The sequence below is a fragment of the Gigantopelta aegis genome, chromosome 10, assembly GCF_016097555.1.
Source record: "Gigantopelta aegis isolate Gae_Host chromosome 10, Gae_host_genome, whole genome shotgun sequence".
Lineage (NCBI taxonomy): Eukaryota > Metazoa > Mollusca > Gastropoda > Neomphalida > Peltospiridae > Gigantopelta > Gigantopelta aegis.
This window is the reverse complement of record NC_054708.1, coordinates 71,273,104-71,345,192: the sequence shown is the minus strand read 5'-3', so window position 1 is coordinate 71,345,192 and position 72,089 is coordinate 71,273,104. Positions and strand designations below refer to the sequence as shown.

Genomic DNA, 72,089 nt, shown 5'->3' with positions numbered 1-72,089 from the left:
TTAAGTGTGAAGTGTCTGAGAGTTTGAAGAGAGACTAGCACCACAATATCATGCGACAGGCTCACAGATACCGGTAGACTGTCTAGCTCAGACAACACCCGTGTCTGTCATTAATAGTTGGCTTAAACGTGCTACTGACTGTTGAAGCGTATTGTCAGGCGAATGTGCTGAAAATTGTACAAGGGTGGGGATCTAGACTATGGCGAATCACCGGAAAATACATTGAAAGAAAATTTGGAGCAGTAGACCTCGACGTGAAAAAAAAATGCGGGGAGTAATTAACTAGTTTTACATAGACTCATAATGAATAAATTCAACATACAACACAGATGTCGAAATTATAAAATAATATAAGCAAACCTGTCCTAGTGGACGTTTAATGTATATGCACTCATAATAAAAGGTAACCTGTCCTACACACCCAGCGGCCACCTAAACTGGATTCCCAAGTCGATAAAATGTTAAGCGACCACTGTAAATTCTATAAACAGGTTTTTTTATGTTAAACAACAGTGACAAGGTGCAGCAGATAAGCAATTTTCACACCTTCACGGATACTAGTGTCCATTCAGTCTGACAACTCCACAGTGTATCAATTAAGAAACTGTGACTGTGGAACACATTCAATTGCCTCTGGGTAATCTAAGCTTGACCGTGGTACATTAATCTACTAGAACAATACTCTGCCTGGAGTAGTTATTACACCAAATGAGAAGACAAACTTGTGAGACAATGAATTTTAAACGGTTAAATTAGTGCTGTTCACTTACAATTCATTATTTCTAAAGAAGGCGACATATGGAAATGTGATTTTAAAACAAAACCTATAGAGCACATATCCATCAATTAGCAGTACAGACGGTAAAAATAATAATAACAAAAAATTTAAAATACAGTTTGTAAAAGTTGCACCTGTATTAAGATAACTTCTGTTTTATTTTTTGGATTAAAAATTCAAGTCTCCCTGCTATTAAAAACTTCGCCCTCTCTAAAGTTTGTAAGAGAAGTGACTTCGCTCTATGATTTTGACCTAGCGTGAGCCCTGATATGTGTATGTGTATATATATATATATATATATATATATATATATATATATATATATATATATATATATATATATATGTATATGTATATGTATATGTATATGTATATATATATATATGTATATATATGCAGTGTTAAAAAGTGTAACCGAAGTAACTGTGGTACATGTCAACATATTTTAGAATGCACACATGTAGAATTCAAGGTCTATTTGTGGGTACACATGAATATGGATTGTTCGGTTAACAACGTTATTTATGTAATTGCATGCCACGGTTGCAAAAAACAATACATTGGTCATACCACTCAGCTGAGAGCCTGAGTATCCGTACACAAACAGAAAATAAAACAACCAGAAACAAGATGCTTACCCTTGAGTTCACATTTAAATACATGTGCGGCACAAAAAGATATTAAATTCACCATTTTCCCATTTTATCATATGAAAAGAAGGACAAAAGAAATGTATTTTATTAGAACGTTTTGTCCACTTCTTAATGCTCTTCGTTAGATAAAAGCAACCATTACGTAATTAAGTAATTATCAATCCCCTTCTACTGCAGTAACGTCATTATGTGTATGACGTCATATTTAGCAGTTATTTAGCAGTTCCTTTCCGAAGATAAATAAATGAAACATGTAAAATGGTATTATTTCTTAAAGTTGTTTTTAAATACATATATACTGTACACATGTTTTTTTATCATATATATATATATATATATATATATATATATATATATATATATATATATATATATATATATATCTATATATATATAGGATACTCCCAGAGTGTCTTGTGATATCATAATTTATTAGCACGAGTTGATAAAAGTATGAAAACCGAGGCTTGCCGAGTTTTGATAAATTATGATATCACAAGACACGACGGGAGTATTCTTTTTATCATACATTATCATTCTTTTCATTTGCGCAATTGTAAACAATGTCAGTAATGTGGGTTGAATTTCATTGTATTTGGCAGCGGCAGACTCGTTAACTAGCAGAACGACAGTGGCGCTACGTCAATAATGATAGGTTTAGCGCTGAAACATACACAGTACACAATATTTTCTTGTGATTAAAATTTGACCAATCAAGATTATAAGAAGCGATATCTCCTAAGGGAATATCGCAGGAGATATCGCAAATTATAGTGCCAGTGATATCTCCTACAAAAGCGATATCTCCCAATAAAGGTTCCCTGCGGCTGGGAGCATTGGTTTTAAGATGACTGGGGACTAAGTACAAAGTAAACCAACGTGCATACAGTGCTATACACAGGGCTGAAAATTACCTTTATTGGGTAAGGGCTACTAAGAATCTTAAAAAGATAATCCGTTGGGCGACCATCGATTTTAGGTTCTGGCGCGTTTGGTACCAGTTGAAAAAGAAACGCACTTAAACTGAATCAAATGTGACAAAACACACCACGTCTGTACTGGCGCGAACTACAGATCTGGCAGCAGAAGATATACCCCGTAAAACATACTTTATTTTGACAGCGCCAAACTCAGCTTTTGTGGTTTTGAGCTGAAAATATAAATTTTGCGTCTATTGTCCGTTTGAGTCAAAAGAGAATCGATGAATCGGCATGTAACTTCGAAATGTATTAAAATAAAATTCATATAAAAACATTAATGTATTAAGTTTTAAACCCATACCATCTCAACATTTTTTTAAAGTTCCTTGTAAATTACAACCAAAATTCTTCACAAATTACCATCAAACTGCATAGATTAAATCTTCTTTTATGATACACATTTTAAGGCAATTGATGGAACATCCAAGTTAATCCGTAATACATGACCAGGGTCTTATATCTGCACAATGCAGAGTCGAATAGGCATTTGGCAAAATAGTGGATGATTCCATGGATCTCTATCTAGTGCCTCGTCTTTAGGAGGACAGTCACTCTCAATGAAATCCTTTACTGGAAATTGCATCCCTCTTATATTGGCACAAAGTTTACTTTATCCCTCTCGCATCGCCACAAAGAGGACTGCCATTCCCAGACTAGGTTACTAAAGCACGCGCAGGTCTGTATTTAATCTCTTTGTACTGCAATATATTTTACTCAGAGACAATACAAGTCAACCTGCATACCTTGGCTGTTCTAGCATTTTGTCTCCACCCCTGTATTAAAAATGAGATTTAATCTACATAATTTAACGGTAATTTATAAAGAAATAATATTATGTTCATTTATTCTGGATTTCTTTTTTATAAAATGTTACTTGAGTTGGTATGGGTTTTATCGTTAATAATATGTTTTTTATATGAATTTTAACTTTATTCATTATGATGTTACATGCAAATTCATCGGTCTCATTTTGCCCAAATGGACTATGTACGGTGAGCACATGGTTATTATTTAGCAAAGAACATTCAAGTTTGAATGTTGGCTGTGGAGTTAAAGTTCGGCATGATAATTGGAGAGCTAGTTGATTTTAATGTGATAATTGGAGGGCTAGTTGAATTTCAATCTCATAATTGGAGGGCTAGTTGAATTTCAATGTCATAATTGGAAGGCTGCTTGAATTTCAATGTGATAATTGGAGGGCTAGTTGAATTTCAATGTGATAATCTGAGGGCTAGTTGAATTTCGATGTGATAATTGTAGGGCTAGTTGAATTTCAATGTGATAATCTGAGAGCTAGTTGAATTTGAATGTGATAATCTGAGGGCTAGTTGAATTTCAATGTGATAATTGGAGGGCTAGTTAAATTTCAATGTGATAATTGGAGGGCTAGTTGAATTGGAGAAGGCTCAGTAAGAGTTTTCTCCAGCTGGCCCTGCTGGCGACCTTGGTTGTCATGTTAATGTTCAACCCTGCATTTAAAGGGATAATATTATATTGGTATTGTCTATGTAAACTGAGGACGTGAACAGAAATTAACCTGCTATGGTTCTGAAAACTGGGGACTTTCAAGCATATTACTCTGATACGGTGCATTCAAATCGGGTTAGGTAAATACCTCATTTGTACCATATCACAGCACTATGTGTGAAGGTTCTGAGTTGTATTTACCGTATCATAGCAATATGTGTGAATGTTCTTAGTTCTATGTACCGTATCACAGCAATGTGTGTCATGGTTCTGAATTGTATGTACTACGGTACATACAACTCAACAATGTGTGTGAAGGTTCTTAGTTCTATGTACCGTATCACAGCAATATGTGTGAAGGTTCTGAGTTGTATGTACCGTATCATAGCAATATGTGTGAATGTTGTGAGTTGTATGTACCGTATCACAGGGATGTGTGTGAAGGTTCTTAGTTGTATGTACCGCATCACAGGGATGTGTGTGAAGGTTCTTATTTGTATGTACCGTATCACAGGGATGTGTGTGAAGGTTCTTAGTTGTATGTACCATATCACAGCAATATGTGTGAAGGTTTTTAGTTGTATGTACCGTATCACAGGGATGTGTGTGAAGGTTCTTAGTTGTATGTACCATATCACAGCAATATGTGTGAAGGTTTTTAGTTGTATGTACCGTATCACAGGGATGTGTGTGAAGGTTCTTAGTTGTATGTACCATATCACAGCAATATGTGTGAAGGTTCTTAGTTGTATGTACCATATCACAGCAATATGTGTGAAGGTTCTTAGTTGTATGTATCCTATCACAGGGATGTGTGTGAAGGTTCTTAGTTGTATGTACCATATCACAGCAATATGTGTGAAGGTTCTTAGTTGTATGTATCCTATCACAGGGATGTGTGTGAAGGTTCTGAGTTGTATGTACCGTATCACAGGGTTGTGCGTGAAGGTTCTTAGTTGTATGTACCGTATCACAGGGATGTGTGTGAAGGTTCTTAGTTGTATGTACCATATCACAGGGATGTGTGTGAAGGTTCATAGTTGTGTCTACCGTACCACAGGGATGTGTGTGAAGGTTCTTAGTTGTGTGTACCGTACCACAGGGATGTGTGTGAAGGTTCTTAGTTGTGTGTACTGTACCACAGGGATGTGTGTGAAGGTTCTTAGTTGTGTGTACCGTACTACAGGGATGTGTGTGAAGGTTCTTAGTTGTATGTACCGTACTACAGGGATGTGTGTGAAGGTTCTTAGTTGTGTGTACCGTACCACAGGGATGTGTGTGAAGGTTCTTAGTTGTGTGTACCGTACCACAGGGATGTGTGTGAAGGTTCTTAGTTGTATGTACCGTACTACAGGGATGTGTGTGAAGGTTCTTAGTTGTATGTACCGTACCACAGGGATGTGTGTGAAGGTTCTTAGTTGTATGTACCTTATCACAGGGTTGTGTGTGAAGGTTCTTAGTTGTATCTACCGTATCACAGGGATGTGCGTGAAGGTTCTTAGTTGTATGTACCGTATCACAGGGTTGTGTGTGAAGGTTCTTAGTTGTATGTACCGTATCACAGCAATATGTGTGAATGTTTTGAGTTGTATCAACCGTATCACAGGGTTGTGTGTGAAGGTTCTTAGTTGTATGTACCGTATCACAGGGATGTGTGTGAAGGTTCTTAGTTGTATGTACCGTATCACAGGGTTGTGTGTGAAGGTTCTTAGTTGTATGTACCGTATCACAGGGTTGTGTGTGAAGGTTCTTAGTTGTATGTACCGTATCACAGGGATGTGTGTGAAGGTTCTTAGTTGTATGTACCGTATCACAGTGTTGTGTGTGAAGGTTCTTAGTTGTATGTACCGTATCACAGCAATATGTGTGAATGTTTTGAGTTGTATCAACCGTATCACAGGGTTGTGTGTGAAGGTTATTAGTTGTATGTACCGTATCACAGCAATATGTGTGAATGTTTTGAGTTGTATAAACCGTATCACAGGGATGTGTGTGAAGGTTCTTAGTTGTATGTACCGTATCACAGCAATATGTGTGAATGTTCTGAGTTCTATGTACCATATCACAGCAATATGTGTGAAGGTTCTGAGTTGTATGTACCGTATCACAGGGTTGTGTGTGAAGGTTCTTAGTTGTATGTGCCGTATCACAGGGATGTGTGTGAAGATTCTTAGTTGTATGCACCGTATCACAGGGATGTGTGTGAAGGTTCGTAGTTGTATGTACCGTACCACAGCAATATGTGTGAATGTTCTGAGTTGTATGTACCGTGTCACAGGGTTGTGTGTGAAGGTTCTTAGTTGTATGTACCGTATCACAGGGATGTGTGTAGAGGTTGTTAGTTGTATGTACTGTATCACAGGGATGTGTGTGAAGGTTCTTAGTTGTATGTATCATATCACAGGGATGTTTGTGAAGGTTCTTAGTTGTATGTATCATACCACAGGGATGTGTGTGGAGGTTCTTAGTTGTATGTACCGTATCACAGCAATGTGTCTAAATGTTTTGAGTTGTATGTACCGTATCACAGGGATGTGTGTGAAGGTTCTTAGTTGTATGTACCGTATTACAGCAATATGTGTGAATGTTCTGAGTTGTATGTACCATATCACAGCAATATGTGTGAATGTTCTGAGTTGTATGTACCGTATCACAGGGTTGTGTGTGAAGGTTCTTAGTTGTATGTATCATACCACAGGGATGTGTGTGGAGGTTCTTAGTTGTATGTACCGTATCACATCAATGTGTCTAAATGTTCTGAGTTGTATGTACCGTATCACAGGGATGTGTGTGAAGGTTCTTAGTTGTATGTACCGTATCACAGGGACGTGAGTGATGGTTCTTAGTTGTATGTACCGTATCACAGGGATGTGTTTGAAGGTTCTGAGTTGTATGTACAGCATCACAGGGATGTGTGTGAAGGTTGTTAGTTGTATGTACCGCATCACAGGGATGTGTGTGAATGTTCTGAGTTGTGTGTACCGCATCACAGGGATGTGTGTGAAGGTTCTTAGTTGTATGTACCGTATCACAGGGATGAGTGTGAAGGTTCTCAGTTGTATGTACCGTATCACATCAATGTGTCTAAATGTTCTGAGTTGTATATACCGTATCACAGCAATATGTGTGAATGTTCTTAGTTGTATGTACCGTATCACATCAGTGTGTCTAAATGTTCTGAGTTGTATGTACCGTATCACAGGGATGTGTGTGGAGGTTGTTAGTTGTATGTACCGCATCACAGGGATGTGTGTGAAGGTTGTTAGTTCTATGTACCGCATCACAGGGATGTGTGTGAAGGTTGTTAGTTGTATGTACCGTATCACACCAATGTGTCTAAATGTTCTGAGTTATATGTACCGTATCACAGCAATATGTGATAAGATAAACCGAATAATTTCCGGCTGGGTCAAACTTCGAGGTGCACCGAACGTTTGATAGATACGTTAACACCACAAGTCCTGTGATTGGTTATAAATGATAGTGTGTTGGTTGTAAAAAGAACAAATGTTTCATCTGGACTAAAAATGTATTCAATTTTATTTCATCTAGTACCACTGTATCAAGCCTTGTGCTTGAAATATGTATGGGGTACCTGTAAAACAAGTACTACGTTTGTACGATTCTAGGGGTGTTGTACAAACATCTGGTTATACCAAAAATGAGCCATGAAAGGTTCCATTTTCTTTGGTTAATACTTTGAGGTAGGGGTTGTAGTATTGATATGTATGGGTCATAGTTTGGTTGATATATTGCACATAGTGTTTTTTGGTATAGTACACCCTCATGCCCTAAATATCTCGCCGCCTCCCATCGCACTTCACAAGTCCGATCCAATACTGAATATGTAATTAATAATATTTATGGCCTATGTATATGTAACTCTTTCGGGTTACCTAACAGCTTGATATCTCTTGTGCGCAAACTATACACAGAAATTGTTCATGATAAAAAAAAAACATACAATATACATAGATCCGTGTCCATTGTACAGATGTTGATGATTAGAAAAATGTTGGACCAGCATATCTTACAACACACACACACACACACACACACACACACACACACACACACACACACACACACACACATATATATATATATATATATATATATATATATATATATATATATATATATATTATATATATTCCATAGTTTGCACGTGTATCACGCAGTTGCCCCGTACACGGAGAGAGAGAGTTGTTGCGATATATATATATATATATATATATATATATATATATATACATACATACATACATACATACATACATACATACATACATACATACATACATACATACATACATACATACATACATACATAGATAGAGATAGATATATATATACATACATACATATATACATATATATATATATATATATATATATATATATATATATATATATATATATATATATATATATATACTCTTCAAAAGAAGAAACGCAAAACCACATTGTCGTAACATTTGGAGAATTGATTTAATTATTGAATGGTGAGTCCGATAATTACCAAATGTTGCAGGATTGTTCACAATTCACTCTAGTCCATTGTGAGTAAGTGATAGGACACATCACCAAGGTCAAGATCATCTGGAGTCAATACCGGGTGTGGCCTCCGCGTGTGTTGACAACTGCCTGGCACCGCCTGCCCATTGAAGCAACCAGAGTACGGATGACGTCCCGGGTGATGGTGGCCCACTCGGCCTGCAAGGCTGCTGCCAGCTCGGGCAGGGTCTGGGGCTGTGGTTGTCGCTGTCGGAGGCGTCGGTCCAACTCGTCCCATAGATGCTCAATTGGGTTCAAATCCGGTGATATCGATGGCCAAGGAAGGACATTAATGTTGTTGTTCTGTAGGAAAGCCGTTGTGAGACGTGCTGTGTGAGGCCTGGCGTTGTTATGTTGGAACACTGCGTTGGCGTTGGCCATAACTGGAACGATGTGTGGCCGGAGGATCTGGTCAATGTAGCCCTGTGCATTCAGGTTGCCCTGCACGTGGACCAGGTCAGTTCTGCCAGTGTGTGAGATGGCTGCCCACACCATGACACTACTCCCGCCGAATCTGTCCACTTCCTGCACGCAGTTTGCCGCATAACGTTCACCACGACGCCTATACACGCGACATCTTCCATCATGACGTCGGAGCAGAAATCGGGACTCGTCACTGAACCACACCTGTCTCCATCGCAGTTGAGGCCATTGTCGATGAATCTGGCACCACTGCAGTCGGAGTCGACGGTGTTGTGGTGTTAAGATGACACCTCGAACTGGACGTCTGGCACGAATTCCTACCTCACGTAGGCGGTTCCGTACGGTCTGGTCGGATATCCTGCGCAAACCTGGTATTGCTGCGGCTGTGGAGGTGGCAGTAGTCAATCGTTCCCGAAGGTGGCGTACCCGGATGTAGCGGTCCTGCCCGGGGGTAGTGACCCGTGGTCGACCGGATCTAGGGAGGTCACGTGTTGATCCATGTTGCTGGTAACGGTCCCACAGTCTGGAGATGGTGCTTGGGGACACATGGAATGCCCTGGCAACGGCCGTTCTGGATTCGCCTGCGTCTAGTCGGCCGATGGCATTGTTTCTCTGCGGTTCACTGAGACGTGGCATGTCCTGGATTGTCAACTGTCGGCCAGATACAGAGGCCAGGCAAGCGAACACCCTGCACTTTTATACTGTCGGTGTTCATGTTGCACGTGCAGACAACGCACGTGCAGTGGTGACATGGTTTGCACGTGGCAGCGTTTTTGCGAATATTCACATTTTGGAACTTTATTGTACAGTAGCTGCGTTTTATCGAATGTAACCGTGGGAATGTGTTTGGGACATGCAATGACCTTATATTCACAAAGCATGAACCGGTAGGAAACATAAAATCGGAGTTATAACCCATTTGTACCCTTTTGCGTTTCTTTTTTTGAAGAGTATATATATATATATATATATATATATATATATATATATATATATATATACTTAGCAAAATAAGAAACTTCCGCTAACTTTGCTTGAACATAACTTGATGAAAACAAACCGGGGGAATCATTGTTATATATGCGTTTAAAGAGTATTCCATGATGCATCGTTTGGTGCAAAAATCATGGCCATAGGTTAACAGAAACTGGGAGAAATTTTGATCAAGTGTGGTAAGGGTTTAAAAAAAAACCGACTTAATAACGGGTATGACCACCTCTTGAATTGTCCACTGCAGTGCATCGCAGGCGCATAGAATTGACTAAAGTGTTGATTTCTGCCTGTGGAATATTGTTCCATTCCTGAATGAGCGCTTGACGAAGTTCGTTGACGTTAGCGGGTGGGTTGGAACGACGCCTCAGTCGTCTGTCCAGACTATCCCAGACATGCTCGATGGGGTTGAGATCAGGACTTTTAGCGGGCCAGTCATCAATGAAATCAATGTTGTCTCTAGCTGTATAAGAGGTGGCATTATCATGCTGAAAAATCGAGATTTTGGGTTGTTATGGAACAGAGGAATGACGTGATGAGCGAGAATGTCATCGCGGTAACGTTGAGCATTTAAATTGCCATCAATGACGACTAGTGGTGAACGATAACCATGGGCAATGGCTGCCCAGACCATAACACAACCCCCACCCCAGAAACGATCTCGTTCAAGAACACAACAGTCAGCCTAGCGTTCATTTCTCCTGCGGTAGACGCGCACCCTGCGATCACCACGTTGTAAAGAAAATTTGGATTCATCCGAAAAAAGAACGGTATTCCAGCGTCGTCGTATCCAACGAGTGTGTACACGTGCTCAATTAAGACGATTTAGACGATGACGTTGCGTTAAAACGCATCCGACGTAAGGACGTCGTGCATGTAAACCGTTCTCCCGCAGAGGATTACGAACAGTTTGCCCATTGATTCGGTTATTATGAAGCTCAGGTGTGTTAGCAGCAGTAGCAGTAGCAGTTTGGAATCGATTGCGCAAATGCGTGTTCATGATATAGCGGTTTTGACCACGCGTTGTAACACGCGGACGTCCACGACGTGGCAAGTCGTTGGTGCTTCCTGTCGTTCGAAATCTTACGCGAAGATTTCGTATTGCTCGACTAGAACTCCCAACATGCCTTGCAACGTCTTCTGTCGACATGCCAGCATCAAGCATGCCAATTGCCCGTTCGCGTAAATTATTAGGTATTCTTGGCATACTAAAAATGCTACAATATAAAAAACGTTAATGTTTTTTAAAAAATTTGATGCGTTTTCGTTCACTTGACAACAGTGTCAGTAAGACAAGTAAAACAAATTGACCGAATACTATACGGGACATGTCGAACCATGCATGCACGTGCAAATTGAATTTCACGTTGTCGACAATTAACAGTGCAAAAATAATCGATAAAATTCATGAATCCTTATAATACAGCTCACGGCTAATACTACCTATATAATTTCATTACACAATGAATTCTTTAACACAACAAATACTATATATCATAGCCTGCAGGGCTGTAGCGATGTCGGCAATCGAATGAAACAGGCATACAGGTAGCTACATCAATAATTTTTATATATTTGTTGGTTTCTACCAACCATAATGAAATACAGTATCAGCAACTTTTGATTGCTATGAGGAATATTGTATGATCTTTTTATTATCATGTATATGATATAATAAAACTAATTAAACATACTATTTAGAACATATTTAACATACAATAGTAACAACAACCCTACACGTACAGTTGATAATTCCTTAATTGTAATGAAATACATACATCACTCAATCGCATGTGGCGGAAGTGGTTGCCTATGACAAAGCTTATCCAAAGCTCTTCAATGTGCAAATCATGGAAGTGGCCGACAGATATGATGACCACATCAGAGTCAAGTGTGCGGATTGCTACTTTCATTATCCCACGCTTTGCGCAATGAGCAACATGTAGGAGTATCCGAGTGTCCGCTTTCTCGTGAGTACACGGCTGAAGGCTTTCAATGTCACCCAACTCGTAGTCTCCCGCCGTGATGACATTCTCATCCTGTGTACTAAGAAGAACCTTTCCACTGGCGTCACATGATCGTATGCACTCAGCCAGGTAATGGAACATCTCATCTTTGTTTTGCTCGATCCGGGGGAAGCTTTCCCAATTCGGTTGGATGGGAGCATTCTCAAGCACTCGTTGTCGTTGCGATGTGCCACTATTCTTCCTGCGTTCCCTCGTCGACTGCTTGAGACTGTCTTGCAAATATCGTCCCACACTATGTCTACCCTATCGACAGACTCCAACTGTGAGAGAAGGTATGGGATGAATATTTGCTGGGCATAGTCCTGGAATGTTCTACTGCCTATTGGCTTCAGCATGTGAATAATGGCGGCACCATCCAAGATCTTGGCACCAACAGTGTGTGCATGCTGCACAGGTTGGGAATCCTTTGTTATGCAGTCCAGCATGTCGGATATGGATGGAGGTAATGGCTGGTTTTCATGCTCAATGAAGGTTGCCTTGTCTAGCTTGACAAGCAATGTACAGCCGAGTAAATAGGGTACAGTTGGTCTTTAGTGATGCAAACTGAAATTTGCTCTTTGATTTTGGCTTCTCATGAGGAGTGATGAATAGTGGCAATTTGTTCTTTTTCACAATATCACTAAGGTGCTTGTTTGCTGGATTTTTCAGTCGTTCTGCCATGAAGCTACGATATTGTCCTTTTCCAATTTCCTCAACATTGTACACTGTGTGTATCACGTCTTTGCCCATGATCATTTTGGTATCGAGACTAAACAGATCACCGCTATCTTCCAGGTACGGGTTTCTCCAAGTCGTCAAATGCAGACACCAGAGCGCGTACTTCTTTGGCAAATTTATTTTGAACACCGGGGTATTGTTCATGGTGTGTGTGGGATTTCTCTCTATCATTGGCTGCTTGGAAGCTCTTTTCAAATTTAAGTACGACACGTGATATCTCCGGCCCCGCAACCACCCACCTTTCAAGGGCCTGTGGATTCTTAGTCAACCCAACTGCGCCACCATCTCCTTAATCAATTCATTTACCTGTTCATGGCACTGGTCGATGGTCATTACAGAGAAGACATTCTTTGTTTTCTGTACAACGAAATGACCTTTCTTGAACTGCCTATATATTTCCGGATGGTTATTGGGTAGGTTGACCATATCAATGATGTGCACCGGGAGCCATCGGCAATAATTCGTGTGATCAAGTGCGAAGAGCCACGGCACAATTTGAAGCAAGCATTGGACATACATTGTGAAGTTCCTCTCTCGAATTGATCGCATAAATTGTAGCACCATAAGTTCGAGCTGTAACGTCAGTTCCCAGTACTTGAATTGAGGTTGCTCAGTGCATTGTATGACACACCATTCTTCAAACGACACAGCATTATCTCCATCAGGCATCTGTGTCAGGTACTGCTGATATGCACAATTCTGTAGTATGTATAGAGCAGCTGCTATCACTTGGTGTGCGTACCTTGTGCGGGTGACGTGTGACCCAGCTAGCATTTAATTAGCGCGGCCCGATGTGGTTATGTTTGCTTGCACCAGAGCTGCGGTCCAGCCACTCTCCTGCAGCCAATCACCCAGCAACTTCAGGAGGTTCATCTCTATATGCAGGCCGCCCATCATTACAATAAATTTGTCTTCGCCATGGGTTTCTGGCCAGGACCACTTAACTTGTTTTGCAACAGCATAAAGTGGTTGGTTAGCAGCAATTACAGGCACTTGCTGGGGATTCAGATGATGTACGGCAAGCTTCACCATATTCATTGCACAAGAGACAATGCAAGTCGTGTGTGCATTTTCTCGGAACAGGGGTAGCAATGCTATTTTGGAAATGTATCCATCCATCACTGGCTGTTGGCTAGCATGATACGCCGCCCAAGAGATATAGTCATTAACTACAAGCTGGGCCTCATTGAGGAGGGCTTGCATATGTTCTAGCCACTGTTTCTCTTTTGCCAGGTCGTCACTGATTTTTGTAGAATCAACATCAATGACTCCATACCTAACAGGTACAATTGGGTCTTGAGTTTTAGCTACTGGAAGAACCATTGTATAAACTACTGGCAGTGGGGCAATAGTTTTCTTGTTCATAACGTCAGGATCTGTCATCATCTCTTCATGCTCCATGTGCTCTGCTTCTGTTGGAAATTGCATCAAGGAACTCGCCGTTCCATTATAACTTTTGTATATTACAATATAGTTTTAATTATCATATAGTATAAAGGGGTGTTGTAATTATATAGCCCGATCACATTCCCATAGGCTTATCGAACCGTAATGTAGTATAGATACATGTATTTAAATAGACTATGCCATGAGCATATTGATTATCGCATAAATGGATTCCTTGACCCTGAAAATGTTATGTTAGACATCAACATCATGTTTCTACGTTGCTTAGGAGCCGAGATATGACGGCCAGTTACCATGGTCATGGCGATGGGTACCTAGGCTTATATGAATCTACACATGTTAAGCTATCTGTATGCCAGTTTTCATGTTTTTGTCAAATTTTGCACGATTCTTATGATATCGGTGTCAATCCTCTTTGTTGGATATCGGCAAAATGTCAAGAAAGCAATGGGGACTTAAACAAGCGAACAATAGCAGTGAAGTGAGAACATACCGTTAATTGTTCAATACATTACTCTCTTAATTCATGCCAATCGACTACGTAAATACACGCGGACATTATCTGACTGATCTTATTAGTATAGTCGTTTTTGATGCATTGCCGTTAATGCTACTGACTGATAAGATACAAATAAGATACAAAACAATTATGATCAGTTTTTTGCTGTATGTGCACTAATTTACACTGAAATTTACAATTTTGACCAAACAATTGGTTTGTTTTAACAGTTAATTCGCTATACATAGTTCGTTCTATACATTAAAATTTATTAATATTATATATGGGGGGAAATCAGGACTTTACAAGCAGTTCGTTCTAACCAGTAGTTTGTTATAAGCGTGTTCGTTCTAAACGAGTACTTTACTATATATATATATATATATATGTGTATGTGTATGTGTATGTGTATGTGTATGTGTATGTGTATGTGTATACGTATACGTATACGTATATATATATATATATATATATATATATATATATATATATATATATATATATATATATATATATATATATATATATATATATGTATATGTATATGTATATGTATATGTATATGTATACGTATATATATATGTATATATATATATATATATATATATATATATATATATATATATATATATATATATATATATATATATATATGTATATGTATATGTATATGTATATGTATATATATATACATATATATATGTATTGTTTGGGTAACACAGAAGAACACTGTTTTAGTAAAGCAAGAAAACGACGCGATATGACAGAAGAAGAGAATAAAGAGACACCGGAGACGAACGAGGACGAAATGGGCAGGCCAGACTCTGGCAATAAAGAAACATCGAAGACAGAGGATTATCACATGGGTACGGTGTAATGGATACACAAACACGAGACTTGTACCACAAAGGGGCGGGACATAGCCCATTAGTAAAGCGTTCGCTTTAAAATTATTACTATTTATTTATTTTATTGCTATTATTATTATTTGTGTAGCCATTACATAATCATTGCGATGCCTTGTTTGTTTTTTGTGTTTTCCTTTATCAAACATGCTGTCTAATTATAGAACACATAGAAAACTTTATTGCGTCTCTTTTTTTCTTGTTTCCTATATTCTTTCTTTTTTTTCAATAATATTTATTTCTGTTCATATTTAAATTTCAAAAAAATATTAGTCGTAATATGTATGTATTTGGAGAAGGGCTAGTAAGTTGTGTAACTTTGACAGTTGTGCTTAATCCATTTGTTCTTTAAAAAGCAATAAAATATGTTTCAATCAATCAAAGGCCGTGATATGTGCTTATGTTACAGATTCTTTCACCTACCAAGAGACGTTATTATTATTATTATTATTATTATTATACAGGCTGGTAGGTACTGGGTTCGGATCCCAGTCGAGGCATGGGATTTTTAATCCAGATACCGACTCTAAACCCTGAGTGAGTGCTCCGCAAGGCTCAATGAGTAGGTGTAAACCACTTGCACCGACCAGTGATCCATAACTGGTTCAACAAAGGCCATGGTTTGTGTTATCCTACCTGTGGGAAGTGCAAATAAAAGATCCCTTGCTGCTAATCGGAAGAGTAACCCATGCAGTGGCGACAGCGGGTTTCCTCTCAAAATCTGTGTGGTCCTTAACCATATGTCTAACGCCATATAACCGTAAATAAAATGTGTTGAGTGCGTCGTTAAATAAAACATTTCTTTCTTTCTTTCTTCTTCTTCTTATTATTATTATTATTATCACTATCATTGTTATCATCGTCATCATCTATATATATATATATATATATATATATATATATATATGTGTGTGTGTGTGTGTGTGTGTGTATGTGTATGTGTATGTGTATGTGTATGTGTATGTGTATGTGTATGTGTATGTGATGTGGATGTGGATGTGGATGTAGATGTAGATGTATATGTGTGTGTGTCTAATTTTGTTTGGGTAACACAGGAGAACACTGTTATAGTAAAGCAAGAAAATGGTGCGATATGACAGAAGAACAGAATAAAGAAACACCGGAGATGAACGAGGACCAAATAGGCAGGCTAGACTCCGACAATAAAGAAACATCGAAGACAAAGGATGATGACGTGGGTACGTGTAATGGATACACAAATACGAGACTTGTACCACAAAGGGGCGGGACATAGCCCATTAGTAAAGCGTTCGCTTTATGCGCAGTCGGTCTGGGATCGATCCCCGTCGGTGGGCTCATTGGGCTATTTCTCGTCCCAGCCAGTGCACTATGACTGGCATATCAAAGGTACATAAGTATATAAATGAAACAAAACGTTTCCCTTAAGTAGTAAATAAAGTATGGATCTTTAAAATTATTACTATTTATTTATTTATTTATTTTATTGCTATTATTATTATTTGTGTAGCCATTACGTAATCATTGCGATGCCTTGTTTGTGTTTTGCGTTTTCCTTTATCAAACCTGCTGTCTAATTATAGAACACATAGAAAACTTTATTGCGTCTCTTTTTTTCTGTTTCCTTTATTCTTTCTTCTTTCTTTCTTTTTTCAATAATATTTATTTTTGTTCATATTTAAATTTCAAAAATATATTAGTCGTAATATGTATGTATTTGGAGAAGGCCTAGTAAGTTGTGTAACTTTGACAGTTGTGCTTAATCCATTTGTTCTTTAAAAAGCAATAAAATATGTTTCAATCAATCAAAGGCCGTGATATGTGCTATCCTGTCTGTGGGATGGTGCATATAAAAGATCCCTTGCTACTAATGGAAAACAGTAGCGGGTTTCTTTTTAAGACTGATCCAATAGCCGACTATTGATAAATCAATGTGCTTTAGTGGTGTCGTTAAACGAAACAAACTTTATACCATAAATGCTCACCTGAGGTGCTTGCGTCGCACGATCGAACCACCACGGTGGATCAATTCAACTGATTGGTTTTTTTTCGTTCCAACCAGTGCACCACAACTGGTCAAGGGTCATGGCATGTGCTTTGCTGTCTGTGTTAAAGTGCATATAAAAGATTCCTTGCTGCTAATGGACAAATGTGGCAATTTCCTCTGATGATTACAAGTCAGAATTATAAATAGATCAGTGTCCATTGTATAGATGTTGATGATTAGAAAAATGTTGGACCAGCATATCTTGCAACTCTAAGTTAGGGGAGCAGTTAATCAATGTAGTTCACGGCGAGGTCTGTAGAAGCTTATGTTACAGATTCTTTCACCTACCAAGAGACGTTATTATTATTATTATTATTATTATTATTATTATTATTATTATCATTGTTATAATCGTCATCATCTATATATATATATATATACATGTATATGTGTGTGTGTGTCTAATTTTGTTTGGGTAACACAGGAGAACACTGTTTTAGTAAAGCAGGAAAATGGTGCGATATGATAGAAGAAGCCAATAAAGAAACACCGAAGACGAACGAGGACGAAATGGGCAGGCCAGACTCTGGCAGTAAAGAAACACCGAAGACAGAGGATGATGACCTGGGTACGGTGTAATGGATACACAAACACGAGACTTGTGCCACAAAGGGGAGGGACATAGCCTATTGGTAAAGCGTTCACTATGTGTGCAGTCAGTTGCTAAAGACAAACAATGGGACTGACAGAATGTTGCGTTAAAATCATGCAACGTGTTCTCTGACGTGTTATTGCTTGACTTTAATAGACCCCAGGTATACTATTACCATTATCTACCTTGCAGGTATTAAATAATGTATTATCTAACGTGTTATTGCTTGAATGTAATAGACCCCAAGCATACAATTACCATTATCTACCTTTCAGGTATTAACTAATGTATTATTTGGCGTGTTATTGCTTGAATATAATAGACCCCAGGCATACTATTACCATTATCTACTTTGCAGGTATTAAAACATGGCTTATCATAGGTTTTGGAGTCTTGTGGATATTGCTTCTGCTGGGAATTTTAATTGGAGCTGTTGTTGTCGGTAAGTATGTCCGTTTGTTAAACAGTAAAACGAATTACAAGTATTATTTCTTCTGGCTACCATCTGATGTCAAAATGTATTAAATGTATATTAAGAAGAGGAAATGCTAAAACCTTTTCCAAAACTAAATATGCAATGTATGAAAAACAAAACATATATCTTTCTGTATATATACTCAACAGCAAAAGAAACGCAAGTTTTATAAAGAGGCTAAAATTAATTGAAAAGTTAGCTTTTTTACCTGCATGTAATGTAATGGGTGTATTTGGAAGCAAATCGTCCCTTGTAACAGTTTTCATTTCGTTTTGTTCGCATTTACGGTTGAAGCATGTCATCAAAACATACCATAGGAACATGTCATGGGATTGTCAAGTAAGAGATCCTCGTGAAAATCAAAAAGCATGCTTTGTTCATGACATTATAGGGTATAAAAATACCCAATTTAAAAAAATTTGTTCACCAATATTTATGTCGTACGAATATGCCAAGACGTACCTCACAACAGCGGGACCAAGCAATCGGACGCCTACAGGCAGGTGAAAGCATTAGTAATGTTGCCAATGCTTTTAACGTTCACATCACAACCATTTATCATCTGCAAGATCATTTTGTCACCACCAACAGTACTGCTGACCTTCCACGAAGTGGCCGTCCTTGTGTCACCACCCAACGACAGGACAGACATATTCATTGCTTGCATATTCGCGATCCATTCCTTACAGCCAATGAAACAGCTCGACAGACAATTGGAGTCCACAACCGACCCATCAGTGGTGACACAGTTAGAGGTAGACTCCGTATAAACACTCTCAGTTGTCGTCCAGCCCGTCGTCCCAGTTTGACTCAGCAGCACCGACAGAACCGTTTACAGTGGGCCACATTTCACCGGAATTGGCGTTATCAGCAGTGGAGACATGTGATCTTTACAGACAAACTACTTTTTAGAATTTTTGCTTTTTTGATGAATGAGGGTAGGTATGTGGAAAGTCTCAGCCATAATCATCACAAAGCAGCTAGTTTAATTAATACCATCATTGACAGGGTAACAGTAGCATCTGACCTGACAGATATTATTAAAATGGAAGGAAATAATACTTGTTCCACGTTAGTAAGTAACGATGAGGCTGGGAGCAATGCATCTGATAATGGCTTTCCTGGCAAGCATTGGTAAGATATTCGGAGATGGTGGACTTCAGAATATCCTAACTTCATCAGATGTATATGCAGCTGCCACGGTTAACCAAATGCTACAAGGAAAGCAGTATGTCCGTGCAATCCGAGGTGTCCGTCTGGCACGCGAAGCTCTGTGGCAGATGTTTGCCGTGGCTGACCAATGAAACCAAGCATCTAGTACGAGATATGGAGCAGTCCTTCAGATCAAATGATGCAACTGCCTGTGCTACCGTTTGCCAGAAAGCTGAGGACGCAATTCCCCAGTCCGTATTGGATATGATCACTCGCTTTCAAAAAGAAGGACGACAGCACTCAGAAACATTTGCATACTGGGATAGCTTCCTTGAGTCTGGTAACATACTACTTCGACTCTTACGAGCAGAAAGGGAGGCAAATTTCCTAATGCATATACAAGCTGTGATGGAAACTGTCCCCTATTTCGTCCTTGCTGGGTGAATTAACTATTCCCGATACACCCCAGTGTACATTGCAAAGATGAAGCAATGAAGGGAGGTGTTATAGGTTTCACACTACGCAAAGGCGCACTGCTACGCTGGCTAATGACACGACACATCACAGGCGAATATGCGGACGCTTTCAAAGACCTTTGCAACTCTGGGACCAATGGAAAACTGCATGAAGAGCTGGGGACTTCTGGTACGAACAAGGACAGAAAGGATGTGAAGGACATGAAGGAATACCTTTACAGTCAGTGCCAGGATCCACTTGACCTAGATGATGTTCCAGACCATCTAATGAACATCACCACAGGTCAAATAGCATCACGTGAAGTTGAGGATTCTATGAAGGGCATCTCGGACAGGGGCAAAGTGGTCTTCGATGACTTCGTTAAGCAACGACTTGGGGACGAGCCCACGAAAGGTTTCTGGGAACCAATAAAGAAATGCACCATGTCAACATTTGCGGACATGAAGAAGGCCCTCCCAAACGACAAGGATCGAAAGCTGATAATTGACAGTGAGGTATTATTTCGGCGGCTTCCGGGAGTCTCCAAGAGTCGTGATGTTGACCTGAGGAAAGTTCTCCAGTACTAACTGGCTGCAGTACCACCAGCCCTCTTCCATGGTGATGGCACGAGGAGAAGGACCAATAAGGCCGACTTAGCCAAGAAGCTTGAATCAAATTGTCCGGAAGTTTTAACAGAGCTGCCACAGATACCAACGTCCACTTCATCCGCATATATCATCGATGGCATGGCAATGGTTCAATCGCTAAACGAGAACAACTTCAGAACGTTCAAGGATTTGGCAGAAGTGGTTCAGAAACGTACAGTTCGACTTATCAGCAACCCGTCCTTGGAGTTGAACTGTGTGACCATTGTCTTCGATCGCTATGATAATGGGTCGTCAATCAAGACAACAAAACGAGAGCGACGGGGTTCTTCTGCACTGTTACCTACGTATCAGATCCAGGGGAGCAGACAAGTTCCTAACTACCGCAAGTTTCTGAAAGGAGTAGGCAACAAGGCAAGTCTAGCGAATTATATCTCGCTGTACATTTTGAAGCATGCAACTGAATATATTCCAAATGGGAAATCCATCATCTTGGCAGGTGGATTCATTAAGGGAATTGAAAGACTGTATGGTAACCAGGGGGAAGCCGATACACGAATGATCCTACACGCTTCCAGTCTATCACAGGACCATGAGAGGATCATAATTCGGTGTGATGATACAGACGTCTTAGTCTTTTTTTTCTACTATTTCAGCAGAGAGCAATTAACTGACCATGTGTATATGTATGCTGTACATTCCAGAAAGGAGCGATACATTCCTGTACATAGGATTGCGAATGAACTTGGCCAAACAGTGTGTGAGTGTCTCCCTGCTGCCCATGCCCTCACAGGATGTGACACCACATGTTCCATGAACAGAATAGGTAAGAAAACTGCCTATTCTAAACTGCTGAAAAATGTAGACACTCTGTCGAACTTATAGACATTCCATGAAGATAACCTAGAGGACAGTGTCACCGTTGCTCGTAGATATGCACTGCTTCTATACGGGAAGAAGGGAAGTGACATGGACACGCTTGACGAGTTGTGCTACATCATGGCTACGACAACAGACAAGTTCGCATCCATGCTTCCCCCAACGGAGGATGCCTTCAAAAAGCACGTCCTTCGAGTAAAATACCAAACACGGATTTGGTGCAATAGCCACATCCCTAACGAAGAGGTGATCGAACCAGTTGGCCATGGTTGGTCTGCTTGCGATGATGGAGGTATCACACAGACAATGTTCACTCAGGCATCTGCTCCAGTTGAGGTTCGGGACCTGACTCGCCTCTACTGCACTGATACAGACTGTTTGAGTGCGAGGAAGTGTCCTTGTCTCCTTGCCAGACTAGAGTGCATCGATGCTTGTTTTTGTACAGACTGTGGTAATCAGAACAACAAACCTGAAGGAGATGATGAAATGGAGGTGGACACAGACATGTGATTGAATAAATGGGGACTTCGTTTCACTTCATGGGTGGTATCTGGTATGTTACGAGTAGGCTACAGTTGGCATTGTCGCAAACAGAGGGTTAATGGACCATGTTATGCCCACTTCACCATGCTCAAACTGATTTTTCCATCTATGACACATCCTGGATGATGAATAAAGTCAGGTCTGACACTGTTGTAACATGTATTGGCAGTAGGGTGCAAGAAAATGTGCTTCATTTTGGTCAAAATCACCAAAAATCGCCATATTTTGGGTATATTTTTGGACCCTTAACCCCCTTATCGGCATAAAACTGCCTGAAATATATTGCTACATGTCCATTTCAATTAAATACATTGATATAACTACCAATTCTAAAAAATTACAGGGCTGATTTCATAAAGTAAGCAAGTAACTGAAAATGTAATTTTTTCAGAGGTTACCGCACACAAGGGGTTAATTCAGCATGTTGTACAGGTTTGCTGCAACTACAACATCGTTTTTCAGAAACTAGAGATCCAGATGGTCAAAATGAGACTGGTCCCAGCTTGTTATACCTCCGGTAGGGGTGCATCTAATTTTGTTGGTCCCGGCCACTGCACTATATAGGCTGCAATTGGCCTGAATGAAAGACTTGGCCCAGTTGTCTTCTAGAATATTGGTCCGGGAAGGGGTAATGGTATTATAGCTTAGGTTACATTGATTAGGCCCTCAGACCCCATATAGTGCCTTTTTTTTGCTCGTCATCTATAATACATGTTCCAGCATGATAACGCCAGACCACACACAGCTCGGGCTACGGTTCACTTCTTACAGCAGAATAACATCAGAATTTTGCCTTGGCCAGCCCTTCGTGCCGACTTAAATCCAATTGAACATTTATGAGCTGAAAAGAGAATTGATCAAGTTCGTCCAAGACCAAGAAATGCAGCTCAGCTTCAGGCAATCATACTTCAGACTTTTCCACTTATCCCCATGGCCTTTATCAACCGTCTGATCCATTCCATGTACAGAAGGTGTGTCGCAGTTGTGAATGCAAATGGTGGACATACACGATATTGATTATTGATTACTCTGTCTGGGTTGTCTGCCCTTGTTATCATTTTTGATTAATGCCTATTAACATTCCTTGAAGTTAAAAAACTTTTGGGTTCAATAATTTTTTTCCATTAGTTTACATCAGTTTTGTACAATGCTATCTAAAAATAAATACCACTCGTATTCTTATTGTATCTTGCGTTTCTTTTGCTGTTCAGTATATATATATATATATATATATATATATATATATATATACAGTCGAACTTGTATATAACAACCACTCAAGGGACCAAAAGAAAGTGGCTGTTATGGCCAGGTGGTCTTTACTTGGAGGTCCCAAAATAATCAATCGCGATCCTAACATATTTCACTATAAAATCTCATTATTAACTGTTGTAACAGTTTGATTTCTTTTGTTAATTCCAATACCCCAATACTTTCTAGCACTTAAACGATCTTTCTCTGACTTCCTGGCAACTTCTACTCTACAATTTGTCGGTGGCATTTTGCTTGACAGTTGGTTCATAAATAAATAACAAAAAACTGAAATTTGCATTTGTTTAATTGGGATTTATTACTCAGGTGACATGTTTAACTCATTATTAGTTTTATGTTGCCGCTAATCCATTGGTATGGTACTTGCATTGGGATTACGTCACGAACTGCAAACAAAACAATTTTGGTAAACAAAGGTCGCGATTTACCCAAGCATACCATGATACCGGCTTCACTAAATTTATTAATGTTTGCAGAACAGAACAGAACAGAACTTTATTACACTCAGGCCGTTATGCAACGGCGTAAGAGGAACATACATATTCTGATTTTGACAAGATGGTTAACAGGAGGATACAAATAATAGGAATACATTACTTGGTACATATATGAATACAAATACAAATACATGACATCACATTACATTATAAAGATATGTGTATTAATAATATAAATACATGATATTGCATTATAGAGATATGTGTATTAACCATATAGATGCATTCTGCGATGTAACAAAGTAGAGGTACTGTATATTGTAAAATATAATTATTCAGAAAATTTCAGTTACAACTGTGTACTTTATTATTATTGGTATTACAATATATAGGTATAAATAAAATAAATAAATAATAATAATAATAAAAATTAAATTTTCATAAAATAACAATAAGACATAAAATAATGTAATACGATTTAAAATATATCAAGTATAGTTCTATGTTGACCTTTAGTTTCATTAATTGGTTAATGTATGGTAATTTTGGTTGTTGTTGGGTATTGTTGTTGTTATGGGCGTTTAAATACTTGAAAAATTATATTCATGAATTTGGCTAATTTTTTTAGTGTCCTTATTCTTTTACTGCTCTTAAGTTCTCTAAATTTATATATATTTGGTCGTATATAATAATATGGACGTAAACATTCTTTCCGGGTATTATTGAAAAAACTACATACAAATAAATAATGAAATTCGTCTCCTGTGTCGTTTTCATCACAAATAGTACAAAGTCTATCTTCTAATAGGACTGTATTCCAACGTCCAGTCTCAACAGGTAAATAATGGTTAGAAGTCCTAAATTTTATCATAACAGTCCATAATTTTTCAGGAATAATATTAAGATAATTTTCAAAATTTAGTTGGTCTTTGAAACATTCGTAGGTTTTACTTCTCGATGATTCTGAAATATTATTTTTCCATGTTTGTAAATACTGGTCATTTTGTCGTATGCTAATTTGTTGTGATAGCCATTTTACTGATAGAAAGGTTTGTGATAGCCATATATTACTCATTCCTAGATAATCTAAAATATTTTTAACAGCAATAATCCAGTTATAGTTAGTTCCATTGCTAATATGGTCTCTCATCATTGATTTGTATAATAATAGAGATAGTTTAGATTGTTTCCCCGAGATAACTCGTGCCCAATAACAAATTAATCTTTTGTGGATAGTCAACTCGACTGGCATTCTACCAAGCTCACCATATAACATGCAAATTGGGGTAGCTTTTTTCACAGGGAGAATATGTCTAATAAAATTGATTTGAACAGAGTTATAGATGTCGTTGTTTTCAAATCCCTATATTTCACATCCATATAATAATATTGGCAGAACCATCGAGTCAAACATTTTGAGTTTACATTCTATTGATAGATGACGATCTTTTGCTTTTGCCAGAACGAAATACATAGCCTTTGTCGCCTGTTGTTTAAGTCTAATCTTAGTATTTTTGACTTTATTTAGTTTAGTAAAAATGGCACCTAAATATTTGTATTCTTTGACATTTTCGAGAGTAGTTTTTCCAATCTTAAAAGTATATTTATAATCTTTAGAATTTCCATTAAAAATTAAGACTTTTGTTTTTGTAGTATTTATTTTAAGTTTCCAAATATTACAATATTGATCGAATATATTTAACGTGTGTTGTAAATTGACTGCAGTATCGTCAGCGTACAATAAGCAAATAAGATGTATTCCAATGTTTGGTGCAATCTGCCTGTGAACAACAATCATGGTGATTGACAGTGGGGACTACTCGGGCACCTTGGTTATAATTGCCTTTGGTAATACCGCAACAATCAGATACCGTATTACATTCTGCTTTCATAGGCTACAGCCAATGAAAAGTTGCCTTGTTATTGAGTAACGATTCAAGCTGAACTCTCGAATGCAAATTATACAACCGCCGGAACCGAACAGCTTTACCAAATTTACCAAATTAACAAAAGGATTAAAATAATGCTTAGTATTAGTAAACGTATATTTGTTTACGACAATAACATCATATGATAACATCACAAAAAGTTGGGTTTTTTGTCGAGTTAATCAAATCGCCAAACTTTCTGGTCACGTGACACAACAATGGCGGCATTCAAGAAAACAATGGGATTTACTAGGAACTAAATGCTGTACGATCAAATGTGGTGGGAAGAATTTGATTTTTAAAAAATATTTTGGCCGCTAATACAGGTTCTGACCTTATTTTTGTGACAAATAGTGGCCGCTGGCCGCGACGGACAGGTGGCCGTTATATAGAGGTCAAATAAAGAAAGAAATGTGTTGGGGGATTTCAGGTGGCCGTTATGGGCAGGTGGCCGTTACATAGAGATGGCCGTTAGACCAAGTTCGACTGTATGTATATATATATATATATATATATATATATATATATATATATATATATATATGTGTGTGTGTGTGTGTGTGTGTGTGTGTGTGTGCGTGCGTGCATGCATGCATGTGTGTGTGTCTGTGTTTGTGTCTGCGAGTCCGTATTTGGCTGTGTGGTTGTTTATTAATTGGTGTGGCTGTGTATGTGTGTGGCTGTGTTTCTGTGTGTGATGTATGTCTGTGATTTCTACTTGTATATGTGAGTAGTAGGTGCGTCACTAAGATATGCAAAATGAGCTAGGCCACGTGACCTGTCCTGTGCTCCGATTGGTTTACGGGGGTGTGGCCTAATGACGTCACGGCGTGGCTGACTTCTAAGTTAATGGCTTTGGTAGCTGTCAGCTGACCTCTGTGACCTGGGTTAATATCTGTAGCAGCTGGGAGACCTTTAAGCGTGGGGACGCTACTTTAACGGGGGTTAATGACTTTGACAGCTGTCAGCTGACCTCGGTGACCGGGGTTAATGGGTTTGACAGTAGGAGGTCAGAAAACGGAAGCCGTTAATGCCCTTGGTTTATGGATGGGTGATTATGCAGCTGTCGGGGGTCCTTTGGTGTACATGAAACGGAACGGAAGTCGTTAATGACTCGTAGTGTGGTATCGGGTTACGAGAAAAGACGCTGGTGTGTGCATGGGAACCTGAACTCTAAGCGTGACGCCAGTGTAAAATAATGGATTTTGCAGCTGTCAGGTGTGAGTGTGGATAAGAATAAACTGGTTTTAGCCAGTTCTATAAACGTGTTCAGACATGTTCGTGTGCTGACCTCGAGATAGCGTGGGTACGCCATTCGGAGAGTATAAAAAAACAACCCACATTATTATCGGCCTCGGTGGTGTAGTGGTTAAGACTTAAGACTGGTAGGTACAGGGTTCGCATCCGGCTATCAACTGGTGTAAGGTCACTACACAGACTTTTCACTAACTACTATCTCCCACTATCTTGGACAGATAGCCTAGCTAGCTGAAGTGTGTGTATGTGTGTCCATGATAGCGTGCTTAAACCTTAATGGACTATTGTTGTATTAAAACGAAGAATCTCACTAACAACTAAGCATTACCCTACTGTCCTAGATAGCCGCAGATAGCTGACGTGTGTTCAGGATAGCGTGCTTAAACCTTAATGGGACGGACTATTGGACTAGTGTTAGAGCGGAGAATCTCTCTCCCCACCACTATCCTCACTGTCCAAGACAGTCCTAGATAACTGAAGTGTGTGTGTGTGTGTGTGTGTGTGTGTGTGTGTGTGTGTGTGTGTGTGTGTGTGTGTGTGTGTGTGTGTGTGTGTTCCCAGGATAGCATGCTTGAACCTTAATTGGATAGAGGTACGGAAAATAAATATAACCCAACACATTATTTACACTGTTCCATGTTTTGAAACATTATTTATATTCTGAGCGTTCACAATGAAAAAATTCGACACTTGCCACAGAGGCTATCAGAGGATATAATGAAAAAATATTATCGACATTAATGAGAAACACGTGTGTCGTTTTCACGTGAAAAGAAAGATTAAAATGCTTCTTGTGAAATGCGCTGTGTCTGCCTGGCTTAATAAAGATATATGATAACCTGAGTCGAAATAGATGTCTTTTTAGCAGACCTTATTTTTCAAAGAACAAGAAAGAGATGACAGTAGAGGAAGAAAGGAACGTGTGACACCCAAGCCCATTACTTTAAAAGCAGACATGATTATTAAAAAGAAAGGTATGCGTAGATGAACTGGATCAGTGGTTAGTAGGGACAAAAAGACATATGTGTTAAGGAAAAGAAAGGAATGTTTGTTAAGGAGAAGAAAGAAATGTTTGTTAAGGGAAGAAAGGAATGTGTGTCACACCCCAGCCCATTACTTTAAAAGTAGAAATGATTATAAAAAGTAAAAGAAAAGAATGTGTAGACACTTAATCGGTAGGGGAAGAAAGAAATGTGTGTGACACTCCAGACCCATTGTTTTGAAGATAGGAATGTTTAACGCATGACTGCAACTCAACGCTTCAAACTAATCTACGATGAAGGCAAATAACTACATTTTAAACATGAGTACCTCCCTAGAGTACTAGCCTTTACAGGGCCGTTTAATATACATTTACCAAATGGGTAAACATAGGGGCGAGCCGTAGGCCAGTGGTCAGTTTAGGATCGATCCCCGTCGATGCCCCAATAGGCTACAGCCAGCCAGTGTACCACGACTGGTATATCAAATGTCCTGTCTTTTCCTGTGCACACATCCCTTGCTACTGTAAAGTAGCGGGTAGCGGGAGAAATATCAACTGTTTGACAACCAATAACCAATGACAAATCTAGTAGTGTCATGGAGGAAAACAACAAACAAAAAAACCACAATGGTTTGGTTTTCATTTTTTTTATTACAATCACTAGTCTACTGACATATATAATGAGCACACATTGGGTTACACCGAGAGGCCTTAAGGGCGACATGTGAATATTATTATTAGTGTTCATTTCTCTTCATCATCTTCGTCAGTACTGTAATCATCATCGATATCGTCATCCTATACTTCGTCCAAATATTCGCTGATCCAGGAACGATATTGATTTAATCTAGTTGTTCGTACCGACGTGGTTTAAACGCGATATTAATATCTTTTACATATTTTGTATGTCCTGGGTCTTTACTGTGTTGACATGAATAACTTACTTTTGAGAAGCACTTCAGTGTGATTTCAGCTCCATAGTTAATAACCAAACATTTGTATGCATATTTACGGTTTCTGTCTCTTTCCCTAGAATACTATATTAAATATTGACATAATGACAGTCTTACTTGCTGTCAATCTTTTCTTTTTCAATATCCTCTGTACACACAGAACATTAATTTCAGTGTTTGTCATCCATGTCATGGTCACAATTACCTGCGAAGTACAAGTCATACAAATCATATATGTTCAGTACTAAGTGGTGCTTAATACATTTCCAGGGCCTCTTTCCATGAAGCGATCTGAGCGCAAAGATCACCTTAATTGTATAATGTAGTTATGCACTTAAGGTAATCGTAGCACTAAGATCGCTTAGTGGAACGGGCGGGCCCAAGGGTCTACTTCACAAAGCTCGCTAAAGCTCTGTTAACCAATATGGCATCGGCCTTACAAGTATTTTTCCACAGCACCTCGAGATCTCAAAGTTGCGATAGTTCAGTAAATCAGGTCTCAGACGTATATTAGTAGTATAGGGGCCTATATATATCCATGACCTACTTTCCGTGACCTTGACCTACTTTGCGGTGACCTAGCCACTGAGGGACGGTGACCTACTGGCCCGGCCCCGTCCTACTTATACCGGCCCCGCCTTACTGGTCCCGACCTACTTAGGCCGGCCCGACCTACTTAGACCGGCCCCCAACCTACTTAGACTAGTCCTGACCTACTTAGTCTGGTCCCGATCCGTCGTACTTAGCAACGCCCATGTTATCCTGTCTGTGGGAAGTGTAGGATCCCTTGCTACTAATGGCAAAGTGTAGCGGGTTTCCTCTCTAAAACTGTCAAAAGTATGTTTGACATCCAAAAGCCGATGATTAATAAATCAAGGTGCTCTAGTAGTGTCGTTAAACAAAACCACTTCTAAGTAATGTTTAATTTTAGTGCGCTGAATGTTGAATGGTTATAACTGCTTACATCCGGGAAGCAGTATCCTATTTTGTTGTCGGTCGCAATACTCGACGGAACATCTAAAAGTTACATTCTCAAAGACGTGAAATATGAAATGATTTAAATAGGTGTAAAAAAGAATTCTCCTCCCACGATGTCTCCCGCGCTAGCGCATTCACAAGATTATTATGAACTATTTTAACATGCCCAAAGAGCGTGCTTCGCCGCTTCGTCGATCGCATACATAGCATGTATATGTGGTTTAAATGACAGGCTTTGTTTACATGTGTGAATTATATTTTTTTTATTATTATTCTTCTTTTTTTTTAAATTAATTTATAGTTTATTTGTTTTTATTTATTTATTTGCTTATTTATTTATTTATTTATTTATATTTATTTATTTATTTATTTATTATGTTACGAATTTTTTCAAGCAGCCTCCTTTTATCTTTGTACAATCAGCCTATATATAACCTGTAGGGCGGGGCCTGTATAGGTAGGTTGTTTTGAAATTTAACATTTCATGTTTAAACAGCAGTTTAATTAATTTATATTAGATTTTCGGGTACATATATATTCACACTCATATATAAGGACATTTACGCTTTAAAAACTGTACCATGTATACAGAGAAGATTTAAAACTAGTATGCCTTTAGAGGTGTATTGTGATTTTGTTTTTAGTCAGTATATGTGGATGTAACCTATTAAATATACAGAGATTGTGTTGTTCAATGGTTCAATGCTATCCATCATATACTACTCAACCTTTTTTTTAATACATACATATATATATATATATATATATATATATATATATATATATATATATATATATATATATATATATATATATACCAAATATATGTTAGAAATTTGTGCATATCTAAAATGTATGCAACAGGTGATCAATGTAATTTGGATGGTCCCCACAATTAGGCATGACTAACAGTGGATTTACTTGACATATGTTTTTCCTAATATCCACAGCAAAATTTTAAATTTTCAAATCATTGGCAGTATATATTGTAGTGAAAACAAGACACAGTGTCTACATCCATCCGTCCATCGTTTTGAGTGAGACTTGTGTGGACTAGCGAAATTTTGGTTTGGTTTTTCATTTATTTCTAAATTACGAATCACTATAGACAACTACACATATATAAAATGGACACACATTGGGTTACATCGAGAGGCCTTAAGGGCGACATGTGAATAGTATTGGTGTTCATTACTCTTCGTCATCCTCTTCGTCCTCATCATCAGTATCATCATCATCGGTATCGTCGTCGTCTACTTCGTCCAAATATTCGCTGATCCAGGAACAATACTGATTTAATTTAGAATGATTCTGTGATCTGACATCTCGGTTAGGATTCACAGACTGTAGAAGATTCCTCGTGTTGGGACCTTTGTCAAAGTAATGCATATATGTCAGAAAGCGAGAGTACGTGTCTTTAAATAACTTCCATTGCAATGTCTTCATGTTTCTTTGGATGGCATCTTGGGACATGTTTGTTTCTTCGTAGCGTTTCCTCTTGCTTTTGAGATAGCCACGACTGATGTCCAATTCACATTCCACCATAAGACGTACGCCTTCGTTTTCCAGATCGGGCGACGGCTCTTCTTGTTTCTCTTCACACGAATTGAAACGTAGATGTCACTGCAAGTCGCTTCCGTCTTTAAAGACCAGACCACACGTATCGCAAGACTGCATCCTCTTGACTTTTATCAGATAGTGTTCTACCTCATCATCTTCTTCATTGTCACTTTCGTAGGCAGGTATGCCTGGTAGTTTTCTCTTGAATGCGTCCCTTTGCATGATTTGCGTGTAGAGCTCTTTCTTCGAAGGTGGTTACTCGTCTTCTGGGACATTCGCCTTTATGCTCGAGCTTTTATACCATTCAGACAGCCCCGTCTCTAAACCATTAGGCCGAAGACGCCAATGTTCGGGCGTGGTCGGTTTCATGTCCACCAAGAGATGTCCGTAGAGCCTGTAGGTAGCTTCCTCAAACCGTTGCATGAAATGACGAGTATTTCCAGGATACACCTGCTGTGCCAAGGTCAGGACTTGTTGCTTGTCGATGGAATTGTTGAACAGCGCTAGATAATGACAGTTTCATCTCTGTGTCGGGTCTTTGCTGTGATACAAGTTCTGGTTGATGGCGATGATGGATAAGTTTCTGTGGCGACTGCCTTCCGTGAACAGGTCGGTGATCCTTGGGTCTTTATTGGACATACACATCAAGTCGTCCAACACAATGAGATTTTGTATTTTGGGATCCAAATAACGATCCTTTTCCAAATTCTCGGGAATGCCTCGAACAAATTTCACTTGAACAGTTGCCCCAATGATGTCGTAGAGGGGTTGCCATCGTTTGTAGAGCCATATGATGCATTGAGGCAGTGGGAAGATTTTACCATCCCTTAGCAGTTTGTATACCAAAAATGTCTTTCCACACGAAGTGGGTCCCGACACGATCATGGTGAAGGGATGTAGCAAACTAAGATGCTGCTGCTGTGGACCTGGAGTCAGAGCCAGAGCCTGAGCTGGAGCCGGAGCCACAGGAGGCAGAGCTGGAGCCAGAGCCGGAGCCGGAGCCGGAGCCGGAGCCGGAGCCGGAGCCGGAGCCGGAGCCGGAGCCGGAGCCGGAGCCGGAGCCGGAGCCGGAGCCGGAGCCGGAGCCGGAGCCGGAGCCGGAGCCGGAGCCGGAGCCGGAGCCAGAGCCAGAGCCAGAGCCAGAGTCAGAGCCAGAGCCAGAGCCAGAGCCAGAGCCAGAATTGGAACTAGTGTTCGTTGTGGTAAAATATGTACATTTTTCCAGTGTCGTATCATATTCCATAGTTTGGAATAAGTCTTTGCACATATGGGACAAGACCTTCTATTCATGATATTCAAAGTTTCGGGAACATACTAATTCATGATGTTGACTGTTGAAGTGTTCGACGTGAAATGACGTTGTCTGGCCCCTGTGATTCCTTTTATAGTCTTTTTAGAAATGCTTCTGCCGTTTTGGGTCTTTCCAACCCGTACCAGTTTGTTGTTGTTGTTGTTTCCATTTCAGATCGGCACTGGCTTGCTCTACCCCTTGTTGTGTGGGGGAGACCATGGCGATTTTGGGTGCCAGGGGCTCTGTTCCTCTTTTTGTTTTTTCAACATGGGATCGTAGAGTTCTAGACATCGATCCACGCTGTACATGATCTGACTTTTCCCACCACGTTGAACTGGAAAATGAGGTTGCAGTTTGCCTTGTGCCTGCAGCTTGTAGAAACAGGTCCACTTGTCCACATCTGGTACATATAACTTGTATTGGTCTGACATGTTGCTCCTCTGAAGGTTCTACCTCAAATGACGAGTTTTCATGTCATGTCATGTCATAGGGTTTTACGTGCACATTCAGAACAAGCTGTTGTAGCGCACGCCTGTCGTGGGCACAAGAGCCGGCCTTGGCCGGCTCCTCCTTCCATGACAGGAAAGGTGGGGGGAGGGGAGAGGAGGGACCACCTGCACTGGCAGGTGCAAGGGAGCACTAGGAGCCCGATCAAATTGGTAGCAGGCGGGTGGGGGTGGTGGTGGTGCTATGGAATTTGAATGGAGCAGTTAAATGCCAAAGAGAAAGGGGTGCGTAATTTTGATTGAGGGAATTTGGCGCAATTTTGAACGGTCGGTCGAAAGGTAAATGGCCGAGCTAATTATTATAGGTTTTGATATTAGTGAATCGAGAGTAGCTCGTTAATTTTAGACCTCTACGATGCTGTGGTGTCTCCCTAGGTTGCCCATAGGGCCCTTATAAAGGGCCTGACCGCTTCTGGTCGAGGTATCACCAAGTACCAAGTTATTACCAGCAGCAAGTATTGGGGGTTTGGGTGGGGAAGGCCGATATTCTTTTGTTCAGCTTCCTCCGGATGCATTGCAATTGTGTACTCGGAACCGGTATTCTTTTGTCCGGTTCCTTATTAGAGTATGTGCTGGGCCATTAAATGGGGGCGGGTGCATTGTTATCATTAGTCAATGCACCCTGTATACTGATGCAGTGAGCGTGTAGTCTGTGTGTGAATCCTAGTTTTGTGTTAAGGTTGTACCTATTGTCTTAAGTCCCTATTCTAGTGAGTTCAACGGTCATTCATGACCACCCATCCCCCTCCGTCCTTGTATAGCATTGAATACAATGACGGAGGGGGAGTTAAACTAGCCTAGCTATCTAATTTGAAGGGTTAAACCCTTATAGTGTAGGTATTGGTTTAAAAAGCCTAGTGCTTGGCATACTTAACTTTATTTCCAATGCAATAAAACGAAACTAACGGTGGCAAGTAGCAATTGTATACATATATGCACCAATCTAGGTACTTAGTTTGAAGAATTTTGATTCCCGCCCCCTAAATATAGGATTTTAGTAGGCTTACTTGGTTTGTCTTCAGGCTATCTGGATAGTTGGGTATCGGTTTTCCTGCATGTCTTTGCTTCTGGAACCCTAGTTGACTTACCTTAGTTAGCTAGGATGGAATGCATCAGTAATAAATTTTAAAAAAACATGGTGTGGGTGCAAAGACAAATTCGTGCAGTTTATTTACAGTTAGGTGTAGTGGGGTTCTTGATCCGTGATTGGCTGGATTGGACCAATGAGAGTGCTGCAAAAAATAGGCAATAATTAGTGGTGTCCTATCTTGGTTGATTATCTAACGATGTTGATTGGCTGGTTAATTAGCCAGTTGGGTTACTGCGACTTCAATCCTGTCTTAGTGAGAAAGAAAGAAAAAAACAACAAGAAAATCCCCAAAAAACAACAACAACTAATGTCTCGTTAGCGGGTGGTGTATGCCAGTTGTCAGTCACGAGCTTCAGAACATGAACATATTTACAGTAGAATAATATGGTTATCGTGGTTAGGCCTGGATGGCATTGGCATATCTAGTGGTTATTAATCATTCGCTACCGTCCCGCTGTTAATCCCCAGGTTGGAGTGCCTGGTCGAATGCTTAAGGTCGCTCTTCCATCCAAGGGATGTACAGGCGGGTGGTTTTGAGTAATTGTTAATTTATTGCTGAATTTGTTCCATCCAGGGAGTCACGGGTGTCACGAGTTAAGCAGCGTATTAATTACTTATCTTGATTATAGATCGCCACCTTCCCTCCGTTGGTCCTCCGGATTGGAGTGCATGTCGGTCGAGTGGAGAAGGTCGCTCTTCCCTCCGGGAGACGTACAGGCGGGTGGTTGCGATCATTTTCTAATTTTAGTTTTTAACTTTATGACTGTCAGGAGCCCGATGGGTGTGCTACCGTTTCCCATCCTGCCTGCGATCAGTCGGGTTGGTGGTCCACGTCGACCGAATGCTGGCAAGTTTTGGTTTGGTGGACTGGACGAATTGATATACTGCTTTGAAGGTTTTATGTTTTAGATATTTATCAGGGTTAAGTAAAACGTTAGGTGTAATTGGTTTATTGTGGTTGGTTTAGTTTATTGATTCTATCATTAGTTTTCTCTGGCTGTTGTGTAGGGTGCAATCCAGGAGATAGTGTTTCATGTCTTCCCGGGTGCCACACTCACAGTCAGGGTTTTTATTGGTGAAAGAGTAATTATTTTATCCACATAAGTGTTTAAGTGTTTAGGTCGGATAGAGTTGACTAGTGGTTTGATGTCATAGTGCCATGTATTGGTTGTTAGGTCCCAGTTGGCCTGCCATTGATTAATGTAGTGTTTTCTTGCTTTTGACATTAGTTCTGATATTCCTAAAGGTAGTGCTGTAATTTTACTAGTGATTGAAAGTGCAGGTTTTGGCTTCATAGTCATCTATTTCATTGTCAATTATACCTACGTGAGCTGGGACCCATTCGAATACTACTTTTAAATTAAGCTGGTTTAGTTCATGAAGTTTATTGTGTATGGCTGCTAGGATATCTGCCCTGGTAGATTTATTAGTTTGAAGTGATGGGATAGAGCTAAGACTATCTGAAAAAATAACGATTTTAGAGTATTGTTTAGTTTTAATCCAGATTAGGGCTTCATAGATGGCTGTCAGTTCTGCTTTATAGACTGATAGGTTATCTGACAGCCTGGCGTATTTAACTAATTTAGAGTGTTTAGATATTTTTTCTTCAACTACTGCGAAGCCAACCCTACTGTTATCTGGATTTTTTTAGCCATCCGTGTAGATATGGATGTGCTCAGGGTAATTTTCGTTGGCTGCGGCTTCGAACAGGATTTTCTTAAATGGTGGAAATGGAGTTGAATCCGTAGCTTGTTTAATTAGATATGGTGTGTGGCACTCGACTGGATGATTGATATGGTATAGTGCCACTGGCGTGTTATCTATACCTACTTCTATTTCTATTTTACTAGCTTTAGTGGCGAAAGAATCATTAAGATTTGTTTTGGTTTTGAATACTAGTCCTGGTTTAGCTATGATAGGAGTGAGTTCCTGAACTGGGTGATCTAGTTTAAGAGAGTGGATTTTTAAATGATAATTAAGATGTTGAAGATTGCTCAACTCAACTTCTAAGCTCTGTCCGCTGGTATTTGATGGAACTTTAGCTATGATTCTAAGAGCTTGGTTTTGAATAACATCTAATTTATGTAACAGTTTGGGGGCGGCGCAACTGTAGGCTTGGGCTCCATAATCTATTCTGGAGAGTATGCATGCTTTGTAAACCATAAGCATTGCCTCTGTTTGCGCTCCCCAACTGGTACCTGAGATGGCTCTTAAAAAGTTTAGAGTATTTTTTGAGTTCCTGACTATGTCATTGATATGGTCACTAAAGGTTACTGTTTTTACTGAAAGTTTTACTGAGAAGGTCGGCCTTTTGTTTATTAGTAGTTGCTGTTTTATGTTTTTGAAGTACTGTGGAATTAGCGCCTTGTCCTTGAATAGCCTTAATTTTTTTCCACATTTCTCTAATAGATGTTCTATTGTTAATTTCACCGCAAAATTTATGCCAGCTGGCTTGTTTAGCATTGATGATAAGCTTACCTACTTCGTTTTTGGCTATTTTATATTTAGTGTGATAGTCTTGTTTCCCTGTTTTTTTTATAAAGTTTACGCATCCTGTTCCTAAAGCCGCATTTGGATTTAATTTCGTCCGTCGACCAGTTAACTGGTCTATTTTTATTGAAGGGTTTAGTTTTAGGAATATTCTTTTCAGCTATTTCTATTATTTTATTAGTAAGTTTATTAGTGGCGTCGTCAATGTTTAGGCTATTTTCTAACTTAATTTTGCTACAGTCGCTTGTAAAGCTAGCTCAGTTAGCTTTATTAAATTTAAATTAAGGTATAAATTTTTCTTCTTCTGTATAAGTAGTATTACATTTATAGCTGGTTAGAATGGGGAGGTGGTCGCTATTGAGAGCTTCTAACACCTCCCATTGGGCGTTTGCACCTATATTGTTAGAGGTGATAGTTAGGTCGATGGCGGATGTGCCCAGATAGTCATGTATAAAAGTAGTACTGCCATCGTTGAGACATACTAGATTGTGTGTATTGATGAATTCCTCTAGTATATCTCCATGTGCGTCGGAGTGCAGACCTCCCCACAGTGTGCTATGACAATTAAAATCTCCTACAAGAATTAAGTTATTGTTTGAGTTTATGAGTTTATTGTTGGTGGGCTATAAACATTGATGATATCAATAGGCATTTTATCGTTTTGTATAGTAAGTCCTAGGACTTCTAAGTTTTTATTAATAGAATCATATTTAATTTCGGTATGCGGTATGGTATTTTTAATTAGAGTGGCTATTCCACCTCTGGTACTATTTTCTCTATTTTTATAACTTGTATATCCTGGAATTTTAAATACTTTAGTTTTTTGTGTGTTTTTTTAATCTTTAGTGCCGATTCCTAGCCAAGTTTCTTGCAGGTAAATTATATCTGGCTTGATGTTGCTAGTGCTAATGAATTGAATGAGTTCGGCACCATGTCCCATTGAATGGAGGCCTTTAGCGTTCCACTGGAGAACGCTAAGGCCCTTGTTTCCTATGTTTGAATTATTAGCGGGGGCGTATGGAGACTTGTCTCCCATGACGCTGGCCCGATGTTTTTTTACGTTTTTAGTTATTTTTAGATTTAATTAGGTTAATTTTGGGGGGTAATTAGGCTAGCTTTAAATGTTGATATCTCCTGTACTAGAGTTTGAATGATGGATTTGAGTTCACTAACTTCTGACGGTGAGTTGGTTTTTAGTTTTTCTGCATAGGAGCAGTTTTGATTAACTGTAGGAACTGACTTAACGCTAAAAGTTTTTTGGTTGGCTGGTTTATTTGTTTGTTCGCTAGTTCTGGTAGTGGTGGCATCTGGTGTCGTGAGCCATGTGCCGGCTAAGGCAATTACGGCATTGCACAGGTCTGGTACAGGGTGAGTTGTGTGATGATCTTTCATGTTTCTGTCCACACCTGTGACAGGTGGGAAGTTCTCTGTGATAGCGGCACTTAGCCGCACTATGTCCCCACTGCTGACAGTGGAAACATTTAATGGGCTTACGTTCATAGGGCGTGAGCTGGTAATGGCGCCCTTGAACGCATATGCGCTGGTCAGTATTGCTGAGTGAAGCAGCTATTAAGACATACGACGAGTTTTCAAAACTTTTTTATTTATATACCTTCTTCCTGTGACTTTTTCGTGCTATTTTAACATTTGAATTTATGTCTGTCTGTCACACAGAAGTATCAAACGTAAATAAACTTGCCCTCTCAACTGATTTATAAACTTCCCACCCAAGACCTCACTGAGTCAGCCCAGGGACACACCCAGGGACAAATATTTACACTAGAGGGACACATTTTAGACTGGAGGGACACATGCAGGGACACACTTACACATTACCATACTTTAGCTATTGATATTGGAAAAAACATATATCAAATAAAGTAAATCCATCGAGATACCGTTCCCACTGAGACATAATTCTCAACTGACCTACAGGTCATAAAGTCATGCTATTTATAAATAACAGATTCAAAAGATACAACACAAAATTTATTACTAAACAACAAAAATGTAGTACATAAAATATATGACAAAACATACAGTTATTACAAAAACATACAGGTGTCTCACACGTGTTTGAAACTTTTAATGTCTGAACACATTGTTCACATGGGGGCATCTTGGAGAAAGTCTGTAATGTTCCATTACTGGATCATTTATATTCTTCCATCGGTAGGCGCGTAGACCACAGCAGAAGCACATGACGACATCGTGGTTTCCAGAGTAGTAGAAACCGGCCTTGGCGAGTTTCTTTGGTTTTTGACATAATTGTATGGGCCATTGAGCATATGTCAGCATCCGGGCATAGAAATGTCTCAGTTTGGGATGATGACAGAACAAGTAACGTCTCGAATACCAGTCATCCTCATAGCCAGCATCTGTCTATTCGTCTTCATCGTCAGCATCGTAGGAAACAGCATAGTCAGGATCTTTTTCACGACCAGCATCCGTCTGATCTGTGGGTTCATCCACGAGTTCACCATTTTCAATTCTGTCCCATATTTCGCGTGTAGCATCCGTTTGATTCACATACTGAGCACTCTTCTTCTTCTCATCTTGTTTGGTAGTCACTCTTTTACATTTGGTTGTATGTCTTTCTGAACATTTGCAGACCAAGACGTCGTCCTCGTCGCTACTGCTGCTGCTATTAACACTGCTCCCGATGTCATTTTCTTAATTCCCGATAGAGTGGAACAAGACACAAATATGCGAATATCATATGTAGTAAAGCGTACGTAGATCTGGTCGTTTTCGGCGAGTGAATGAAAAATTCCTCAAAAATACCTTTTTTATATACTCTTTGGTCTGGCCTAAGTAGGTCAGGGCCGGGGTAGTAGGTCAGGGCCGGTAAGATAGGGCCGGGTCAATAGGACGGGGCCGGTAGGACGGGTCAGTAGCACGGGGCCGGGCCGGGCCAGTAGGACACCGGAAAGTAGGTCACGGTCACGGAAAGTAGGTCATGGATCTATATAGACCCTTATACTACTTATATTACTATAATAGGGAGAGATGTAGCCCAGTGGTAAGGCGCTGGTAAAGAAACATCGGAGACAAAGGAAGATGCAATAGGTACGGTGTAATGAATATACAAACACGAGCCTTGTACTACAGTGGTAAAGCGCTGGTAAAGAAACATCGGAGACAAAGGAAGGTGCAATAGGTATGGTGTAATGAATATACAAACACGAGCCTTGTACCACAGTGGTAAAGCGTTCGCTTGATGCGCGGTCGATCTGGGATTGATCCCCGTCGATGGGCCCATTGGGCTATTTCTTGCTTCATCCACGACTGGTATATCAAAGGCCTTGATATGTGCTATCCTGTCTGTGGAATGGTCCATATAAAAAAAACCTTGCCACTAATGAAAAAAATGTAACGTGTTTCCTCTCTAAGACTATATGTTCAAATTACCAAATGTTTGTGCTCTAATGGTGTCGTTAAACAAAACGAATTTTATATGTCAAATTAGCAAATGTTTGACGTCCAATAGCCGATTATTAATAAATCAATGTACTCTAGTGGTGTCATTAAACAAAACAAACGTTAACTTTTGTTATATGTGTGCATGTGTGATTCAAATGAATGGTTTTCTTCTCTATACAGGTGACCAATGGGCCTCGATGAGGTTTATACATGTACCAGCCCACCTGCACCAGTCTTTCCTAGACTACTACTTTGACGATTTCAACAGTGAACTACTTTGTGGCTTGAAAATCGACAGATTGAAATATATATATATATATATATATATATATATATATATATATATATATATATATATATATATATATATATATATATATATATATATATATATATATATATATATATATATATATATATATATATATATATATATATATATGTATATCAGCTGTCAGGTGACATTGGAAAGAATTGTTTGAGTATAATAAAACTGTTCTGTTCTCACAGGTAGCATGCATCATATGGACTGCGATGCTGATTTCCGTGTGCCTATCTGGCTGATCGTCACTGGCTTAGTGCCATTATCGATATTTGGCGGGTGCATCTGCAAGGACAAGAATAACACGTCTTACACGATGATAATATACGTATCAATTATCGTCCTCTTCATGTTCAGCTGGCTCATCGTAGGTACGTTCAGGCTGTCTTAAAGCGACAGACCCTGGTGTTTTGTTTGTTTTTTATTTGATAGAAAACATATTTTATTGCATACTGTTTCTGTAAAAAGAAAGGAGAAAAAAAGGACAAAACCGTCATTCAGGCAAAATATCACTCAATAGGAAGGAAGGAGATGTTTTATTTAACGACGCACTTAACACATTTTATTTACGGTTATATGGCGTCGGACATATGGTTAAGGACCACACAGATATTGAAGGAGGAAACCCACTGTCGCCACTTCATGGGTTACTCTTTTTTATATGCACCATCCCATAGACAGGATAGAACATACCACGGCCTTTTATATACCAGTCGTGGTGCACTGGCTGGTGCAAAAAACAGCCCAATGGGCCCACTGACAGGGATCGATCCCAAACCGACCACGCATCAAGCGACCGCTTTACGACTGGCCTACGTCCCGCCCCCTAAGATCACTCAATAATGCAGATTTGTGTTTTTCATGGGTGCAAATGCGACCGTACCATGCACGTCTATTTAAAAACTGAAACAAGAGTCTATGAAGTTAACTATATATATATATATATATATATAGGTTTATATATATACGTATTTATATATAAAGAAGATTTTTGTTTATCACATGTCTAGATTACAGTTTACCACGTGTTTATTTTACAAGTTTATTGTTTGTCTACTGTGCTTTTTGTCACGTGTGTTTTACAGGAACATTGTGGTTTATTACGTGTATAATTTACAGGAACAGTGTGGTGTATCTCTTGCATATTTTACAGGAACAGTGAGGTTTATCATGTATATATTTTACAGGAAAACTGGTGTATCTTTTACAGGAACAGTATGGTTTATCATATGTATATATTACAGCAACATTGTGGTTTATATTTATAGGATCAGAGTGGTTTATCGTATGTCTATTTTACAGGAACAGTGCAGTTTATCGTGTGTCTAATTTACAGGAATAGTAGTTTATCACGTGTCTATTTTACCGCAACAGTGTGGTTTATCGCGAGTGTATTGTACAGGAACAGTGGTTTATATAACATGTATATTTTACAGGAACAGTATGGTTTATGAAATGTCTATTTTACAGGAACATTGTGGTTGATAATCATCTATTTTATAGGAACAGTGTGGTGTATCTCTTGCATATTTTACAGGAACAGTGAGGTTTATCATGTATATATTTTACAGGAAAACTGGTGTATCTTTTACAGGAACAGTATGGTTTATCATATGTATATATTACAGCAACATTGTGGTTTATATTTATAGGAACAGAGTGGTTTATCGTATGTCTATTTTACAGGAACAGTGCAGTTTATCGTGTGTCTAATTTACAGGAATAGTAGTTTATCACGTGTCTATTTTACCGCAACAGTGTGGTTTATCGCGAGTGTATTGTACAGGAACAGTGGTTTATATAACATGTATATTTTACAGGAACATTATGGTTTATGAAATATCTATTTTACAGGAACATTGTGGTTGATAATCATCTATTTTATAGGAACAGTGGTGTACAGGAACAGTGTGGTTTATGACGTGTATATTTTACAGAAACAGTGGTTTATATAGCATGTATATTTTACAGGAACAGTGTGGTTTATGACCTGTCTATTTTACAGGAACATTGTGGTTTATCATGTGTCTATTTTACAGCAACATTGTTGTTTATCACGTGTATATTGTACAGGAACACTGGTTTATCATGTGTCTATTTTACAGGAACACTGTTGTTTATATCTTGAATATTTCACAGGAACACTGGTTTATCATGTGTATATTTTACAGGAACACTGGTTTATCTCTTATCTGTTTTACAGGAACACTGTGGTTTATGGTGTGTATTTTACAGGAACAGTGTGGTTTACCTCGTGTATATATTTTACAGGAACAGTGTGGTTTATGATGTGTCTATTTTACAGGAACAGTGTGGTTTATGATGTGTCTATTTTACAGGAACAGTGTGGTTTATGACGTGTCTATTTTACAGGAACAGTGTGGTTTGTCGACCTGAAATCAACCCTGCAAAGTTGTGACTTGTCCAGCAACTCGTGTTCGAAATGTCCTCAAGACGTGCTCAATATGTCATTGGCGGTGCTCATCGTTGAGTGGTCTACCACTGGGGCGGCTTTCTGTGCTGCATGAGCTGCCAGTATCTATTCGTGTTTTACAGAATAGTAAAAACAGACTTTTCAATTAATGTGTGTGGTATGCAATTTCAAGAATAGTAATGAACACATAACTGTTTGTGAACTTTTGTTTGTTAGTTTCGTTTAACGACATAATGATGTAGTCTTAGAGAGGAAACCGGCTACATTTTTCTATTAGTAGCAAGGGATCTTTTATATGGCAGAATAGCACATACCATAGCCTTTGATATACCAGTCGTGGTGCACTAGCTGGAACGAGAAATAGCCCAATCGGCCCACCGACGGGGATCGATCCTAAACTGACCATGTATCAAGCGAGCGCTTTACCACTGGGTTACATCACGCCCACCCATCCCCACCCCCACCCCCTGTTTATGAACATGCACATTGTAAACATGCAAGTTTTCTTACACCCCCTGTGGTGAGAACGAACATCATTCGTTATGTATGAGGGGCGCGACGTAGCCCAGTGGTAAAGCATTCGCTTGATTCGCGGTAAGTCTAGCATCGATCCCCGTCGGTGGATCCATTGGATTATTTCTCGTTCCAGCCAGTGCTCCACAACTGGTGTAACAAAGGCCGTGGTATGTACTACCCTGTCTGTGGGATAGTGCATATAAAAGATCCCTTGCTGCTAATCGTGGCGGATTTCCTCTCTCAATATCTGTGTGGTCCTTAACCATATGTCTGACGCCATATAACCGTAAATACAATGTGTTGAGTGCGTCGTTAAATAAAACATTTCCTTCCTTCCTTCGTTATGTATGACAACAAACACCAGTAACACACAGCTGTGATATTCGCTGCTTCTGGTTGGTGACCCGGATGCCACAGCCGTATCATCCAATGAAAAAGCGCAATCGAAATTGACTACTTTGTGACGAATAAGTTAACCTGAACCTAATTGCTCTGTGATGCACAAGTTAATTGCAAGCGCAAGGGTAACAAATACGTTTTAGCTGGAAAAGACGTTTAAATTTATCTTAAACGTGATTTTGTTTTATAGATATGTAAGAAACAGAATACAGACTTCTAAAGTCGTTAATGACCCATAGAGTGGTGTCGAATGACGGGGGATGTATCTGACTGTGACAGCTGTTCCTTTGATGTACAGGAAACAGATGGTGTGGAAGTCGTTAAGATGGCAAGATAGTGTGGGTTTTATGAGTGTGTTAACCGTCGGGGGTCTAAACAGATGGGGGCGGAAGTCGTTAATCAGATGGCAAGATGGGTTTAATGGATTTGTGTGGATTGTTTAAGGAGAACCAGTCAACGGGGAGTGGAAAATTCCAGAGGTAAACCCCCAAGGTTTTGCCAGATGTCGGGGAAAGGTTTGAAACGTGCCCATACACGGCGTTGGCCATGAGTCATCCCAGAACGTGTTCAGACACGTCTTGACCTGAGATAACGTGGGGACGCTACCGTGGGGTCTATAAAAAAACACACATTTAGGACGCTTGCCATTCGCTCATCGACACTGCTGGAGAGAAGACGTATACCGTTGATGATACTTACGTTCCTGTGTCTGATTGCGCTGTACTTGGAAAGAAGAAAATGGCATCGGGATATAACAGAAGCACTACAGAGGTCAGTGTCAAAAACGAAGAAAATGAAACGAGATGCAAACTAGACCTTGGCGGTAACGTCTACGTCGTGGCTAAACTGTGGAAGGGGGACATTGCCATTCACGTTCGTCAGTTCGACGAGGACCGTGGAAAACGTTTTCCCACCAAGAAAGGCGTTTCTCTGACGATGAAACAGTGGTTAGAACTAGCCACCTTCAAACGAGAATCGAGTGTACCGCAGCATCTCGGTGGGAACGTCTACGTCGAGACCATTTACAAAGGTGTGGATAATCGTCAGTGGTGGTATTGTGATCAAGAACTGAAACCCTCCCGTAGCGGCGTTCGACTGACTGTCGAACAGTGGAAAGAGCTCCAGAAATGTTTTGACACTATCTACGACTTTGTGCCGGAACTGAGAGATCCATGTTACCAAGATCATCAGAATCTGATCGGTGCCATAGAGTGTTCGGAATGCAACCCGAGATATTAAACGTGTCCAGACATGCTCGGTGACGTCACGGGAAAAACACAGGACGTGTTTGGACATGCTGAGACATTGTGTATATAAACCTTAGATGTAGAACTATTTGTCATTCGTCAGTCGACCCTTGTAGAGTGAAGACATGCACTCTAGAGATGGCATCGGAATATTCGAGAATGGACAGCAGCAGTAACAGCAGTTGTAGCAGCGGTGACGATGTCTTGGTATGCAAATGTTCCAAAAGACACACGATCCAATGCAAAAGAGTGGTTACCAAACCAGAAGAACATGATCAAACGGACGCTGCACGTGAACCCGGTGAAATCGTGGATAAAGAACCCATGGATACCCGTGAACCCGTCGAAATCGTGGACGAAGAACCCATGGATCAGACGGATGCTGCTCGAGAAACGGACTCGACTCCCTACGATGATGATGCCTACGACGCCGATGACGAATGAGATGTTCTTTCGAGACATTACTTGTCCTGTCATCGACCCGAAATGAGAAGATTCTACAGACGTCTCTGCACGTTTGGTTGGTGGCCCATACAGTTGCGCCAGAAACCGAGGGATCTCGCCAAGGCCGGTTTCTTCTACACGGGAGACCACGATGCCGTCGTCTGCTACTGTTGTGGACTACGCACCTACAGATGGCAGAAGATGGACGATCCAGTGATGGAACATTACAGGCTGTCCCCAAGATGTCCCTACATTAACAATGTGTTGAGACATTAAACACATGTGTGCTACTTTTCGTTTTGTAAAATAAACATGTGAATAACACGTTTTGTTTGTTATTAATGTAAGAGTGACTGTGTGTGTGTGTGTGTGTGTGTGTGTGTGTGTGTGTGTGTGTACCTGTGTGTGGCTCTGAGTGTGGTCTTGTGGCTCTGAGTGTCGTCCTGTGGCCCTCCGTGTGGCCCTGAGTGTAGCCATGTGGCCCTGAGTGTGGCCCTGTGGCCCCGAGAGTGACCCCGAGTGTGGCCCTGAGCCGTGCACGAGTTTTCTTTGGGATGGGGGGCATGGACCATACGTATTATCAAATCCATCAAAAACAACTGTTGAAAAGTCCAAAGTAGTAAATGAAAAGTGTTCTTTTACTTTTACAATTAGTTATGTAGGTTTTCAGTCAAAACGTAGGTGCATTTTACTAAACAGCTTTCTTCTACTTTTGTTTGGTTTCCTTTTTCATTTAATTTAATTTTATAAATATAGATGTATTTTAATAAACATAATTTTAGTTATATTATATTGTCTTATTTACTTTGTATTTTACATCCAATAGCCAATGATTAATAAATCAATGTCTTCTAGTGGTGTCTTTAAACAAAACAAACTAACTTTATTTGCTTTGTAATTAAATTTATTTTATAAACGGAGATGTCTTTTGCTAAACATAGTTTTGTTCTTATTCTTTTGTTTTGTTTGCTTTTTAATGTAATCTTATTTTATAAACATAGATGTGTTTTATTAAACGTAGTTCTTTATTATTATATTTTTCTTGTTTGTTTGGGGGGGGGGGGGTATTTGTTCATTATTATTTTGTATCAATAGACAAACCAAGGTCAAAGCTCAAATTTACCAAGACTGCGGACTGCTCGCCGCTACTTTCCGCCAAATCTACCGTAGTTGGAGCTGCTGCTGCCGCTGCGGTGGTAGCTGCCCCCACTAGAACGACCATACCCACCCTGTCATCTTCCATACCCGCCCTGCCAGCTTCCGAACCCACTCATACTGTTTCCAAACCCACCTGTCCTGCTAACCCAACCATCTTGTCGTTTCACTGGTTGCTGTTCTTTGAAAGGTGTACCTGTAAGAAAATTGGTCTGTCTTTAAATTAAGTGAAATCATGTCGTCTAAAATACACTGGGGTTTTTTTTCTTTCTTTCTTTCTTTCTTTCTTTTTTCTTTCTTTTTTTCTTTTTTTCTTTCTTTCTTTCTTTCGGTAACAATAAATAAATTAGCAAACACAACTGCATAGATCTGTGTACACAACATAAAACATTCTTCATGTTATGTTAATGTCATGTAACAAAGTGGACGTCATGGACGACAGAATATTCTGTTACATGTCAAATATGAGCCTTATTTGTTGGAAGATGCACACACGGACCGTCCGACCACCAACATATACAAAAAGTTTGTTTTGTTTAACGACACCACTAGATCACATTGACTGATTAATCATTGGCTATTGGATGTCAAACATGTGTTAGTCTTGACATACAGTCGTATAGAATGAGCTAAGTGCCACCCGGAGAAGACATTATGTAGACCTGCTTCTTTGTATTCCTCATCATATATATTATCAAGAGTTTTGACAAAAGGGCTACTGGTTTTGGGTTTGTCAAAAAAGTGTGTGCCGTGGTGAGAACCGTTCTCCGTTTCTGTTTCTATATATCTGAATGGCATACAAGATCTATCAAGCGAGAAACAATGTAACGGTATAAAACTGAAATATGAAAACAGCTCTGATCTATTTCTAATCATTACTTTGTTGCTTTATGCTGACGACACTGTTGTTATAGCAAACTCTCCCGATGATCTTCAGAAATCTTGAAATGTTTTCTCAGAATAGAGTGATAATTGGAAATTAACAGTTAAGATCGATAAAATCAAAATTGTTATCATCGGGACAAAGGCATCGCCAAAAGAAACATTTTACTGAAATAATATAAAAATAGATATTATTATTATTATTATTATTATTATTATTATTACTACTACTATATATATACTCTTCAAAAGAAGAAACGCAAAACCACATTGTCGTAACATTTGGAGAATTGATTTAATTATTGAATGGTGAGTCCGATAATTACCAAATATTGCAGGATTGTTCACAATTCACTCTAGTCCATTGTGAGTAAGTGATAGGACACACCACCAAGGTCAAGGTCATCTGGAGTCAATACCGGGTGTGGCCTCCGCGTGTGTTGACAACTGCCTGGCACCGCCTGCCCATTGAAGCAACCAGAGTACGGATGACGTCCCGGGGGATGGTGGCCCACTCGGCCTGCAAGGCTGCTGCCAGCTCGGGCAGGGTCTGTGGCTGTGGTTGTCGCTGTCGGAGGCGTCGTTCCAACTCGTCCCATAGATGCTCAATTGGGTTCAAATCCGGTGATATCGATGGCCAAGGAAGGACATTAATGTTGTTGTTCTGTAGGAAAGCCGTTGTGATACGTGCTGTGTGAGGCCTGGCGTTGTCATGTTGGAACACTGCGTTGGCGTTGGCCATAACTGGAACGATGTGTGACCGGAGGATCTGGTCAATGTAGCCCTGTGCATTCAGGTTGCCCTGCACGTGGACCAGGTCAGTTCTGCCAGTGTGTGAGATGGCTGCCCACACCATGACACTACCCCTGCCGAATCTGTCCACTTCCTGCACGCAGTTTGCCGCATAACGTTCACCACGACGCCTATACACGCGACATCTTCCTTCATGACATCGGAGCAGAAATCGGGACTCGTCACTGAACCACACCTGTCTCCATCGCAGTTGAGGCCATTGTCGATGAATCTGGCACCACTGCAGTCGGAGTCGACGGTGTTGTGGTGTTAAGATGACACCTCGAACTGGACGTCTGGCACGAATTCCTACCTCACGTAGGCGGTTCCGTACGGTCTGGTCGGATATCCTGCGCAAACCTGGTATTGCTGCGGCTGTGGAGGTGGCAGTAGTCAATCGTTCCCGAAGGTGGCGTACCCGGATGTAGCGGTCCTGCCCGGGGGTAGTGACCCGTGGTCGACCGGATCTAGGGAGGTCACGTGTTGATCCATGTTGCTGGTAACGGTCCCACAGTCTGGAGATGGTGCTTGGGGACACATGGAATGCCTTGGCAACGGCCGTTCTGGATTCGCCTGCGTCTAGTCGGCCGATGGCATTGTTTCTCTGCGGTTCACTGAGACGTGGCATGTCCTGGATTGTCAACTGTCGGCCAGATACAGAGGCCAGGCAAGCGAACACCCTGCACTTTTATACTGTCGGTGTTCATGTTGCACGTGCAGACAACGCACGTGCAGTGGTGACATGGTTTGCACGTGGCTGCGTTTTTGCGAATATTCACATTTTGGAACTTTATTGTACAGTAGCTGCGTTTTATCGAATGTAACCGTGGGAATGTGTTTGGGACATGCAATGACCTTATATTCACAAAGCATGAACCGGTAGGAAACATAAAATCGGAGTTATAACCCATTTGTACCCTTTTGCGTTTCTTTTTTTGAAGAGTATATGTATGTATGTATGTATGTATGTATGTATGTATGTATGTATGTATGTATAATAAACAACTCATGCCAAGGGTAAATATGGGTTGTGTACACAAAAATATCATTTTGTCACACACATACAAAATAAACACATTTCATCCTTTTTTATTTTATGAACGACGTATATAAATATTTAAAATACGCAAAGAAGAAAAAAACAAAGAAATGTTTTATTTAAAGACGCAATCAACACATAGTATTTACGGTCAGACATATGGTTAAGGACCACACAGATATTAATAGAGGAAACTCGCTGTCGCCACTCCATGGTCTACTCTTTTCGATTTGCAGCAAGGGATCTTTTATATGCACCATCCCACAGACAGGGTAATATATACCTCGGCCTTTGATATACCGGACGTATAGCACTGGCTGGAACGAAAATAGCCCAATGAGCCCACCAACGGGGATCGATCCCACACCGGCCGCGCATTGAGCGAGCGCTGTACCATTGGGCTATATATATACATTATTAATATGTGGACCGCTAGGTACAAGAAGATGCACAAAGAAAGTTATCAAATTAGGACTGTTCAAAGAGAGAATGATACACTGACCACTTGCTGAAGAATTTATTAAGATTGTGTGTTCTTGCTAAAATAAATACAATTTTCTACTTCGTATCTTTGTTTAGCTTCGTTTTGGAAATGGGTACCATTTAACTGGACCTTTTGCACTTTATATTTATATATAAAGTATTTAGCTAATAATAATAACAGGTCGAAAATATTATCTGTTTTAATATTATCTTTACATCCCAATATTACAAGCTCAAAAATGAGCTTTTAATTACATATATGCTTACATGATTTTGATAACCAATTTAAATAATCATTCCAGAAGTTTTAAACAATTTTACATTCCATAAAAATATATATAGTAGATAAATACTTCAGCTATCTGGGCTGTCTGTCCAGGACAGAGGGTTAGCGGTTTGTTGTTAGTGGTTAGCGAGAGAGAAGATGGTGTGGTGGCCTTAGACCTACCCATCGTGTCGTTATTTCATTTCATTTCAACTTATTTTGGTGCTCATGTCCAATTATGGTTCAAATTCGCTGTTCTGGGCAAACACCTCATCTATCTGAACTGTCTGCCGAGGACAGTGGGTTAGTGGTTAGTTGTTAGTGGTTAGTGAGAGAGCAGAGGGTGTAGTGGTCTTACACCTACCCATTGAGTCGTTAAATCTCGCTCTGGGTGTCTCATTCCTACTCGAGACAGCGAAGAACGTCGAGGTTTCTCTACCCTCCCACCCTCCCCCACCCTTGGGGCTGTGTTGCGCGAGCTTGGTCCTTTGGCCAAGTATCGCGTTGAGCACATTTGGGAGTTCAGCTATTGTCACCTTGTATTACGGTGACAACAGACAGAAGAGAACGAGCAGTAGGAGGAGAAGGCGTCCCAAGGTGGCTCGGGGGGGGGGGGGGGGGCAAACCCGGCGGATATGTCAAAGTGTCGTCAGCTCCAGCCAGCCCACTGGCGTCTCCGCGTGTTGTGATAACTGGTGCAGAGCGGGACGCCAAGAAGAGGAAAGTGTCGGTTCAGGACCCGTCTTGACACCCAACCCACTACTTGGCAGATATCGCCTGCGACAAGCTTCCTGCCAGGCCCCTTCATCCCCAAGAGTTGGAGACCAACACCATCTGGTCAGGGGCGGTACCAGTTCCAGTACGTCGAGAAGAGTCGCACCTTTTACTTGCCGTCTGAGCGGAACGGGGTGTATCGGCAAGGACTGCTGAAATCAGACATGGATAATTCAATCGTCCATCGGATTATCAGGCTGATACCTCCGGAAGATTACCCAGCCTTACTTGGGGAGAGTACTACATTGACCTGCTTCACTTCTTCCCGAGGTTCCGGGCCGATCACCCCAACATCTCGCCATGAGTTCCGCCAAACCTTTCCTAGAACAGGAACCTCCTTTATGGGGCTTAGTTGGACTTTAAATCTTTTGGCCGTGGTTCAAAATTTTATGTTTATTTTTTTGTAAACAGTCCGACGCACTTCACTTTACGCCCGTCTAAATTGCTCAAATCACCCTAACAACTGTTTGGCTGAGCACTGTAATATTATTTTTTGTATTTTAAATTTTATCCAGACATGAGTCGAATGTAGCAGCTCCTTTTGGCTTTAGGTCCCTTGACCTAACTACTAAATTCGTATTCCAAATTCCGCCCACCTTAAACTCACCCCCCCACCCCCACACACACACACACACTTTTTCACTAATTGCTATTTAAAAAAAAATCTGCCCATTATAATCTGATGACATCGGAGTAACCCGAGTCATGGGTGTATGGGCTACCATTTATGTAGCGGGGGTGGGGGTGGGGGTGGGGGGTGGGGGGTGGGGGGCAGACTGGCTTTTGCCCGAATCAAACGAAAATGCCCGAATCTGGATAACAACATTTATTCATATTAGCATTACTACCAACCAGCTAAATAGGGTTGCGAACGAATCACTACGTATTTTGCTTGGATTACAACTAATTATGAGGGTAGAATGATGGAAATACATGATAAAAACGTCTCAGGTCAGCGTGATATCTGTATAATGTTTGCCCGAATTTGAGCTTTCGCTCCAGCTGCCCCCTCCCCCTCCCCTCCCCCCGTCTCGTACGCTTATGGCCATAGTGCTCTGACGGTAAGAAAGGTTGACGGATATTTGGACAGTTAAAGAGCGTGATTACTGTCCAAATGTCCGTCTAGTTCTCTTACCGTCAGCTCGTTCCAGCCAGTGCACCACGACTGGTATATCAAAGGCTACGTCCCGCCTCGCGAAACATTAGTTGCTGAACATGGGAATATTGTATGTAGTCAAGTGCCATGTAGAAACAACAAGTATTCTGAGAGTACTGTCAAAGCAATACATGTCCCCTACCAGGCCCCAACACACTTTCGTATCCCCTACTTTCAAGGGTCATAACTCTGTGAAAAATAGGTAAATCACCATGAAAGTTACACTTAATCTGTAACAGCGCAATTCCACGAAGACATCAACCTCAGGGTGAAAAACCAAAACATACATTAATTGGTCTTGTTCTTGATAAAATATTGACTTTCGCCTGTTTCACCATTTCTTAAAAAGAACCCATTATATGCATTTAACACTTTAAATATTATAATGAAACCAGGGAATTGTTTGTTTTAAAACATTTGATTAGCGACGGTGATCAGTTGAAAACCGAGTAGCAACTATTATTTATTAACATCTTAGAATTGTATAGTAAGCTCTTAAATACTCTGGAAACATTGTTTTAAAGTAAAAAAAAAAAAATGTAGTGTGAGATTGTTTTGAATGTATGTTTTTCAGTGGTTCTGGTGACATTTTCGGACAGTGTCACGTGTGTTACTTTTTTTCTTTTTTCTTTGATGTTTTTTGTTTTGTTTTTTGTTTTTTTAATTGTCCCCAGAAACATAAGAAAGGTTAAGGTTGGGGCCTTGAATCATTGCTGTACATAGCATTATTGTATATACGTAAACGATACATAATTAAGGCTATACACTCTTATATAAAGCACTTATTAAACAAGAGAGAGAGAGAGAGAGAGAGAGAGAGAGAGAGAGAGAGAGAGAGAGAGAGAGAGAGAGAGAGAGAGAGAGAGAGAGAGAGAGAGAGAGAGAGAGAGAGAGAGAGAGAGAGAGAGAGAGAGAGAGAGAGAGAGAGAGAGAGAGAGAGAGAGGGTGGAGACAGACAGACAGACACGGACGTGTAGAGTAACAGGGATGAAGCCGAAGACAGACGAAAGGGAACACAAACGACGCGAGCCGTATGCACACATACATAGTATTCAATATTAAGATGAAACAGATAGGCTTAACATGATACTGTAAAACGGGATATTAGCAATGCAAAAGCCGTACATAACTGAAGGGGAAATATTCTGGAGACTAGGAAGAAGAGTACTAGAAATAGAAACAAAGAGTGAGAGAAGGAAAAAAAACTTTCTTGAAAGATAAATAAGATCAATGAGATCTTAAAAAGAAAAGAAATTATAGAAAGTCGAGATACGTTTTCCGAACTGGGGATATTTTGCATAAAAGTATGTTTATTAGCATATTCGTATATTTTGTTATTAATAAGTTTATACATGAATTTATACAATTTGTTTGAAGAACTTCTGCCAAGGTTCCCACTGATCATCAAAGTCTTTATACAGGCAATTTTTATAAAATATATTTTTTTCAATCTCTATTTTATCAATAATGAATCTTAGCATTGCGTTTTTATTTAATCTGATCTTTTGTAATTTTGTTCTGTATATATAATACTTAATATTAATAATCAACCAATTAATAAAACAATGCTTTTTTGTTATGATACCAAATAAAACCATATTTTTATCCAACTGAAATTTTTCACCTTTTTTTAATGCCCATTCTTCTTCTGCTTTCCATAGGACTGTAACTTTAGAGCACTCATAAAATAAGTGTTCCAGTGTTTCTGGTATAAGATGGCAAAAATCGCAAATATTAGAATCAACATATCTTATTTTATTTAGAAATATATTTGTAGCTGTTATCCTGTGTAAAATTTTATACTGAAACCATAATAAAGATGGGTCTTTAATAGTTTTGAATGGTAGAGCATAATACTTTCCCCATACCCCAATACTGAATATCTTTTTTGGGACGTAGGAACTATTGTAGTGCGATTTAATATTGCGTATATTTGCTTACTTAGGTTTGTATCTTTTAAAAATAGTTTTATTTTAAACGGAAGAATCGAGTTGCAAACAGTGTTAAAACTTTGGTTGTTTGATTTGGTTGTTTTACAAATATATAATTTAATGGCTCTGATTAAAGAAGCATATACTAAAAAATTGGATTGTACTTGATATTTTGTTATGAAAGTATTGTAATTCATTAATGTCCCATTTTCGTCTATTAGATCTTGAATAAATATTATGCCTTTTTGCAAATACTTCATATAAATAAAAGGTTTGCTGGTTGTTGTTTTTAAATTTTGCTATTGTACCAAATGGCTCATTACATCTTCATTATTATCAGGCGTTTCTTTCTGTTGAATGGTAAGCCAGCTTTGTAACACACCTTTCAAAAAATATTTTTTTGATTTTTGTTATTTTTAGCTGCATATAATAGTCTCCATATTTAATCATATTTGCTGTCATTAAACCTGTTACAGCTTGGAAAAGATATCTCTATTTCGAGTTTGATATTAGAAGTCTTCTTAAGTAGCTTTTAACGCAGTTGTAAAATTTCTAATGTTTAGCATGTTGATGCCTCCATTTACATAGTCTTGCATTAGTACTTCTCTTTTGACTTTTTCTGGTTTGTTTTGCCAAATAAAATTTAAAAACATTTTAGTTATTTGTTTGGTTACTTGATCTGGTACATTTGGTAATGCAATTAATCAATGTGTTATTTTAGAAACTATTAAGGTTTTGATAACAACGACGCGACCCAGTGGAGTTAATTTTCTAGTGGACCATTGTTTTATCATTTTTTTCATCTCCATTAACTTTGGTTCAAAGTTAGTTTGAATCATTTCTTCAGTATTAACTGAAAAATATACTCCTAGTAAGGAAAAGGTTTCTACACCCCATTCTAACTTCCATTTTGGATGATGAAAAACTTCTTTTGAATATTTTTTACTGCCTATCCAGATGATTTTATATTTCGAGTAGTTTATGTTTAATCCAGATACGTTGGCACACAGGTCTAATATTTTTAGAGTGCTATCCAGGAATTTGTGGGTTCCATCTAAAATGAAGGAGGTGTCATCAGTGTACTACGATATTAAATATTCTTGCTCGTATACAGTTATACCTTTGATATCCTTTGAATTTCTTATTAATATAGCTAGTATCTCGGCACAAATTATGAAAATATAGGGGGAAAGTGGATCGCCTTGTCTACAACCTCTTTCTAGTTTAAAATTTTCAGACAGAAATCCATTTTGTAAAATCCTTGATTCTGAGTTATTATAAAATGTTTTAATCCATGATTTAATTGTCATTTTAAAATTGAAAAACTCAAGTGCTTGTTCAACGAGCGACCAAGAGACAGAGTCAATAGCCTTTTCAAAATCTACCAGGAACACGATCTTTACCTATGAACACACTTTTACATGAACTTGTTATCTGTGCACACGTCACAAAGTTTTTGACTGAAATCCATGACATTTAAAGACTTTGTCCTATTCCATGTCACGTGTGTTACCGAACCTTTTGGGATTTTCCTGTCCAACCCTTCACCAATGTCTAATATATTGAGGATATGTAACAAGGGTAGCCAGTATACTTTATCATAAAGCACACAAGATCACCTTGATATATCACTATTATTCAGTAGAGGCTGATAGACATTTCTGAATGCCACGTGTGTAACCGTGGAATTGCTCAACAGTACATAATAAAGCTGTATACAGAAGTTCATATTGATATCTTCATTATTAACTCGGTTGTATTGAACCATATGGATAATAAAGAAATTTCATTCATAGCTTTCTTTCTTGAGATAGTTCTGTCCTATATAACCGAGAATAAGAGAAATATTTTTTCGTATGTGAATTTACTGTCAAGCAAAACATCAGGTGGTACGTTCGGCAACGTCAGAAGTAGCTAGTAGGCCTATATATATTTCATTTTACAACAGTTTTCTTATGATTTGACGCTAGTGATGATATCTCCATTAGGTTTGTACTCTTTGTAACCATTTTTAATGTGAAATATTATGACCTTCGTTAAGATAAAAATATAAATTTTTACCAACTGCATCACTGTATACAGTGGCGGTTCTAGCGTGATATCGAGCAGGGGTCACAACGAGGCTGTGAAGTTGGCGATGGAGAAGGGTGGGGGTGGGGTGATAAAATTTGTTTTAATATTGTTATAATTGGCAGTGACGGATGCAGGATTTTCCAAGGTGATGGGGGCAATGCTTAAAAGGGGCATCTACAGAATTCAAAAGTAAACTAACATTGTATTATCTGTATAGTAATCATCCTCAGAAATATTAAGCTGAACTTTGTAAACATGTTCCCCGCTAAAAAACAATAAATGCATTATTTTTATCTGTTAAACACTGGATTTTTCGGAACACTTTTAATTTCGAGGGGCCGGGAGGAGTGCCCCTCCAACACCCTTCACTTGGATCCACGTTTGCAGTCTTTCGGGAGCAGTTCGTATGCTTAAAGTAATGCAACAAAATGAATTGAACTGAAATTAATTAACCTAGCGAATATTTCTTTACTAATATATATTGGCGTAGCCGGTGGCGGTGGTGGTGGGGAGGGGGGGTAGTGCAATGCCCGCCAATCACCCCTCTTGTTTCCCCCAACATCTTTTATATGTACCTGTCGCCCCATAACACGACTCACTGACAGTGTGTATTCCTCCTTCCATTGTGGATGCTCCTCCACAATATTAAATACTGGCCTGCGCGCTCCACCTCCTACTTTCATCGGCCCTTATAAAGAAACAATTAAACAAATAAACAATCAATCACTTACCTCTATTGATATATCCACACAACATTTACAGGAAATATTGCAACAGAACAGCACAGTAGTTACATGTCATCATTAGGTAGTATTACATCCATGCACAGATATTTTATACTTATACACATTTAAAATAATTATGAATATAAATGTCAAACAGCGACGTTTTCGCACATTTCTGAATTTAAACTATATTCAGACGAAAGTGCGTAGTATCGCTTTGACACCAATAAGCATATTAATCAAAACGTCAAAGCATTGTTGACGTAACATCAAAGTAAGGAAGGAAATGTTTTATTTAACGACGCACTCAACACATTTTATTTACGGTTATATGGTTAAGGACAACACAGATATTGATGGAGGAAACCCGCTGTCGCCACTTTATGGGCTGCTCTTTTCGATTAGCAGCAAGGAATCTTTTATATGCACCATCCCATAGACAGGATAGCACATGCCGCGGCCTTTGGTGTACCAGTCGTGGTGCACTGGCTGAAGCGAGAAATAACGCAGTGGGCCCACTGACGGGAATCGATCCCAAACCGACCCCGCATCAAGCGAACGCTTTACCACTTGGCTACGCCTTGCTCCTCGCGTCAAAAGAATGTTGACGTTTTTATGGTAACGGTTTCGGCAATTTTGGTAATTTAATGGAAAGTATCGAAATGCCACTGGATCCATGCGGGCCTGACAGGGAATAAAAGTAGCGTGGAACTATATACAATAATAAGCCATTGTCCGTCACAGGCAGGATTAATGATTCAACAAATATTAGTTGAACACAAGTATCAGGTATTAATAAAAGTGCTATAGCCACTAACGCTATAAACATATAGCGTAAATAATTGGTGTCTGTAGCCTAATATTGTGCTTGACACCAACCTGATTAAAATAAGCTCTACTGGTCTAATATATTCCTTTGATTTGTCCGTAAAACCGCCATATCCCACTTATTATTGGTATTTTGTAAAAAAAAAAAAAAAAAATGAATTATGTCGACGGTCCATAATTCAAAAACAAATAACGGCTATTTGGATAGCAGAGGTGTGATGTTTTTTTTTGAGTCACGTGACGGGCATCCACCGGCTAAGCGTTCAGTGTCAAAATGGCCGGTGTGCCGATAAAGGGAGAGACTAAATCGTAGACACTGAGAGTCGTTAGCCAGTGAGCGTCTACTGAATATTCATGAGCAAACGGTTGATCGACATCGAGATTTTACCACATCAAGTAATATTCTGGTGTATATATAAAAATTATTCCAACTGTAGATATTAATGTAACAAGTATTTAATAATATACAGAGTGGTTAATAAATTGTGTAATTGAATGTTACGTAGCGTATATCAATGTCGTTGTTTGTTGTTTTCCTACTCTCATCTTCTGTGGGATACTCCCGCCGATATTTTGATGAATTTTACACCAGTAGTTACGGTTATCTAAACGTCAAAATTGTAATGCACGTCTGTACAACTTAATTTCATAAACAAATAAACAAACACCAACAACAAAAATCATCCAACAACTACAAAATATATAATTTAAAATAATTACTGTATAAATGAGTACAGGTCAAACCGATTAGAAAAATGTTGTCCACTACTTTTAATTATAATTATTTGTAATAACAATTGTCCTAAATAAAAATAATAACAACAACAACACAACAGTAGTTACGGTAGTTTTTTGGAAAATGATAAATTTAAGATTTCAGTAGGTTGGGTTATAAATACATTATTTCACTACCAAGTACACATGAAGTCATCCACTGATGTAGTTGTTAACAAATTACACATTTCTTGGTTAATGTCTATTTCCTCAAAGTAAACATCTACTTTTGTAGACACAAATTTAATGAATTATCTAAGTGATCGGAGTAGATTTCTATTTCTTGTATGGTTTTTATTAAATAGATTTGAATAATAAAGTACCACTGAGGATTCATTTACCTTTAATATACATATACATACATATATACATACATACATACGTGTGTGTGTGTCTGTGTGTGTGTGTGTGTGTGTGTGTGTGTGTGTGTGTGTGTGTGTGTGTGTGTGTGTGTGTGAGTGTGAGTGTGTGTGTGTGTAGTTGTGTGTAACCGGCCTCGGTGGCGCAGTGTGTGTGTGTGTGTGTGTGTGTGTGTGTGTGTGTGTGTGTGTGTGTGTGTGTGTGCGAGTGTGGTTGTGTGTAACCGGCCTCGGTGGCGCAGTGGTTAAGCCATCGGACTACATGCTGGTAGGTACAGGGTTCGCAGCCCCGTACCGGCTCCAACCCAGAGCAAGTTCTTAAGGATTCAATGCATAGGTGTAAGGCCACTACACCCTCTTCTCTCTCCCTAACCACTAACCAACTAACCCACTGTCCTGGACAGACAGCCCAGATAGCTGAGGTGTGTGCCCAGGGCAGCGTGCTTGAACCTGAATTGGATATAAGTTGAAATAAATGTGTGCGTGTGTGAAAATACATATGTATACGTAAATACTGGGTTTTTTGTTGTTTAACGACACCACTAGAGCACATTGATTTATTGGATGTCAAACATTTGGTAATTCTGACATATACTCTTAGAGAGGAAACCCACTATATCTTTTCATCAGTAGCAGGTAATCTTTTATATGCACCATGCCACGGCTTTTGATATACATGTACCAGTTGTGGTGCACTGGCTGTGATAAGAAATAGCACAATGGTCCAGTCAAAATGGATCGATCCTAGACCGACCACGCTTTTCCACTGGGCTATGTCCGGCCCCTCCAATTTATGTAGACACTGAAAATTAAATATGAATATGAATTATTCATCAACTATCTAACTGATCAGGGTAGATTTCCATTTTATTACATATGTGCGATTAAAATTACATTTTTATTTTTTAAGTAGATGTGAATAATCTTACTGTATGTTTACTACCAATGTCAGTGGTAGTTTTCAGAAAAACAGACACGTAACATTTCAAAAGGGTGGATTTTACGGTACCTAACTACCGAGGGTACATGGATATCATTCACCGAGGGTACTTTTTCTTTAATATGGTATATTGCATTACATATATGTATATTTCAGCTAAGTAAACACCTTCTAATGTAGACATGACAATTCAATATGAACATGATGGCTTAATCCATTATCTAACTGATCAGGGTAGTTATTCTTTTCATATGTAAAGTTTAAAAAAAAAATTAAAATATATATGAATAACCTTACTGCATATTTATTATCCATGTCAGGAGTAATTTTCAGAAAAGGAGATCCTTAACAGTTCATAAGGGTGGATTTTACAGTATAGTACCTAACTACTGAGGGTACATGGATATCATCCACCGAGGGTAGTTTTCCTTTAATATGTTATATTACATTACACATATGTTGGCTAATATATATTTCAGCTACGTAAACACCTTCTAATGTAGACATGGCAATTCAATATGAATGTGATGGCTTAATCTATTATTTAACTAATCAGGGTAGATTTTCTTTCCATGTGCGAAAGTTTGATTTTTTTTTTTTTTTTTTTTTTTTTTTTTATTAACAAGATGTCAATAATTTTACCGGACTACGAATCCAATAGAGACAAAAGTGTTTGCAAATTGTGGCTGCCATCTTGAAATCCAAGATGGTCGCCGTCCACATGCTATTTTGCGCAATATTTCATTTAGTAGTAAAGATATCAATACAGATTTAACACCTAGACTGACATTACATATATGTTGGTAAATGTATATTTCAGCTAAGTAAACACCTTCTAATCTAGACATGACAATTCAATATGAATATGATGCCTTAATCCATTATCTAACTGATCAGGGTAGAATTTATTTTTATATGAAACATTTAATTTAAAAAAAAAAAAAGTTATGAATAACCTTACTGCATATTTACTATCCATGTCAGGGTTAGTTTTCAGAAAAGGAGATCCTTAACATTTCAAAAGGGTGGATTTGACAGTATGGTACCAAGGGTACATGAATATCATCCTCCGAGAGTACCTTTCCTTTAACATGGTATATTACATTACATATATGTTGGTAAATGTATATTTCAGCTAAGTAAACACGGTTTTACGGTAACTAACTACCGAGGGTACATGGATATCATCCACCGAGGGTACTTTTTCTTTAATATGGTATATTGCATTACATATATGTTGGCTAATGTATATTTCAGCTAAGTAAACACCTTTTAATGTAGACATGACAATTAAATATGTGTATGATGGATTAATCCATTATCAAAATGATCAGAGTACATTTCCAAATTAAAAGAAATTATTTTTAGTAGTATTATTATTTAAAAATATATGTGAATAACCTTATGGTATGTTTACTGTCAGTGCTAGGGATAGTTCTAGGAAAATGAGACACTTAAGGTTTCAGTAGGGTGGATTTTACAGTACCCAACTAACGAGGGTATATTATCATCCACCGAGGGTACTTTTTCCCAACAGATGTTATATTAATTTACATATTTGTTAACTAATGTATATTTCAGCTATGTAAACACCTTCTTATGTAGACACTATATGTGATAGATTAATCCATTATCTAAATGATCAGTGTAGATGTCTAAATTGTATGTAATGTTTTTATTTTGTAATCAAATATATGTGAATAACCTTACGGTATGTTTACTATCCATGTAGTGGAGTGACTTAGCTGATCAATTATGCACTTTTCCGTGAAAGCATGAATGGTTAGAGTAACCCAATACAAGAATATTTAGTCCAGGGCCCACTGGAAATTGCACCCTGTATGGCTGCCATCTTGAAATCCAAGATGGATACCATTGTGGACCTGTTCTGTTTAATATATATATATATATATATATATATATATATATATATATATATATATATATATATATATCTATCTCTCTCTCTCTCTCTCTCTCTCTCTCTCTCTCTCTCTCTCTCTCTCTCTCTCTCTCTCTCTCTCTCTCTCTCTCTCTCTCTCTCTCTCTCTATGTGTGTGCGTTTGTGTGTGTGTGTGTGTATGTGTAAGCCTACAGTTTATGAGAATAAAGGTCATTGTCATTGTCTTTATGATAGTCTCGAAGAATTACCACATGGATGTACAAAATTTGACACATAGTTGTTATCTATGGATTCTGACACTGTTGGGCATTCATATCAATAATCCACTGGGTGCCATCCTTGAGAAATTTGAAAAATCCAAGATGGCGGCCAAGATGGTGGCCAAATCAGAGAACAAAGAACAACAATTTTTATATCTACCCCATGGTTTTAGGAGCCAGGAAAGACACATTGGTGCCATCATAATTGGTGGCATCATAATTCAGGAGAGTGGGTAATGCGATCACTTGATGCGCGGTCGGTCTAGGATCGATCCTCATCGGTGGACCCATTGGGCTATTTCTCGTTCCAGCCAGTGCTCCACAACTGGTGTAACAAAGGCCGTGGTATGTACTATCCTGTTTGAGGGATGGTGCACATAAAAGATCCCTTGCTGCTAATCAAAAAAAGGTGGTGACAGCGGGTTTCTTCTCTCAGTATCTGTGTGGTCCTTAACCATATGTCTGACGCCATATAACCGTAAATAAAATGTGTTGAGTGTGTCGTTAAATAAAACATTTCCTTCCTTCATAATTCAGATTTCATAAATGGGTCAGCTGAATACAAGATGGTTGCCAATATGATGGTTCAAATTGTTCAAATGGCAATAAATTGCTTATTGTTTGATACAGAAAAGTAATTCTTTCATTTAACCCATGGTTTTAGGGATCAATGAACACAATGAAAGTGGTTCAGTTCTTCTATACCTGTTAATTTAATTTATTCAAGATGGCCACCAATATAAGTAATGAACCGAGGAAGATGGAACTGTTAAAAGTAACAGTCACACAAAAGACTTGTTGGTTTAAAGAGGATGACCTACATGTAATAATGAAACACTAATAAAGTGACCCTTTATTGGTTCTTTTTTTTTCTCTCGGGTACTGTGTGTGTTGTTTAGTGAGCATGATAGAGTTTTGCCAGTTTACAATGGAATTCAATTTTAGCTGGTCTATTTTTTTTTATTTTTTTTTACAATAATGATATTTAACACTGGGAATAAAAAGCAAGTACTAGGCCACCTAAAATAATATTACACTGCAAATTAACAAAATTACATCATTCATACTACACAACACACAACACTATCAAATATTTTACATTCTACTGGCCAAGAAAAGGTCACTGTTAAATAATGTTACAATGCATTTTACATCTGTCAATCCATTCAACTGATTGGGTTCTTTCTCGTTTCAACCAGTGCACCACAACTGGTGAAAGTCCATGGTATGTCTTTTCCTGTCTGTGGGAAAGTGCATATAAAAGATCCCTTGATACATTAAGAAAAATGTAGCGGGTTTACTTTGATGACTATACGAGTCAGAATTACCAAAGGTTTGACATCCAGTAGTCTATGTGCTCTAGTGGTGTCGTTAAACAAAACAAACTTCTTCTTTGTATCTGTCAAATTATTTTATTATTATTAATTGATTATCTTAAACCCACAAGTTTTTTTTAATGACTGTGTTAATCATTTTACAAATATACAGTGGCACTTTATTTTTAACAGTTCCATCTCCTTAGGTACGTTGCCTGTATTGGTTGGCATCTTGAATTAATTAAAATTAACTTGTATAGAAGAATTGAACTACTTTCATCATATTCCATGACCCCTAAAACCATGGGTTAATTGCAAGAATTACATTTTAGTACCGAATAATAAGGAAGTTATTGTCATTTTTTCAATTTGGACCACCATATTACATGGCCCATTTACTTAAATCTGAATTTTGATAGCATCAGTGCCCTCCTTGGTTCCTAAAACCATAGGGTAAATGCAATAATTGTTGTTTATCTGTTAATTTATAAGCAAGCTATAGCCGTTTTCCTGATTTGGCCACCATTTCGTCCGCCATCTTGGATTTTTCTTCAAGCTAGCACCCGGTAGATTATTGATGTGCACCAAATTGTGCACACTTTGAACCCAAATTGGCATTTGGCTATTTACTTCTTCTTTTTTTTAATTATAATAATAAAAAATAATAATAATAATTTCTTATAATATGGAAATCTACCCTGATCATTTAGATAATGGATTAATCCATCATATACTTATTTAGTTGTTAGTGTCTATATAAGAAGGCGTTTACTTAGCTGAAATATATATTAGCTAACAAATACATAAATTAATATACCATATTTTGGGAAAAGTACCCTCGGTAGATGATTTTGTACCCTCGGTAGTTCGGTACCATAAAATCCACCTTATTGAAATCTTAAGTGTCTCATTTTCCTAGAACTATCCCATGTACTGATAGTAAACATAAAGTATGGTTATTCACAAATATTAAAAAATAATAATAATAAAAATAAAAAATAAAAGAATTTCTTATAATTTGAAAATCTACCCTTATTAGTTAGATAATGGGTATACATATTTAATTATTAGTGTCTACATAAGAAGGTGTTTACTTAGCTGAAATATACAGTAGCTAACAAATACATAAATTAATATACCATATTAAGGAAAAAGTACCCTCAGTTGATGATCTTGTACCGTCGGTGGTTAAGGTACTCTAAAATCCAGCCTATTAAAGTCTTAAGTGTCTCATTTCCTATAACTATTCCTAGCATGGATAGGAAACATACAGTAAGGTTATTCACATACACGATATATTTTTACAACAATAAAGGAAGGAAGGAAATGTTTTATTTAACGACACACTCAACACATTTTATTTACAGTTATATGGCATCGGACATATGGTTAAGGACCACACAGATATAGAGAGACGAAACCTGCTGTCGCCACTTCATGCGTTGCTCTTTTCGATTAGCAGCAAGGGATCTTTTATATGCACCATCCCATAGACAGGATAGCACATACTGTAGCGTTCATGGTTTTCTGGCGATCTATTCTTTCATATTTCCTTGGTTATTATTTTTATTTAGTTCTATTGGACTCAATTGAGGAATAGGGTAAGGCAGAAGGGGGAGTCTTTGTTTGAATTGGCAGGAGTAATCCAACGTTTGGTGAATAAGGCTTATCTGCGAGCTAATGTTAGTACGCGTGAGGAAATTGCAGTACAGCAATTTGTTGAAGCTTTAGATGATTTAGATGTTAAGAAACAAGTACGACGTCAACGTCCTACCCATTTAACATAGGCTTTAAAGATCGCTCTTGATGAGGAGACTTATCAGGGATTAGACGGGAAGCCGAAAGTTAATACTTTGGCTAGTCCACCTATATAAATGTTCTAAGCCAAAAGTTTGATAGATTGGAGATGAGAGTGAAACAATGTTTAGATGACAAACATAGAAACTCGGTACCAAAATGGGTGTCATTTGAGAATTCAACTCTATATCCACCAAGTTGGCATGGTAATGATAGAGAAGCTCCTGCTAGTTGTGGTAGGGAAGCAGGACGAACAGAACGTGGGGGTGCTCCTGTATGCTTCCGATGTCAAAGTCCATGACATAGAATGTCTAATTGTCCGTTAAACGAACATGGATCGAGGTAGAGGGCGTATCTTGGTCTGGCAAGTTTTAAAAAGCCCTTAATTCCGTCAAGTATGTAAAAGGGAAAGTAAATAACAAAGAAGTTAGTTTTCTCCTTGACACTGGATCTGATGTGACCCTCTTTAATTCGGCAATGTTTGACAATGTCTCTGAGAACGCCCTAAGTTAACTGAAGTTACACAAGGCTTTAAAATGGTTAATGGGGAAGAATTGGAAATGAAAGTTTCCTGTGAGATCGAAATAAAGTTAGGGGACTTCTTGTACGACCAATCAGTGGTTATAGCAGATATTGTTGAGGATGGAATATTGGGAATGGATTTCTTTGAACAATACGAGGTGAATATTAATCTATTTCACTGTCGTTTGAAGATCGGAACTAATATGATCGGATTCTGTACTGAGCAGAGGTCCTATAAATGTTGTAGAGTTGTAGCTTCCCAGACGTACACTGTTCTGCCCAATGCTGAGATGCTGGTAGAGGGTTTGGTACATAAACGAGGTATGCCTTATGCGGAAGGTATTATAGAGCCAATTACAGTCACTAATAAGGCTGGGGGCCTCTGTTGTTAGCCAAAACCTTAGTGACATGCGGTGCCCATAGACGCGTTCCTGTTAGATTATTGAATACCTCTGGGGAGGCAGAAGTTGTTAAGAAGGGAACCCAGATAGGCTTGGTGTGTCCTATTAGATCCCGTGTCGAGGAGGTACCTGTAGACATTGTAGAGGTAGAGGTAAAAAAAAATAAGGAAGCTCCTATTGATGAATTATTGCAGGATTTAATATCAGATACTCAGGATAACGTTACTGCAGATAGAAGAGATGAAGTTAGGGAATTTTTGTTGATAAATCAAGATGCTTTTATGAAATCTGATAAAAAGCTGGGTATTGCATGACATAAATACGGAGGGTATTTGTCCCATCAAACAAAGACCTTATCGTACTCCGCCGGTTAAGAAACAGGAAGTGGGCAGATTGAGGGTATGCTGAAAGATGGTATTATAGAAAATTTGGAAAGTCCGTGGGCTTCTCCTATCGTGTTAGTTAAAAAGAAAGATGGAACTATGCGATTTTGCATTGACTATAGAAGGTTAAATAAAGTTTTTTTTTAAAAGATGCTTATCATTTACCTCGAATAGATGATAGTCTGGATATGTTGGCTGGTTCTAAGTATTTATCAGCGCTTGATTTAGCCTCGGGTTACTGGCAAATGGGACTTACGGATAGGGCTAAAGAGAAAACCGCCTTTACCACTGGGACTGGACTCTATCAGTTCAATGTACTTCCATCTGGGCTTTGCAATGCTCCCAGCTCCTTTGAACGGCTGATGGAAAGAGTGTTAGCAGGATTACATTGGAGAGTGTGTTTAATTTATCTTGATGATATTATAGTTTACTCTTCCACTTTCGAACAACATCTGGTAAGGTTGCAACAAGTGCTAAATTGTTTAAAAGGGGCGGGGTTGAAGTTGAAACCGCAAAAATGCATCCTCTTTAGAACTGAAGTTCTTTATTTAGGATTTGTGGTTGGAAAAGAAGGGGTCAAATCAGATCCTGAAAAGATAAGAGTGGTCGATTCCGAAGAATGTGACTGATGTCAGAAGTTTCATTGGGTTATACTCCTATTATCGAAAGTTCAAAAAAGATTTCTCAGACATAGCTAGTCCTCTTTTTGAGCTTACTAAGAAACATGTTAAATTTGAGTGGAATTCGGAAAGGCAGGAAGCTTTTGAACAATTGAAGTTAGCTTTAATAATAAAATGATGTTGGGAACTGAGATCCATATGCCTTTAATACTTTTGACCGAAAGTTTACCCAAGAAAGTTGATAATCCTGTTGGGGATGTTATTAAATTGGAAAGTAAACTTAATGATGTTTTTGAGTTGGCTCGTCAACATACCAAAATGAATCAAGAAAGACAGAAAGTTTATTATGATCAAAAGATTAGTGGACATAATTTTGAAGTAGGCGCTAAGGTTTGGTTATATACACCAAATAGAAAGAAAGGGTTATCTCCAAAAATTCAGAAATTCTGGACTGGTCCTTTTCAAGTTATAAGGAGATTGTCGGCAGTAAATTATGTCCTCTCAAAGCCGGGAAGTAGAGTCAAACAAGTCGTTCACTTTGACAGATTAAAGCCATATTATGAAAGTGAGGTAGAGGACATTGAGTTTGAATTAAAGTTACAGTCTCTGGTTACCATATTATAACATCATGTACAAATATGAAATACAAGCTCAAATGCACTTTTAAAAAACTCGTATGTGTTCGCTATGAACGGAGGTCGTCAAAAGTATACGCTTGATTCGTCGCATGTGTCGCCATAGCTCGGCAAAGCACAAACGACAGCCTGTTGTCAGTTTCAGTTAACACGTGCGTTTGCCGATTTCAAATTGTAGGGTTCGTCTCAAAAAATTAAAAGAGAAATCGTGCGCTGTACGAAGAACGTTCGGTTGAGGATACGGTACTAGAGTCTTTCGTTAAAACCGGTTTGATCTTGACAACGTATTATCGACAATCGTACCTTCCTATTTCAGAATTAATATTTTATAAAGTGTTAGTAGAACTTTCAAAGTTTAGTTTGTATACTAGTAACACATTAATCATGTATATATTTTTAAAATAAAATATACTAAAGTAGACAGTGAACGTTTTCACTTCTTAATTTTACGTGTTGAAATCGACAAATTCAAATAAATATTCTTTCGTTTGGAAAGGGTAAAGTTAGGGTGGGGGGGGGGGGGTGTTTAACGACATCAACGTTAGAGCATATTGATTTAATAATCATTCGACGCCATACAACCATAAATAAAATGTGTTGAGTTCGTCGTTAAATAAAACATATCCTATCCTTCCTTCCATCTGCTGTTGGATGTCTAACATTTGGTAATTTTGACATATAATCTTAGAGAGGAATCGGGTGCATGTGCAGGGGGAGGATATTTGAAGGTCGAAACCCTTACTTGCCCAAGGTTAAAAAAAATTGAAATGTATTTTCTGGGGGAGCATGGCCCCATATAAACTTCGCTCAACACAGTCTATAACCCCAATCCCGTTAAAATCCCTGCAGACGCGCCTTGGAAACCCGCTACATTTTTTTTTCGCAAGGGATCGTTTATATATACCATCCCACAGACAGGATATCACATACCATGGTCTTTTATATACCCGCCGATGGGGATCGATCCTAGACTGACCGCGCATTTCCAAAAAAACAAACCTTTTTAGGTCTAAGTAATGCATAAAAATAACATATAGTCTTGAAAAATGTTACGTAAATCGAACACAGTACCCTTTTCCTCTACCCCTAGAGCGTTACGTAATTAGTAACACCCTCTTACATGTAACGCGTATGCCAACAGCTGGCCACTGTCAAAATTTCAAGGCAAATCCCCCACCCACCGACCCCTGGAAAGGTGTTGTACCATACCTCTATGGATATAAATATGTTTTGGAGATATTAGACGACCCCTCAATCAAGACAGTTAAATTTGTTCAAAAATTGCGAAATCTCACGTGATCTCTTGTTGGAGAATTCCACACTTGTGATAAGCCAGTGAAAACCGTCAAAAATGTCCCACTTTCGAAATACTGGCTTTGTTTTTGACCTGGATAAGCCAACGTAGTGAAACCAATGCGGAGTGCGGCGTCATATATGCACCAAACGTAATTGGATTTTCTGTTCTATATGCTTAAATAATGAAAATGTTCTGGATACTGCCGCTTTAAACATCGAGCCCTCGGTACAAGAGGAAACTGTTATGCCTGATATAGTTGATGAGCCAGACAGTTTAATAGGGACTGAATTCATTTCTGATGATATTGTAGATCAAATATTCTATGGAGCAATAGCACAAAATACCACTAGCTTAAATTGTTCTGTTGGGGAATCGGACAGGAAAAGGAAACGTAAATGTCCCGAATGGATGAAGTCTAGGGAATACGATTTGACTTGATTGTGAATTGAATATGCTCTATTTTATGTGTGGTAAATAAATATGTAAGAATTCAGACTGTATATGTACATATTTTTTTTAATATATATATTGGAGCATGTCCAATATGATTTTTCTTGTGAGTGAGTCCATATTATATAGCACTGACTTGGAACAATTTTTTTTAATGTAAAGGTGTGGTGCTATAAAATGAACTGAAACCGGGTAATCAGGTTGTGACATTACAGACTGTTCCGGTGATGGTTTCATAGAAACGGAGACCTATTTCACTTGATGATGGATGATGGCCGTAGATACTGGTTCCGGTACGCTAAACCATGAACTGTGACGTTATAATGGAGTTTCCGGAAGTCTATCATATCCTGTGAGCCGGTTATCTGCCTATGGTGCCTATTCCGGATACGTCAACACGAACTGTAATAACACGTGTTTCGTCAAATACATCCATGACAAAACAAGCCATGAGTGACTGTTTTTATAAGGACTGTTGTGATTCACGGATTAATAATACCGGTATTCATGAAGTATTGCTGGTGTAATTTATAAGGACTGATGTGATTCACGGATTAATAATACCAGTATTCATGAAGTATTGCTGGTGTAATTATAAGGACTGTTGTGATTCACGGATTAATAATACCGGTATTCATGAAGTATTACTGGTGTCATTTATAAGGACTGTGGCTGTGTTTCGCGAATTAACAATACCGGTCTTCATGAAGTATCTGTGGTGTAATCTATAAGGACTGTTTTGTGGAACTGTATAAAATGGAAAAGTGTGGACTGTATATTATATATGTAATTGTGAATATTTTATAATTGTATATTATGATATGTTTCAAGTGGTAGGAATATAATTAGTAATTGGCTATTACTGATTTCTTCTTTTCTTTTCCCCTTTGTAGGAAAGAAAACAAAACTGAAATAAGGAAAGAGAATGGCTCAAGTTTCAGAGAAGGTGGCTATTATGGGTCACTCTTTTATTTCCCGGTTAGCTAGTTTTCCTCGGGAGAGAGAAATCTGGGTTTACATGGGGTTTCTGTGCGTTATTACGGGAGGGGTGGATAGTTTAGAAGGGTTAGTAGAACAGATAAAAAAGCAGGGATTCAAGCCAAGTTTAGTGATATTTCAGGTGGGGGGAAATGATTTGGATAGCCAGTGGGAGTTTCTGGGAAAGTTAGAGAAGGTTATGGTAGAGCTAGAGAGCTGGGGGGGGGGGGGGGGGGGGGGGGGGGGGGGGGTAGGAAGTTCGTGGTCATGAAGGTCTTTCCACGGCTTCAATTCAGGCATCTGACGCTAGGTGAATACTCGGCCAGACGAGTATGTCTGAATTTCGAGTTAGCAAAAACAATCCGGGAGGCAGGGTGACATATATAAATTTAGAAAAACTTCAGGCTAGGAAATTATTGTCAGGGGAGGTTCATTTGGGGAAAAGGGGGTTGAAACAGTACTACCATGAATTGAAATGGGTCATTATAAAAGAGTTCAGGATGTTATAAATTGTCAAGTTTTGAAGATTGAATGCTACACTACTGTTGGATGCCGAGTGTGATAGACTGTTGGTATTTTAACAGTGGATTGGGATTTTTTATTTGTTTATTAATTTACAAATTTCGGCCAGTGAAATGTTGTTAAATTGAATGCTACTCTATTGTTGGATACAGCATGTGATAGACTGTTTGTGTTTTAACTACAGAGTGGGATTTCTGTTGTGGAATTGATATTTGAGTATGTGGTATTAATTCGAAAATTTAAAGATTCTGAGCTCTGATATAGAATCAATGGGGTATAGGGATACTAATAGATATGGAAATGGAAACTTGAGCTATAGTTATTGTGAATCCTATGCTATTTGAATTCTGGAAGAAGGTTATTTTTTCTGGACCATAAACTGTATTTGTTAAGGTAAAACCTTATTAATTGTATAGTGTACGGAACGGTTTCTCATATTTATTAATGTATTTTTATATTATTATTTGAGCCAAACCACAGGTCAATGTATTGTTATTTTTTGTGTTTGGTTATTAATATGTGTATTGTCAAATGATTGTATGTATGGTTATATAGTTGATATGGAGGTTAGTTCGTGGGAGATTATTTTACATATATATATATGATTGAAGGGTATAGGTCTAATTATTGGAAGCTAGCATTGGTTGGGAAATATGAATAACTTTCCGCTGGTAATAATTTTTGATAGAGTAAAATTTTAGCTATGAGGACATAGCTTAGGATGTAGAGGAGGGGTATGTAGCGTTCCTGGTTTTCTGGCGATCTATTCTTTCATATTTCCTTGGTTATTATTTTTATTTAGTTCTGCTTCTGATTATTCTTCTTACTAATTATATTAATCACTAATACTAACCTTACTTACATTGGAATGTCAGGTACGTTACGTGACTGTAATAAATGGATTAAAGTGTGGTATGAGACCGTATTTATTTTTACATGTCTGGCCTCAGACCACAATTAATTTCGCTATATGTTTCTATATAGCCTTAGTGGCTATAACATTTTTATTAATATCAGCAGGCCCGTGGATTTTTGTATGTACCTTTGCCTTTGCCTGCCTGGGGGACACATACCCTGAAAAGGACAACCCCTGTTGTCCAGCTCTTTCTCCCAGCATATTGGTTTAAACAAACACACCCTCTAAACCAGGCCGGAGTACACCTATTTTA

At 38.8% G+C, this 72,089-nt stretch overlaps 1 protein-coding gene across 1 annotated transcript; it reads left to right on the top strand.

Moving 5' to 3' along the window:
* The first annotated feature begins 17,891 nt into the window (after positions 1-17,891).
* LOC121382635 lies at positions 17,892-43,303 on the top strand. The gene is made up of 4 exons (XM_041512168.1): positions 17,892-17,997; positions 18,380-18,463; positions 40,809-40,991; positions 42,994-43,303. Exons 1-4 carry the CDS (start codon positions 17,892-17,894, stop codon positions 43,146-43,148), a joined length of 528 nt encoding a protein of 175 aa, XP_041368102.1. The 3' UTR covers positions 43,149-43,303.
* Positions 43,304-72,089: the final 28,786 nt, after the last annotated feature.

Coding starts and splice junctions, on each gene's coding strand:
- LOC121382635 (XM_041512168.1), top strand. CDS start 17,892: ATGATAGAAGAAGCCAATAAAGAAACACCGAAGACGAACGAGGACGAA. Junction 17,998..18,379: donor GACAGAGGATGATGACCTGG/GTACGGTGTAAT, acceptor TCTACTTTGCAG/GTATTAAAACATGGCTTATC. Junction 40,992..42,993: donor GTTCAGCTGGCTCATCGTAG/GTACGTTCAGGC, acceptor TCTATTTTACAG/GAACAGTGTGGTTTGTCGAC.